Below are 72,089 nucleotides of genomic sequence, written 5' to 3' on the forward strand. Positions count from 1 at the left end.
TTGAAAGTTTGCCACGCCCGGACTGTTACACCAATGCATTAGCATGTTAAAGAGATTTCATTGATTTATTTTAGTTTAAATTTTATATATCACCTTTAAAAGTGGAATCTCAAAGCAAAGTAAATACCCAACACTGATTGTACCCATCTGTCATGCTAATTAAACACCTTGAATTGAATTGAATTGAGGGAGAGAGGGGGGGAGGGCAAGCAAGATAACCAGGACATAAGGCAAATAAGATACACTTCACAGACATTCACAACAACAACATATGAAACGTTTGCACATATAGTTAAGTTATTACTTGGTTTTCAAAGTGCAATGAAATACAATATTGTTGTTGTTGCTGTTCTTGTTGTTTTTGTCCTGTAAAGCGTTTTGAGAAACCACCTTTAAAGGCGATATATACTGTAAAAGTGCTGATTCTTATGGAATGTGTTCTGCCGGGGATTCAAATTTTTTTTTTTATCACGTATCTAAGGAAATCTCAGTATAACTTTGTTCATGCACAAACAGTGGCATGTTACATTATTAATACTGCTATTCCCTTTGATACCCGATTAAAAAAAAATGTTTTGAATCCCCGGCGGAACCGGGCATCCATATGAATCAAGTAACAGGTTTATTCCATGCTGAAAAAAGAAGAAAGAAAATACATTCCATAAGAATTGACTGAGCTCCGCTCTGTACCATGCAATGATCCCCCCAGAGTCTCTGTCCCGGATTATTTGGGTTTTTAGACAGAGGGTAAAAGACTCTCTCTCTCGCTTGACCTCCCCCTCCCTGTGTATTGTCTGTTTTTTTGTTAACAAGGCTCGCCAGCTAATGTGAATCGAAACCTGTCTTTCTAGCTTTTAAAGTCGTGCGATGTGTAAGCCACAATTCGAATAGAGAAAAAAGAGCTGACTGACAAGATTTAAGATGTGGCTGTCAATGTTGGATTAAAAAAAAACACATTGCCCGACGTTTGTTGCATTGCTTGAAAAATAACTTTATTTCGAGAGACTGGATAAGTAATTCAAGTGTTTTTTTTAACTTCCTGAAAAACAACGAATAATTTAACTATATGTGCAAACGTTTTATGATATGTCGCTGTTGTGAATGTCTGTGGACATGTGCTGGCTGGACAGGAGGCTCTACTGTACACAGAGAGGGGTGGGAGGAGGGGACAAGCCGATACATACTCTTAGAGTTTGATTAATAGGGAATATAATACAAAAATATAGTACTAAAAATAAGATACACTCTACAGACATTCACAATGGCGACTGTCAGAAGATAGGACACAGCGGCTCAGGCACCCGCTGAATGGAAAAGGGGCACTTTAATGTTCTGTATGGCTAATACTAAAGCCAATACTAATATTCAATACTTTGATATTCTTTTCTGTATGTTTAACAATAGTGGGTACTGGCCTAATTCGTCCCTGCTCCCGTTGTTAGGTGTTAATGTGTTGTTAAGTGTGAATTTGTACCTGATTCCCTGAGGTCTGGCTTTTTTTCTGGAAAACCATAACTCTGGTCTTGTCCAGATTGACTGTCGGCGCCCAGGTCTGACAGTGCTGCTCCAGTAGTGCCAGGTTCTGGCGCAGCCTCTGTTCCGTGGGCAACAGCGGGACCAGGTCGTCTGCAAAGAGCAGTAACTCGATTTCCATAATTTATGCAGATCAGTAAATCAAGGGACAAAACAACTATTGCGCCCGGGTCCTCAATGGGCTTTGACGTGTTTAATGCATTGGTTTAACAGTCCGGGTGTGGCAAGCCTCTAATGTCTCCCGACTTTGGCAAAAGGCACCAGCCTTTCATTGGAAGACAATGAACATTCTAGCCGTACATGTGAATATAGCATAAATACACCAAGGGATTGGGTGAGCTCCCATCACAAAAAAAACTGCGAACCTGCACTACAGCGACCACAGTACAGTATGGAGACCAAGACCTTTTACGGGAAGAGACGGGTGCTTCTGCCGCCCCAGCTTCCAAAGAGCAAAGGGTAAGCAAAAACAGCAGACTTCATCTGCGGGCGAAATGATCTTTGAAATCTACCACCAGGACAGTAAAAAAGAAAGCGGTAAGACGGAAAAAAAGAAAAGTTTATTTTGACGTCTGTTCCGCGACTGATGAATACTACTGTGTGACTTTATTTCTTACATGAATTATGTTATTTTGCCACAGGCCGTGGGTCTCTGCTCTCGGCCACTGGCCAGGGTGCCAACCTGTAGAAGCAGCACCTGTGTCTTTTCGGCAGCAGCAGGAGCAGTACAACGCATTACTGGGGAGGATTGGGAGGCTAGAGACACTCCTGAAAATGCAGAGGAAGGAGACAGTATGTTCCAGCAGTCAAATAGTTGAGCAGCTGTCTCCCGATAAGTGCCTCTCCCTGCCATGCAGGTTTTAATGCCTGACGGAAGCTCTGCCCCCCGCAGAGCACACACTGCCTCAGGACACTCCATCCCAGCATCTCCGCTCACCACCATGCAGGAATTTGTTGATGCTGTCCCCGCCGTCTATCTCCTCCCAGGAAGCACCGTTTCCAGAGCAGAATTCACAGACGCCAGTGGGACGAATAATTCTCCCAGATATCCAACCGTTACCCATCACTCAGGAGATGGAGGGGAGGTTGTACTTGCAGTGCATCGGCATAGACGGGAAAGCAAGAGCAGACAGCTAGGCCCCCCTCGTGTTTCGAAATCTTGTGACTTTTGAAATTTACTGGGTGTGGACCACGTCTGGAAATTTCGATGGGTCCAGAGGCAAAAGTGCCTTGCCTTGCAATCTCCGGGAAACCATTAGTAGCATGGTGAATCGGAGATTCTCAACCCTTACTTCGTGTGACTGGAAAATAATTCGTGACCGGATCAACGAAATGCTTCGTAGAAGGAGGCGCTCTTTTCCTCTAGTCTAACAGTCTGTCCACAAACAAAACATTCCTGTTAGACAAGAGGAATTGAAAAAAAACAAATACTTTTGTCAATGGAAACCGGTGTGTGTGTCTCTCTCTGCTGGATGTCCCTCTCACTCTCTGCTGAATGAATAAAAGCATTTTATTAAAAACGCATTTGCGTTTGTCTGGTATTTACTTTGGTCTCTTTTAACTGTTTTTCCATCTACTGTATTGCTTTGAGATGCCACTTTTAACGGTGATATGTAAAATAAAGTTTTTTATTATTGTTATAGAGAAACATGATCAGATTTTCCCTGGTTCAGAAAAAAAGATCTAAAGTGCTACACCTAACTTTCTTAATTCGATGTATTTAAAGCAGTGAACTACTGTAGGTTTAACATAACATTCAGAAATACAATCGAGAATAGTTTTGTGGTGTTTGTTTAGATTAAACATTCCTAAAATGTATAACGTAACAAAATTAATGACGATTAAAATCTGTAATCTTTCCACTTGTACTGAATGTCATCGGAAAGTTTCTGCTTTGTGTAAGGATGGTATCAAAAAGTAATCTTAAGTGGTGAGAAAGCTGTGCTCAATGTATTTAAGGGACTTAAAAGTAGGAGGAGATGCTTCATATTGCTTGACTAATTTTAAAAACTAAGTTATAAATGCAGACGCTCCCTTGGTGCCGCGCCTGGTGTAAATATCAAAATATACATTCGTCCCGGGCAGAGGCCGAAGAGCGCCCAGCTAGGGTGCGCGGGGAAGAGCAGGACAGGAGTGAAAGTGGTCAGGGCGGGGTTTAGGAAGGCGTACAGTCTGGGCAGGTATAGATTACACTTTTCTAAAACGTATTTGAAAAATAAAAATGATTACAATATAATCCTTCCACGTTTGATCCCAAAATCCCAAGAAAAAATAAATCTAAACACGTAGAAAGCTATGCTGAAAGTTTATTAAGATACTTAGAAGACAAAGATACTGTATCAATTTATGTTGCATTAGTCTGATCATGATTAAAAAACACATAAAATTATACACACGTTTGCGATTTAAATCAAAACACAATTTAAATCAATATAAATGTTTATATTGTAACGCATACTGTCCAGCCTCCATTTCTCTATAAAATTTACTCTATTACACACACACAATAGAAGCAGGAAGCAGAAGCAGGGACCGTTGTCATAAGGGAAGAAGGTGACTATTCATTGTTATCAAAAATGACTTAGAATCGATCATGTTGTGATATTTTGAAATATAAAAGTCGATTGATTGTCCATAATATTGCTATTCTATTTTTTCGAAGAAATGTTTGTTAAAAGAAAAGTCCAGCACCAGCTGGATTTGAACACACAATCCATGAGTTTGTAATCAGGCACATAGACCAGTGGGCTACAAGGGAATTCGCATGAAGAAAGAGGCGAAACAGCCCTCCACAGCCCTGTCGCAGTACACGAATATAATCATATCGTTATTAATTTCTTGAGATACGCGATTCCATACTATATTCCCTTTTAATCATGTTTAGGGAGAAATGGAATACTGGTGTGTATGTTTTCTTTAAAGTACCGAGACCAGCCATATACTGTATGTTTAAGTTCCAAAATGTATATCGTTTATGGCCTTCACACGCGTTGCAGTATGCTCCTATTCTTTTTATGCTCAGGCACTAAGATTTCCCTTCAGTGGTAAAATTCCATATAAATATTCAATACTTAAACGTGCACAGTTAAGACATTAAATATACATATACATACTGTATACAGTACAGTTTGCATACGGTAATATGTTTATGTTCCTAAATCAATCTCTTTTATGAGCATGTGAAAGGCATGGTGAATCGATTCTCAAAAATTACTGTACTTTGCATGATTGGAAACAAATGCGTGATTGCGAAATGCTGTGGTGTTACTTTTACAAAGAGGGTCAATGAAAAAAAGAATGTGGACCAGGGCAATACATTGAGTTTACACTTGCAGCTTGTCCAAGGTCATTCATTATTAATACTATTAGTAATATCTTCGTTAAAGACTTTGATGGCGACAGCTCAAACATGAGAGGTTGAGCTTTATTAGCTCCACCTTGCGGAAATTTTGGATACTATTATTTTGCTTGCCTTATTATAGGAGAATTTACAGTAACTAGCGGTATTTACCGGTAACTCGCGGTAGACTGCGTACAGCGTACCGGAAAATAATGCGGTATCGCACGTGCATTTTGAATGGCTGCATCTGTACCATTGATACCTCTTAGTGTCAATTATAGCCCTATTTACATTTTGATTAATAAAAACAGAATAATTATGCTAAAATTAATAAATTAATATTGTTGCAGTATTACGAAAATTGGGAAAATCAGGAATTGATCAAGTTATTTAGTCAATAAGTAAAATGATTATAACTCCCAAATGGTAAATGATTTCTTCAGAATATACTTCAGAAAAGAGTAATAATCCAGGCACACTAAGGTAAACAAATAATAATTAACAATGACAGTGACACACACTTCCCACAAGATAAACATACAATGCAAAAGTTACTGTATTTACACATTTAAAACAAGGTGTTTTAGGGTCCTACATCCACTCCACCCAGAAATCCACGGGCTGCACCCAAGTACTTGACTCTTAAAAAATGCCTACTGAGGCCAAAGAAGAGATAAGATGCCTTTTAAACTAAAAGCAATACAACCTACAGTTAAATCTCTCTCTAACCCACATGCCACAAATAAATGGGAGCTTATCTCTCTATTCTAAAATGCACCCACTAGCAGGAAAGGCATTATTAAACTGAGGGATTTTCTAGTAGTCTGTGGACTATTGGTTTTAGGATTGAGATTGTCAACTTGAATATATAATTTGTTTGCATGTTCATGTTTTTTAGGAGTACAAAGTTTTGTATTCTGTAGTTCCTGAAACAGAAGTACTGTACAAACAGTCCATGTAAGCAGAAAATGTAAGCAGCCTTTTCTCTGCGTTTCATCTTGGAATGTGCTCTTTGTACTATATATATTTCATAATACAGACTGTATTGGTATATTATGTGGCAAAGATAGGCATCTTTCAATAAGCCTGGGAATTTTATTAGATAGCTGCTGTATATTACAGTTCAAATAACTGCAGAACTAAGACTGCAGAGCAGTACTTTAGGTAAAACAGTGAGGATCTGTGCTTTCAATCTCTAGTGCATATTAAGAATCTCAGTGCCTACAGCATTTTAAAAGAACATGAAATAAAATCTGTAATAATCTGTTGGAGGAATCAGCTATCACATTATTTTATTTACTAGACTATACCTCTCCGATGAAAAAATAGACCTTATCATACCCTTTAATTAAAGGAACAGCATTTGTGTTATAGTATAGAATCAAAGGTGATGCGGTTTTTTTCTTCGCTTATCACAGTGTGTTCTTTGGCTTGAAGTAAGATGTAGTTACATTCTGACCATTTAGGAATAAAAATTAATATTAATTAAAGATGAAGTAAATATATTAAAAATGTGTAATGAAAATACTTAATATTAATTAAAGACTTCATATAATGTCACTCCAGAATTATAGTTTAATGTGTGGGTATTGATGTTATGATGCAGTTTATTGTAGAAAGACAAAGTCCAAACAACTTTATTATACTTTGTGCCATTTAATATTGTAGTAACATCACTGCAATTTAAAGTATTCAAACATCATCCTTACTTCATCCTTTTTGTTTTGTTTCATTTCCTTATGAAAATTTTGCAGTTACATGAACATTGAAACCATTTCCTTCTAATACAGATGCAGCCATTCAAAATGCGCGGGCGATCCCGCATTATTTTCTCGTACGCTGTATGCAGTCTACCGCAAGTTACCGGTAAATACCGCGAGTTACCGGTAAATACCACTAATTACCGTAAATTCTCCTATAATACGACAAGCAAAATAATAGTATCCGGAATTTCCGCAAGGTGGAGCTAATAAAACTCAACCTCTCATGTTTGAGCTGTCGCCATCAAAGTCTTTAACGAAGATATTACTAATAGTATTAATAATGAATGACCTTGGACAAGCTGTAAGTGTAAACTAAAAGTATTGCCCTGGTCAACATTCTTTTTTTCATTGACCGTCTTTGTAAAAGTTACACCACAGCATTTCGCAATCACGCATTTGTTTCCAATCATGCAAAGTACAGTAATTTTTGAGAATCAATTCACATGCCTTTCACATGCTCATAAAAGAGATTGATTTAGGAACATAAACATATAACCGTATGAAAACTGTACTGTATACAGCATGTATATGTATATTTAATGTCTTAACTGTGCCCGTTTAAGTATTGAATATTCATATGGAATTTTACCACTGAAGGGAAATCTTAGTAGCTGAGCATAAAAAGAATAGGAGCATACTGCAACGCGTGTGAAGGCCATAAACGATATTAATTTTGGAACATAAACATACAGTATATGGCTGGTCTCGGTACTTTAAAGAAAACATAAACGAAACATGGTTTCATTATGACCAGAGTCGGTCTTGAGATATTTTTAACTTGATTTACAGTATTTGAGAGGTATGTCTTAACACCAATACTACAGTACGTAAATACTGCTCACTTATAACAGTTACACAGGTTCTGTTTCCATATTGCGGATTTTGTTTACGTAATATTATTTTCTAAATTTCACGTTGTGAATATATGATTTGGGCAAACAGAGCCGCAAAGAAGTACATTATGGGTTGTTGGTTTTTTTTTGCAGTTTTATCTCGAACAAGCGATGCTTAAACCTTTGTCTGATTCTTGTGAAACTATCCACACGACAGTCACAGTACCTAGGAGCTGACTTCAGTGATGTCACTGATGGGATGTTTCTAAAAATCCATCTTCTGTAAAACGTCTTCTCTAGTTGTCCTGCATATGTATTCGCTAATGAAGCTGTGTGTTCTGAGCCTGGATCTCTACATTTCTGTATGAGCCAGCTTAGAGGGCTAAAGACAGCTTGTGTTTAAATTGAGTGTAAGGTAATTTATGCTTCTAAAGTCATGGTCAGCATTTATTATTGTACTGTGCTGTAAACTTGTTATGTCCCTTGTCACATTATTTTATAGCGTTTTTATAGCGTTATCAAATCTGGTGGCGCTGTGTGTTAGTTTCCTGACTCCCATGTCACATGGTCTGTGATTGAATCCCATGGAACTATGAATCCCATGGAACTTTATTTTTTAACAAACATTTCTTTGAAAAAATGAAACGTTTCCCTTGGTCAGAGATTAAATAAAACCTCACTCGCACCACACAAATTTATATTTCTAAATATCACAACATGATCGAATTTAAGTCTTTTTAATAACAATGAATAGTCACCTATACGTTACAAAATAAACATTTTTATTGATTTGAATTGCGTTTTGATTTAAATCGTAAACGCGTGTTTAAATATATGTGTTTAAAGGCGATATACTGTATAAAAGAGCTGATTCTTATGGAGTGTGTTTTGCCGGGGATTCAAAAAATTTATTTTTTTTAATCGCGTATCTAAGGAAAATTGCAGTATAACTTTGTTCATGCACAAACAGTGGCATGTTACATTATAATTTGGGTGTCTCAATTGGACAATGCAACGTAAATTGCAAAAATGCACTTGGAATCTTTCCAAGCCCTCCTACGATTATTTAAATTATTAAACTATTTTAATTTAGTTTAAATTATTTAAACTGCGACACTGATCATTCATCTCTAAATAAACTTTATTTTATATAGCGTTTTAAGCGAATAGGTAATTAGATTGCTCATAAACCTAATCGCTTTTTCTACATAAACACAGCGTGATTGCTCTCTGAAAATGCTTTTCCTTTATTTTTAAAGTAGGCTCAGATTTCAACTATAGATCGTATTATTATAAACTTTCTTTGAAAAATGTATTTTATGTAAACCATGTTTGCTATTAATTCATTTAGGACTAAAATACGTTCATTGTCTTCCAATCGAGTCAAGTTGACATTGGAAGCTTGCCACGCCCGGACTGTTACACCAACGCATTAGCATGTTAAAGCGATTTCATTGAGGACCCCAGCTACCAGTTAACACTGTACTTCCTACTTTGAAAATACCTGTGAAACCGGTTTAATTCGTCACAGCCAGCACTCCGGCAGAGAGGGGGTTGTACTCGTAAAGTAGAAGCAGGCGAGATTTCCAGCGAAAGACACCTCCCCCCCCTCAAAAACCCAGTAAGCAGTAATGCTTTATGTTGAAAATTGAGGTGGATTTTGTTTATGATAAAGAGGATAAACTGGGATGGGAGGAGGGTTTGGTTTTGCATAAGGGGTGGGATTATGATAATTGGAGGAATTTGCGAGAGTATAATGGTTTGATATATTTGATTTTGTATTGTGGTCGTTATCTATGTTTTTGGTTGGTATTATGTTTATACGGTTGTTTTTGTTGGTTGGTTGTTATTATGGTTATTAATAATACGATCTATAGTTGAAATCTGAGCCTAAATAAAAAGAAAAAGCAAGTGATTAAGTTTATGAGCAATCTAATTACTTATTCGTCTAAAATGCTATATAAAATAAAGTTTATTATTAATTTGCTGGACAGAGCGGTGAACATTATTATGCATAAGACAAAGATAACAATCCTGATCAGTTTAGAAATCTGTGTACGCTGTAAGGTTTTTACTTCTTAAACTTTTAAAATACACGTTTCGAATAGAAAGAAATCCTCTTCCTGGTACAGTCGCATGATGAGAGAGGCGAAACAGCCCTACAGAGCCCTGTCGCAGTACATTAATATAATTATATCGTTATTAAATTCTTTAAAGCTTAAAACGACCACTTTTTCAAAAGCTATTTCTCGTTAGGTAAATTTAATTTATTTAAATATTATATATTTATATCTCTGACCAAGGGAAACGTCTCATTTTTTGTTTGTTGATTGTTATCAAAAATGACTTAAAATCGATCACGTTGCGATATTTTGAAATATAAAAGTCAATTGATTGTCCATAATATCGCTATTCTATTTTTTCGAGGAAATGTTTGTTAAAAGAAAAGTCCAGCACCAGCTGGATTTGAACACACAACCCATGAGTTGGTAGTCGGGCATGTAGACCAGTAGGCTACAGATGAAGTCGCATGAAGAGGGAGGCGAAACAGCCCTACACAGCCCTGTCGCAGTACACGAATATAATCATATCGTTATTAAATTCTTTAGATACGCGATTCCATATTATATTCCCTTTTAATCAAATTCTAAAAGTATGCTTGTTGACTCCGTTATCTCTTTAGTTAAAGACTTCGATGCTTAAAATGTTAAGGGAGAAATGGAATACTGGTGTGTATTTTTTACTTTAAAGTACCAAGACCAGCCATATACAGTACTGTATGTTTATGTTCCAAAATTAACATAAATCAAAAATCTAAATCAAAATTGCCAGAAATCGAGGGATTTAGAAAGGAGACAGTTTGAGCTGGATTTTGTGTGTGTCTGTGATAGTGGTACAATATATACCAATAAATTCTATCTGAACTATTTAGCACTTACTGCAGCTTGTATGCCACATTCAGCATCTGCTTTCATCATAGCCTATAATTTTCTCTCTGTAAGGTCTGTCACACATCCATACAGCTTAATAATATGTAACACAAAAGATGGGATAACATTGTTTGCTGGAATGTCCTGTAGCTCTCTGTTTTCATACCTCTAGTATCACACTATCCAAGTATGAGATATCCGTTGCTCTTTGAGAGGTACAGTATAATATCTCTATATATTTCTGTTATACAGTATATTTAAGACTAAACTGACAGGTGACTGTTAGATAAGCCCATTGTGCTTACATGTGGCACATGGTTTCTTGCAGCACAGAGCAGTGGTTCATATGCTGTCAGCTGTAAAAATGATAAATCAGCATTCCCAGGATAACCTATGATAAACTAATGCCCCATACAGGAGGAGGTGTGTACTGTCAGGTCTCTTAATGCTACAGACATAAGGATGAGGTCAGACTCTAGTGAGCCCCTAGTCTTGTAAAAGTTTGTAACCTACTTTTTTTTTTCTAAAAACCCATCCAGTCGGGAATATAAATTTGTTATTATTTCCTTACATGTTGACTTCAATCTCTATACCCACACAGAGAATGAAAACAGTAAATGATACATTGAACCAAAGATCCTTTAATGTGCAGTACTGTGCAGGAGGGGCTGTGCCAATATCTGGAAACATGTCAAATTTTCAGAGAAAAATTCTTACATTTTTTACATATCTATAATTAAAGAATCACATTTACTGAAAAATGGTAAATATGGAACTCTCCCCGAAAATTTAAGAAAGCTAATATGTACAATAATATATTGTATAAGGTAATCTAATAATTACAAGTGGTAAACATGATAGAATACATCACCTTATAAACCAGAATGTAAGGTCAGTTTCAATCATGTAAACATACATTTTAATAATTGCATTATTACTTTTTATATTTTGTTAGACACAATGGCACTTTTGTCAGCAACATTCATACAGATAATGGTAATGTTTTATGGATCTTTACATATTAAATCTACGACCAAAGATATTAAATAGAACGTAAATTTTACTCTGCTATAGTGTTCTTTGTTTCCTATTTCAAAAATTAATATTTTTATTTTTAGAATGAATTGAAATCTTAAATTAATTAAAAACATAAAATCTGATTACACTTACCATATCTATTTAAAGGAGACAGCGAAAACTGACAGTGAAAGCTTCTAAATTTAAATGAGTACAAATTCTCAAAAAATACTCAGAAACTAAAAAGATTTTCCCCAATTTTTCCAAAATGAAAACACATAAAAAACATGAAAGATGGCAAATGCATTTCCTATTATAAGAGAAAAAAATCATATAACCCTTATAATCAGGTTAAAGAAGATTGTATATAATGCCCTTATCTATAGTGATGGTATTCCTATACAGATACTCTTTACTGCCATACAAAAACTTCATTGCATTTCTTCCTTTTTTAAGTTGGGCATTAAAGGAATTAGAATAATGCTTTCTGATGTATACAATGTAATCAATTCTAAGCATATGGTAGAGAAAAAAAGAACTGCTCTTGACAGGACAGAATAATGAGGTAGGGTACTCAGGTCTCTTCCTCATGCAGTTGGCAGTTCATCCCTGAAAGGACAACATGAAGTAACAAATCAAATATATCCTGAATAACTTTGGGAACTGAAAAAAACAGAGTAACACATAGAGAACTCCAAAGGAACATGACATGAACAACTAAACCCATATATGTTCATAAGGCTAAAATCTAACTCTGTCTAGTGGCATTACTAACACGAACATCATAGATCCGCAAATTATTGTGATTGTTGCTATTACTTGATTTAAAATATTTGATTAGTTTTTAATTCTAAAATTTGAATATTCTTGTTATAAGAGACAATGCATCTTTGTGATATGCTGTACTATAGTGGCACCCAGAGTGAGTTGTTAATGTATGAGCATAACAGGGGAGTAAACACTAGTAATACTAGCTGTTTCAGAAGTCTGACTGTAATTATTTTAGTCCTCTATGTCATTCAGATAGTATACCATGAAAAGAAACAATAATAATGCGTCCACACCTCAATCTAAAAGAGACAGAGTAGAACCACATATTCAGTGACATAAGTTCAATTTTCCTTAACTCACTCACTTCTGTAAGTCCTCCTAAATAAAATAATATGCTCAAGATTCTGTCCTTCAATGTTTCCTCATAACATGTTTGTGTCCAAAAGATTTGGAGTGTGGCACAGATAACCATACCGCAACTTGTTCATCTCCTTTCATAAAAAAATGGAATAAGTAGAACCTTTTGCATTGCATTTTTAGAAGGAAATGAGTCTGTCGTTGAGAGAAAGGTGAAAGTGTGATCCTAGTTTTAAGATAATTTAGTTATAGATGTCTTCCTGCATTAGGAGTTCCGAAACCCCTCTTTGAGTGTGCTGACAGAGATCAGTATGATCATGGCCGTTAGAGGTGAAATCGGAAACTATGGGCTTGGAGAGATCTTCGATCCTCACAACTTTGACCTGTGCCCTCAAAAGGTCCTCCAATCTCCTTCTTGTTTCATGTAGATAGCAGGGCATGTTCTGCAAGAGATGCATTAAATGAGGTTGCTGGAGGTACAAAATGCCATTTTAGTGATCCTGAATTGTCCAGAAGGGCCTTAAATGTGTGTGGTATTGGATACAGTATATATTTACAGGTGATTATTATAACATATTAATGACATGACAGATCACAATAATACAATAAACTGCCATAAACGCAATAAATGATAAACACAACAATACTGACTGATATAATACAGTAGACCACAATAAAAACTACAGCCATACCAGTCTTTTTTAACAACTTTCAGCAGAGAAATCAAAACAAACCGCAGCAAATTTGCCATTTTTGAAGAAAAAAATAACATCACCAAAGTAAAAACTTACCAAAATAAAAGAAACCCAACACGCTGCTTGTGAAGCAGCAAAAAATACCCAAAGCACAGTATTGCAACCAAATATCCAAACTGAAAACAGAAGGCCGAGAGAAAAAGGGGTCTTCATACTAAATTCAAATTGTGCATGAGGTTGCCTTCAATTCAAGCCCTGAATCAGACCTATATGACTACAGTTTCCAAGGTAATACAAGATTAAGGACGCATGCATTCCAGGAGGAAATGACCTTTGGGGGGCTGGGGATTCAATAGGTTTGTATTATTAATGCTGCTCTGCATAGTGTTACATTATCTCATATACAGATGCAGCCATTCAAAGTGAGCGGTACAGACACGTACCGCAGGTATGATGACACGGGGTACCGCGGTGCGTGATTGGTTGACCGACAGGGGCACTCGTGGTCCGTTGGTCTGTCGTAGAAAGACTTACTGTAAACGTCTTTACTGTGACCGTTGTAGATATTGAATTTTACCACTGAAGGGAAATCGTAGTAGCTGAGCATAAAAAGAATAGGAGCATATTGTAACGCGTGTGAAGGCCATAAACAATATTAATTTTGGAATGTAAACATACAGTATATAGCTGGTCTTGGTACTTTAAAGAAAAAAATACACACCAGTATTCCATTTCTCCCTAAACATTGTAAGCTTCGAAGTCTTTAACTAACGTGATACCGGAGTCAACAAGCATACTTTTAGAATTTGATTAAAAGGAAATATAATATGGAATCGCGTATCTCAAGAATTTAATAACGATATGATTATATCCGTGTACTGCGGCAGGGCTGTGTAGGGCTGTTTCCCCTGCCTGATCATGCGAGCTGTCTTGTAGCCTACTGGTCTACGTGCGTGACTACCAACTAGCAGGTTGTGTGTTCGAATCCAGCTGGTGCTGGACTTTTCATTTTTATTTATTTATTTTTTAATCGCGTAACATAAACATATTACCGTATGCAAACTGTACTGTATACAGTATGTATATGTATATTTAATGTCTTAACTGTGCCTGTTTAAGTATTGAATATTCATATCTAATTTTACCACTGAAGGGAAATCTTAACATAAACATACAGTATATGGCTGGTCTCGGTACTTTAAAGAAAAAAATACACACCGGTATTCCATTTCTCCCTAAACATTGTAAGCTTCGAAGTCTTTAACTAACGTGATACCGGAGTCAACAAGCATACTTTTAGAATTTGATTAAAAGGAAATATAATATGGAATCGCGTATCTCAAGAATTTAAAGACCAGACAATCGCAAACTCGTTTTCAATAAAATTATTTTATTCATTCAGCAGTTTGTGAGAGGGACATCCAGCAGGGAGAGACACACATACCGGTTTTCATTGACAAAATTGTTTTTTTTTTTCAATTCCTCTTGTCTAACAGGAATGTTTTGTTTGTGGACAGACTGTTAGACAAGAGGAAAAGACCGCCTCCTCCTACGAAGCATTTCGTTGATCCGATCACGAATTCTTTTCCAGTCTTACGCAGCAAGGGTTGAGAATCTCCGATTCACCATCGTACTAATGGTTTCCCGGAGATTGCAAGGCAAGGCACTTTTGCCTCTGGACCCATCGAAATTTACAGACGTGGTCCACCCCCAGTAAATTTCAAAAGTCACAAGATTTCGAAACACGAGGGCGGTGTAGCGGTCGGCTCTTGCTTTCCCGTCTATGCCGATGCACTGCAAGTACAACCCCCCCTCCATCTCCTGGGTGATGGGTAGCAGTTGGACATCTGGGAGAATTATTCGTCCCACTGGCATCTGTGAATTCTGCTGTGCTTCCTGGGGGGAGATAGCCGGCGGGGACAGCATCAACAGATTCCTGCGCGGTGGTGAACTGAGAGGCCGGGATGGAGTGTCCTGAGGCGGTCTGTGCTCTGCGGGGGGCAGAGCTTCCGCCAGGCATTGCAGCCTTAATTTGCTGGACAGAGCGGTGAACATTATTATGCATAAGACAAAGATAACGATCCTGATCCGTTTAGAAATCTCTGTACGCTGTAAGGTTTTTACTTCTTAAACTTTTAAAATACACGTTTTGAATAGAAAGAAATCCTCTTCCTGGTACAGTATGTATAGCAAACCAGCACGTCTTTTTTCTCCAATCAGACGGGTGTCAGATGGTGTCAGCCAATCACCATTCTGCGTTGGGTAGCAACGGGTGACTGTTCTCAGGCGGAAGATGTAAACAGCTTAATGTTCGTGTTAAATATTTTTTTTAAATTCAATTAAACAGGCACAGTTAAGACATTAAATATACATATACATACTGTATACAGTACAGTTTGCATACGGTAATATGTTTATGTTACGCGATTAAAAAATAAATAAATAAAAATGAAAAGTCCAGCACCAGCTGGATTCAAACACACAACCTGCCAGTTGGTAGTCACGCACCTAGACCAGTAGGCTACAAGACAGCTCGCATGATCAGGCAGGCGAAACAGCCCTACACAGCCCTGCCGCAGTACACGGATATAATCATACCGTTATTAAATTCTTTAGATACGCGATTCCATATTATATTCCCTTTTAATCAAATTCTAAAAGTATGCTTGTTGACTCCGGTGTCACGTTAGTTAAAGACTTCGAAGCTTACAATGTTTAGGGAGAAATGGAATACCGGTGTGTATTTTTCCTTGTGATATTTTAAGCCCTAGTTGAATGATAGGTGTCGCATTTTAAATCATTTTTGTAGCTAGAAATTATGAAACGCCCTGTTAAAAGCAAGGAAGTTTTTATGCCCGTTGAAGTAAAACAAAATGCCTGACAAAGTATGGCTTGGACAGATTCCAAGTGCTTGTACAAATGTGCTAAAGAAATTATACTTAGAGTATACAGCTTGTCCAAAGTCATCCATTATTAATACTATTAGTAATATCTTCAGTAAAGGCTTTGATGCATAAATATTTCTGATAAAGGTAGGTTGTGTACTTTTGTCCAACTGAGCAATCTTGCTTTCATAAAATATACCAACATTTTAATGACTGATGATTAACATGCTGTAATACACAGTTCAAAATTAAAGGCTCAAATGCTGTACATTAGAGGTTAAGCTCCCCCTGGCGGTTTTACAAGGCGACGCCGGATAGTTAGTCACGTGACACACGTGAAATGCGTGATACCGCGTGATACCGCGACACGCCCACCGGGGTATGCCGCGAAATACCTCACCCATTTTGAATGGCTGCATCTGTAATATTCAGATTATATTCAAACACGGTTTTTAGTTTCATTGCTATGCAGATTACACTCAGATTTGCATAAATATCCTTCCTCCAATATTTATCACTTATCAAGTGATTTATCACTTATTATAACATCAAGCTCTGGTTAAGATCAAATTCTTTCAAGGTAATGACAAAACAAATATTGTCCTGGTGGGCAACAAATGTCAGACTACTGGATACCACGCTATTTCTGTCATTGCTCCAGTGTTCTGGAGTGCTCTTCTGCTAACCTTTTGAAAGGCAAATTCTTTTCAGACCTAAAATAAAAACTCACCTTTTTATTAGGACCTGTATCTGATTGACTTACAGTTTGTCAGTTACAGTATGTTTAATTTTATTTACTTTTTATTGTATTTTTTCTTTTTCTATGTACTGTGTCCTTGGGTTTTGAATGGCAATTTATATATAAAAGGTTTTATTGTTATTAAATAAATGCTTGTTGGACCAAGGGATGAACTAACAAAATATTTCAGAAGATGACCTTGAGGATTGTGTGAAAACCCTAGGAAGATGAAACCAAGGACAAAAAGGAAATAGAGCATGCTAGTTGGGACTTACATAGGTATAGTGTGGTGTTCCAATATGCAAAACAACTGATAAATAAGTTCACAGAATATGATCCAAAGGTATTGCACCTTTATCAAGATGTGTATAAGGAACTTCAATGGAAAACAAAACAGCTGAAAATTACAATGTTCTTTAAAAACCACCCACTTTGTCTCTATGAAAACCTGCACGTTTGCTGCAGCCTATGCCTTTTTGTTATCAGCCTCATAGTCACTGCCAACCTCATCTCCTCTACAGTCTGTTTCCTTTGACTTTTCTTAGGATTACACTCCATTAGGTCCAGAGGAAGAGGACCTTCCAGAAGTGCTATCACAACCTTTAATCATGATTCACTAACTTAATTTGTGTCTTAAAAACAGAACATTTGTAAAAGCATCTAGCCATTTTGAAGGCACTCTTTATTTCATTGCTAATTGTATGAACCTTCTATCCTGTCACAGGGACAGGGACTCTCCTTTCCTGACATGAGAGGAGCCATGCTTTTTAACATTCCTACATGGTAGAGTAGTTTTACGTTTCTGTCTGTGTAACTCTTATCTGCTTAAGAAGAAGAAAGTTCACAGTCCCTATTACATTTAGTAGTCACAGGGAGAGCAGACTTACTATTATTAACAGAGATGTTTCCTAAGTGAAAAAAGCAAAAATGAAAATCTTGTTTGTTAGCAAATCATGAACACATAGACACTAGCATTCAATAGTAGGAATTACAGGTGTCCAGAAATAATGATCTGAGAATAATGCTTCTCAATACATTTATTTGTGACTCTGTTAAATGTTCAAGTAAAGTTTTAGGGAGCTGTGAGATATCACTCTGGGAAATCACTGTTCAGTCTATACATCTTCTTCCTAGATGTGTTGTATGAACAGCTGATTTTGAATCTCATGCTCTCACCAATTTTTGAGCATGTTTTTGTGAAATATCTGAAGAGACCTCTTCCAATCAGGCACATGTATCTCATAAGTTATAGGTACCTTTGTAGCAACAGCCTTGTAAGATCTGTTCCACTTTGCCAGCAGGCTGCCAGTAGGTAAAAGTTAAAGGAGTTTCTGTCCTGGAGAAAAAGTGCACTGCCTTAAAGCATTCAGGCACTTTCGCATACTGTATGTTGGACCACTGACACATTTTCAGAAAAACTCTTCGTTAGCTCTTCGAGTTTATCCTTAATTTTCAAAACATAGCTCATGATGTTAATAGGATGTTGCCACTGATCACTCTCCCAGGTCTCCTTTGAGACAAAAGTGTGCATAATGTGTCCATTATCTCTGTGCAGAAAAACAATGGCAAAAAATGCTTTTCTTGATAATAAAATTATTATTGGTGACTCTGGCTGCTTTTTCTCAAAAACCTTTATGCAAAGGACCTGCTTACAGAAATGCAACTATATCAGCAGGTTTGTTTTGGTGCATTACAAGCGCAGATGCTATAATGTCATATTTCTGTGTATTTTAGCTTGCCACTTTTCTCTGTATGTTTTCTTCTCCTTAAGTGAGGAGTGTTTGTCAGCTACAGAGAAAAGCAATTCACTCCCAGCAGAATGCTCCTGTCTGATCTGGAATCTGGTCAGGACACATGAAGAAGAACCATCAGTTTCTTTCAATAGCCCTAACAGCACCAGCACATCCAGCCAGGGAATTACAAGATATGGAGAATTGTTGATCGCACTCATAAACAGAATGTAATCCTGTCCATACTGTAAGTTCTTATCATATCAGCCTCAGGATACTCTGCCTCATCACCGTGTACACAACATAATTGCACTGCATCCATTTGTTAAAGAGATACTGCAAGTGTGTTCTTAGTTCCTGGGGGGGTTTCATCCACAATGGGTGAATTAAACCACTGTCATTAAGTTAGAATTAATTCAAAATTTATCTATAGTCAACCTATCTGTTTTTTACTTCAATGTTTGAATCTGTAATCAAAAGTCATAATGAAAACTAACGACCCGCTAAAGAAAATCAGGCAATAGTTAACCTCGAAAAAAGAAAAATCTAATTTAGAATCACACCACAAATAAGTGACATAACAAAATCAACAATATAGTGAAGAAGAAAGAAACTACAGATATAATTACCAATCAGCCAAGAAAAAAGATCTACAGTTAATAATGGTCAAATTTCAGAACTATCAAGAAAAAATCTTGAAATAAACTGTCAGCAAAATTTCCAACCTGCAGCTTGCAGTGGTGAAGATATTGAAATTCACAGTTCTATGAAGGCAGAAAGCAAGTCAGACTAGAATTTGATAACATTCAGAAATAGTAAGTTGAAACTGAACAGTTTTAGACCCGAGGTTTATGAATTAAGTATACCACAAAGGTGAGGAATTTATCAGAAGAAAAAAGTCAAAAATCTTAAACTGGTCAAGCCAATCCAGGTTCAAATTCAATTGAACATGAATTTTTCATGATGAAGAAAAAAGTGACAAAAACACACCCCAGCAATAAGACAGAACCTCAGGCAACTACAGCAGCACCTTGGCATTGCATTTTAATATCATCCAAGGTATACATAGAATTGCCAAAAATTAAACATGTATTGTATTGTTTATGATTTATATTAATTTCATTATTTTCAATACAGTTTAACAATAAAACAAATTTCAGTTTTGACTTTGTTGTTCTTATACTTTTATAGGGCACAGTATATTACTTTGGCTAAACTGAATGCTTTTATTTGACTTTTACATCATGTTCTGTTTTCTGTTGTATTTGTTTCTTATATTCCTCTGTTGATAGTATTCAACAGTGTTGGTGATAAAATCTTTAGGTTGCACATTTATACCTCACCCATTTTTTGGAAATTAGATTTTTCACCTGTATTAAGGTTAAATAGTGGCATGATAGCTTAGTGACTTGCATTTCTGTCTCACAGCACTGGGACCTTGGGCTTAATTCCATAGCTTAGGTTACTTTCTGCATGGAGTTTGTATGCTCTCCCCTTATTCACATGAGCATCCTCCTAGTTTCTTCCCTGATTTCCTCCCACAGTCCAAAAACATACTGGTAGGTTAAGTCTCGAATAATTGGCCCTGGTATAAGTGTGTGCATGTGTGTATCTGTCTATGTGTGCCCTGAGAGGGTTCACCAGGCCTTATGCCCATTGCTTTTCAAGATAAGCTGCAGTTCCACCATTACCCTGAATTGGATGAAATTGTTAGAAAATGGATGGATGGATTGATTTTGCTTAAAATTTACAAAGTATAATTATAAAAATACCTGGGTCCACATTATTTTTTTAAACCTGCTCTAATTTAATGGAAAATTCATCATTATAATAAAAATGTTCTATTCTACTTAGTAGCTTATGTTTCACCATGTTTTTTACTCTGTGTATCTGTGAAACCTCCTATAAGGAAATGTTCTCCATTAGACAATCTCTCTTCGTCAACATCCACTTAATCATTCAAAAAATAAATGTATTATATAATGTTTGTCAGTAGGGTTAGTCAGCATTTCCTGTCACTGGATAAGTGGGCAACATTAAAAGTCTTTACTTTTTTCATGGAGAATAATACAATTCAATATGAAAATTAAATTTAGGAATGTTTTTTTATTGATCTTTGGATTAACCATCTTGGCTGACAGACAACCACAAAGCCATTGGATGAGGAGGGTAGGACCCCAAACAGAGAGAGAATGTAACAGAGAATGTCGCAAATCAGGCACTGGAAGCAGGGTGGTCTGCTGAAGAGACAGTGGCTATGATTAAGTGGATGGAGAAAGGGGAAGACAAGAGAACAGAAAACACTGCCACATCTGAGTGAGTAGTTGGGAAAATGTTGTATTTTTTAAGAGTCAGAGGATAGAAAAAAGAAAAAGTTTCCCAGGCAAGGACTGTATAACAGTCAAGAAAGAGTGAAGGAAGACAAAGGATAGGCATGGAGGGCAAGGTAGTATGGAGTCTCTGGGATGAGCCATGGTATCAAAGTATTTTTTTGTATGTTTGAAAAATGTGTTTTTTTAATGTACCCAGCAACATAATTTAAGTCTAAGTCTAAGAGAAGACAAGTAAACAGAGACATGTATGAGTATGAATCTGAGTTGTAGCAATAGCAGACTGTAGTAAGAGATGTGGGATTGTTTCACTCCAGGATTTGGCTACCAGGTTGGTCTAGAAGCTTGTAGCTACTGTATGTGAGTGCATAGGAACAATGGAGTTTGGTTTTCATTGAGAAAGCAAAAAGGAGGAGAAGAAATGAGATCATTCTTGAGAGTGTGCTCTGCATAAGGTAGGATAGTAGGATAGGAGTGGAGGTGGAAGGAGCACAGTCAATCCTGTAGAAAAGAAGCAGGGAAGAATTTGAAGTATGAAATAGATGAGTATATGCAGCAAGTGAGGAATTGACACCTGCAAAATACAGAAGTAAAGTTCAGTGGTCAAGTCACTGCAACAGAGACAATGGTTGCAGTAATCGAGCTGCTGCTTGTGTTATTCATAGAACAGGAACAACAGGAGGGAACAAGCAATGAGTCAAGCCAGAGTAGTTTTCAAAACATGAGAGAAGCAAGTGCCGAGACTTAGGAGCAAACACTGAGCAAAGAAACAGAGCACTGAAATGTTGTCATAGCTGGAATAAATACCCTGCTGGAAACAAGGAGAGGGCTGTTTAATTACATGATAATAATATAGACCAGCTGCCACCATGTTGTCAAGGGAACAGGCTAATAAGAAGATTGATGGGTCTTCTGACCACTGGCTGCAGTGTTATGGGAGCATGAAACAATCTACCTGGGCATAAGCATTACGACATTCAGAAAAGCTTAAAAGTGGCTGACAAAAAACACATTACAGAAAGCTTGTTAAATGGAGCTGGGGAATATTAATTGGATTCAAGTAGGACCTCATCAAAGTAACAGGTCAATAGGAATAGTGCAGAATTTCTATAAAGAAATGATATAGTAGTGAAAAACATGGGTTGTATGGGTTGTGATGCACACAGTTGATGCAGTTGTGCAGGAGAGGCTTACCATGGTATTGTGTTTTAAAGGGAAGTCCCGTCATGACCAATTTAGGTGGCAGAAGTCTAAGGAAAAGAGAAACAGCATAAAATTGGATTAAAACAAACCAGAACAGTGTTACGGATTCGGTAAGAGAAACCGAAACCAGTGAGTGAACCCACTTGCAGGAGCTGACAAAGCCTAGCCGTGATCCAAAGAAAGCCGTAGTCGAAGGAACGAGCCGAGAGTCCAGGGGAAGCCAGATATCCAAAAGGGAACGAGTTACCAAAGCCAAAGCGTGATCCGAAATCGTAGACAATAGAGCAATCCGAATGTCCAGGGGTAGCCAGAGATCCAAAACAGAGCATTAGTAACGAAGCCAAGCCGTGATCCGAAAAGCCGTAGTCAAAAGGGGAAAAACCGTAAACCGAAAGCCAAGAAGAACACAAGGTAGAAGAAGGAGTAGCGCAACAAGGAAGCTCGAAAGGAAAACCAATACTGAGCAAGGAGGTAGGGAAAGACAGGTGTTTAAGTAGGATGAGACGGGGGTGTGGTGGTGAATAGGAAAACTGATGGAGTAGGGCTATGCCTACTTCTGCCTCTTCCGTTGCCGGGAGGCAGGGATCGTAACAAACAGAAAGCCTGCAAACATGGCATTTAATCATTTAGTGTAGTGGATTTTTCATTTCTTGTAGGCAAGCACATATTCGGAATCTCTTCAAATTCTTAAGAAATTGTTAATTTAGATGGTGTTTAGATAAAGTCATACTGTACTGCAATATTTAGTTGATGTTAAAAGCAGTTAAACAGGTGAAATGTTTCTAAAGTTGTTTTACAAAGACCAAGCTATATTTAATAATAAGAGAATATACAAATAAAGACTTCAAAGCCCTTCAATTTCCTGTATAACATTCAAATCCATTTTTAATTATTACATCCATGGAGCAGCAAGCAAAAACATGGTTTCTTCAAAAGCCTCTTTCAGACAGTGTTCTTCTTTAGCAAGCACATGGCTTCTGATCTCTTCAATTAGATTTTCTATTGTGTTTGATCACATATTTGCCTTATTCGTACATAGCAATCTAGTGAAAACAAATATATAAAATACACTGTGAATTACTGTATGTTAAGCACTGCCTGGTTTCAGAATGCACTTGACTTCAAAAAAGACTAAATGAGAGCATCTCATTTCTTTCATGTACCGTACTTATAAAATGAATGTAACGTACCCTGAATGAAAGCTGATGCAGAGCAGGGAATGGTAAAAATTGTTACCATTATTTCAATTTCATTAATGTACTGTACGCTTCTGTAATCTTTGATGCACCAAATAATGTATGCACTTTTGATGTAATCTCCTTGAAACCAAATAAACCACAGAGAAATCAAGAATGTGAAAATTCAGTCATCTTTGAAATTATTGTTAAGAATGGATAATAGTAAAACTTGAAATGACTACATATGATAAACCTTTTTATATACAAATGTTTTTTAATATTCATTGAGAATTGTTTTTTAACTCATGTACCACTTGAGGGAAAGCAGAGACTTGTGTACTGTACTGTATATACTCTTTTAACACGTCCTTCTGTCAAAGACATTCGTTTTTTTACCATTCTGTGGTTCTACAGTATGTTAAAGGACAGTTAGCTCTTATTTGAGGACAGGCTTGTCTGTCACTATAAGTTCGGAGGTACCTAGCCATATCAGGATATTCAGCCAGCAAAAAGCACTGATGTCTGGGATATAAATATTTTTATAAACAATTTAAATGAAAGATTGTTGTTTTGTGACAGAATCACAATTTTTTCAGAGAAATTCTTTCCATTCCCCCCGTTTATTTTACTAACCATTTTACACAATTCATGGATGTGGGGAAGCAAGTCCATCACAAGTCACACACATACGCAAACACTCACACCAGGGGCACTTTTTAAAGAAGCCAATTAACTTACAAGAATGAAATTGGACAGTGGGACCAAGGGCAGGCCTGTGAATAGGTGAACTAGATGGCTGCCTAGGGCCCAGACACCATGAGTGGGCCCCCTCAATAAGTAACACAACATACACTGCGCAGCACAGACACGTACCGCGGGTACGTGATTGGTTGACCGACAGGGGGAACTCGTGGTACGTTGGTCGGTCATAGAAAGATTTAAATGTCTTTACTGTGCCCGTTTTAGTATTGAATATTTATATGGAATTTTACCACTGAAGGGAAATCTTAGTAGCTGAGCATAAAAAGAATAGGAGCATAAAGCATAAATGATATTAATTTTGGAACATAAACATACAGTATTACAGTATATGGCTGGTCTTGGTATTTTAAAGAAAAAATACACACCAGTATTCCATTTCTCCCTAAACATTTTAAGCACCGAAGTCTTTAACATGTGAAATAATGTGTATAAAAAGTGGTAGTTTTTCTGTGAATACGCTCGATACCGGATTCAAAAAGCCTACTTTTAGGATTTGATTAATAGGGAATATCATATGGAATCGCGTATTTAAAGAAATTAATAACGATATAATTATATTCATGTACTGCAACACAAGAATAGTATACACTGTACAATGTCTATTGATACTGTATGTATAGGGCTGTTTCACCACTCCTCATGTGACTGTGCAAGTAGCCTGGTGGTCTAGGTGTCACGATTATAGTCCCTCCTCCTTAAGGGTGCTCCAGCCCTTTCACATCAGACTTAATCCTGATGATTTAATCCTTAATCTTGCACCTGACCCCTTTTCCCAGTCCACCTTAAAAGCCAGGCGCTGACGTTCATCCTGGCTCTGCATCTGGTTTCCGCACCGTGCGAGTCCGGGACCTGGAAGCGCCTGGTCCCGTTAAGGTTTTAATCTCTGTTCCCGTTCCTGTTCCCTGTCTGCCGGTTCCGACCCGGTTCATGGTTTTAATTCCCTGTTTGGATGGATCTCCTGGCTATGGACTTCCTCTTGTGTTTTTGGATACCCTCTTTGGATTACTCTTTTGGATTGTTTGCCTCGGCCACACCTTCCCCGTGCACCAGCGCACCTTGGACACGCCCCCCTGTTTTCAGCCCCGTATTCCTGCATGACATTTCCCTAGTATTTCCCCACTTCTTCGGATTGTGTCGTCCGCATAGGGTCCGGAAAGAACTGTTCATTACACTAGGTGCTGGACTTGTAAATGATAGGGTGGGTGTTCAAATCCACCTGGTGCCATTACTTTTCCTTTAACAAACTTTTCTTTGAAAAAATAGAATAGCAAAATTATGGACAATTAATTGACTTATATTTCTAAATATCGCAACATGTTCGAATCTAAGTCATTTTTTAATAACAATGAGTAGTCACCTTCTTTCCTTCTGACAATGGTTCCTGCTTCTGCTTCCTGCTTCTTTAGATCTCCCTTCAGATTTAAAAGGTTATTAATAATATCTTCGGTGTCGCTGATCTTTTGCTGCCTGGGTAAACTATCACAAAGCTTTAGAGAACTTATCATTTCTATTATCAACAAATTGTAAATATGACGTTTACATTGGGGTAATTAATTTTTCACTTGAGTGTATGGAGGATTGTCAGCTTTCACTGAGAGCAGCCCCCCCTCCTAGGCTGCGCAAACGATCTTTTAGATTACAGTATGCGTTACAATATAAACATTTACTCTCAACAATTGATTTAAAGATGATCTGTCAAAGTGCAATGAAACCTATTATTTGATTCTTATGGACGCCCGGTCCCACCAGGAAAAAAAAAATCATGGAATCGCGTACCTAAAGAAATAACAGTATAACTATGTTCATCAACAGTAGCATGTCACATTATTAATTTGGGTGTTGCATTTTGAGTGCGGTTTTTGATTTTTTTTAAATTACAACCCATAAATAAGCTGATACTGTTTAGACTTTTAATTATTTTAAACTATATTACAGCAGCACAATGTGCTTTTTCACGAAACCTCCTAGAGTAACTAAATGTCTTGCGTTGTACAGCTTTTCATCTAAATATATTTATCGCTTACACCTGACACCTGAGGTGCCCGATAAAAAACGGTTGAACAGCTCTGTTGGAGGTTTCGTGAAAAAGCTATAGGTGTGCCAATCGTAATCATTTTTATTTTTAAATACATTTGAGCAAAGTCATGTTCCATAAGAGTACAGTAATTAAAAACCATTAATACTTTTGTTGGAGTTTAAATAAAGTTGATGTTTTCTCTAGGAGCTGCTTGCCTGCATGGTGACGTCACCGCATTTCCCTCTAAATAGCGACTACTAAGCAGAGAAAACATTTGTCTGTCTTTCCGTGGGGGAAAGGGAATCTGATCTGATCTGCAAAATCCCTTTGGCTACAAAACTAAAAAGAATATACACTCCCGCCCTCTCTCTCTCGGGGGGCTGGTCGTGTGTCCCTCTCTGGTCGGGGCGCGGGAGAGCTGGCTGGCAGGTGGTGACAGCCAGCCTGTTAATAAAATTGTTGCAATTTTGTTCTGTCAGTTCTTCCTCCCAGAACTTGTAGATCGCATTGATCAGTTCTTGCTTTGTGCTTGGTTTAGCAGTTTTCCGAACATAGTCTTTCAGCGAATGCCAAACCATCTCTATCGGATTTAAATCTGGGGATTCGGCTGGAGTTTTCACCCAGTTCACTCCTTCTGCTACAAGCCTCGCCCTTGCTGCAGTGTGTTTCGGATCGTTGTCTTGAAAGAGACGGAGCCTTGATCCAAAGTGCTCCCTGATATAATGGGCGGCATGCTGTGTGACCACGACTTCCTCGAAGAATTCACGATCCATAATTCCTTTGAAAATAAGAAGTGGTCCCAGGCCTCTTCTAGATATACCCACCCACCCCACCCCCAGACGTGAACCTTCAGTGGATGTTTGGGCTTTGGCTTGTCCACATATCTCCCCTTTTTACAAAATAACATGGTTGAAAACTGTTCCAGAGCCACTGTTGTTTCATCAGTGAAAAGTACATCATGAAATGCCTCTCCCTGTTCAATCCATTGGAGCGCTTGTTTAAGTCTTTCCTCTTTGTTTTTTACCCTTATCATGGGGCATGTGTTGTTTTTTTTGTATCTCCATCCAAGCCTTCTGCGCATTCTTCTTATCGATGTCGGACTCATGCTCACACCAAGGTCAGCCCATAGCTGTCTTTGAACTTGTATCACCGATAGCTCATCAGGTTTTTAATGGACAGAATGATAGTGTAACAATTTCGGGTTCAGATAGGACGGACACAAAAACTCAGACTTGTGGAGTTAAAAGCTGCCTTTATTTTCTTCTCCGTCACCACCTGCCAGCAGCTCTCCCATGCCCCTACCGGAGATACACACTACGAGCCCGAGAGAGAGAAAGAGAGGGCAAACAAGCGAGCGAGAGAGAAACACCCAGGGGTGCAGAACCAGGGAACTATTTAAATGGAAAACGGGCGATCTCCCTAGACTGTACGCCTGTTTCACTGTGGGACAGCTGCACTGGTCAGCAGCCTTCCTATACGCCGCCCTGACCATTTCCGGTCCTGTCCTGCCCCTAAACATGTACCCCAGCCTGGCGCTCTTCGGCCGCTGCCCGGGATGAATGTGCTACAATAGATTAGCATACTGTAGAGCAGTGGTTCTCAAACTGTGGTACGCGTACCGGCAGTGGTACGTGGCGTGCCGCCAGGTGGTACGCCAAATGACCCTGGAACTGTGTTGTGTGCGCTGAAAAAATCGGGACGGGTTTTCATATTTTGTTTTTTTATACGTGTCGAATACGCAGCCTACGTACTACGATACAGTGCGCCCTAATACTTCAGTGGACTCAAGGGATACTCTGTAATTCTATACCACTCTATAGGAATGCGTGCTACGGACGCAAGTGACCAATTGTATTTAAAAAAAAAGTACTGTATCTCCAGCAAATAGATAGAAAGGACAATGTGCGTGATTTTGGAACAATGCTAATGTTGTAAACACAGAAATGCGTGCTACGAACACTGGTAATCTTGTGAGCACAGGAAAAGGTGAAAAATAACAGAAAAATATTTAAGAACTGTTCTAAGTTATTTTGAGAAAAATACACAGAGCGTCTCTGTGTTTCTCTCCCATGCGCATGAAATAAATACTTAAAATAAACACTGAAATAAAAATGGAAACGTGGAAAAATGCAAGCTTGCGGATTGCTAAAGCAGGTAAGCCCCACACTATTATGTGTGGAGAAAAAGCTGCTGAACAGCTTGACCTGCTGCCCCCCCTGATAGACACAGTCATTCATAGAATTACTGAAATGAAGGATTATATCAAAAGTACACTGATAGAGCGCGTTAAGATGACCAGATGTTTTTCACTGCAATTAGATGAGTCTGTAGTCGATTTGGCCAATTTGCTCGTTTACGTTAGATACGAGATTGAGGGTACGTCCCATGAGGACTTTCTGTTCTGTAAGCCGCTACCAACAGGAACTACAGAGCACGTATTTCAGTTTCTGACTGAATTTATCGAAGAGAATGGCACCGACTGGATAAAATGTGTCGGAGTTTGTACAGACGGTGCTAGAGCACTGACAAGCCGACACAGCGGTGTAGTTGCATGAATTAGAGAGGTTGCTCCAGAAATTAATGGTTTCATTGCAACATCCACCGCGAGACCTTTGCCGTCAAGAAAATGCCTTAAGATTTAAAATCTGTTAGACTGTTGTGAATTGTATCAAGGCTTGAAAAATTAATTCACATCTGCTTTGCTCGACTAAACAGGCTCACCCCTCTCACTGAAATGGTGCTTTTTTATTTTTATTTGTTGTTTTTTTTCTGTAAAACACTTTGAGAAGCCACATTTTAATATATCAAACAGAGTTTATTATTATAATATTTATTATATGTATGTGTGAGTGTGTGTGCACATGCGCTCATGTTGGTCATTGAGACTTTCTGGGGTTCCTATGAGAAGATGACTTGTAGGTGGTACTTGGATGCTTTGGTTGGATTAGGGGTGGTACTTGGTCCAAAAAGTTTGAGAACCACTGCTGTAGAGGAAAACAGTATAGGACTTTTTAAACCAAATTTCCCAATTTCCCAAATGTCCCTATATTTATTGTCCATAATATTGAAAATGTTAAAGAAATGTCATGGTGCCAGCTGGATTTGAACACCCAACCTATCATTTACAAGTCCAGCAGCTAGACTACCAGTGTATACTATTCTTGTGTTGCAGTACATGAATATAATTATATCGTTATTAATTTCTTTAGATACGCGATTCCATATTATATTCCCTATTAATCAAATTCTAAAAGTATGCTTGTTGACTCCGGTATCGAGCATATTCGCAGAAAAACTTAAAACTACCACTTTTAATACACATTATTTCACATGTTAGTTAAAGACTACAATGCTTAAAGTGTTTAGGGAGAAATGGAATACTGGTGTGTATTTTTTCTTTAAAGTACCAAGACCAGCCATATACAGTTTACATACTGTAATACTGTATGTTTATGTTCCAAAATTAATATCGTTTATGGCCTTCACACGCGTTATGCTCCTATTCTTTTTATGCTCAGCTGCTAAGATTTCCCTTCAGTGGTAAAATTCCATATAAATATTCAATACTTAAACGGGCACAGTAAAGACATTAAAAATACATACTGTATACAGTACAGTTTGCATAAAGTAATATGTTTATGTTCCTAAATCAATATATTTTATGAGCATGTGAAAGGCATGGTGAATCGGAGATTCTCAAAAATAACTGTACTTTGCATGTGTAGTGTGCTCTCTGAAGGCACCAGTTCTGTAGGGTTTGGGCATTAACTGGGACAATTATTAATTGTAGCAGTAAATCACAAAATTGATTCTTTTGATGGCTTTAGAATCCAACCATGCGACATAACTCAAACAACGCACACACACAGGTACTAATACACGAGGATACATTTATTAATACATAGAATATGCATATAAACCTAACAGATCTTATCGAGAGGGTTATCAGAATACAAAAGGTATATATTCAATCAGTTACAAAGAGTTACACATATCAAGAGGACATACGTTCAGTATATCATTCATTTAGACCGTTTCGTAAATGAACTTGGTTATAACTTCTACATTATATACTCAAAACAAGTACATAACTCAAAGAAGCAGTTGCAGGCTTGTTGCTGTCCAATCCGCGCTCTCTGGCTCGGTGCCAGGCTGTGCTGTTCGACTTGCAACGGTGCGCTGCTGATGCTCACTGACCGGCTAGTTAGTGTTAGCTTTTACTAGCAAAGTTTGCGCACAGGAGAAAAGATGACTGTGGGTCCCAGCAAGTCAGGAAGAGGACCGGTTCGTTCCTGACGAAGAGCTAGTTCTGAATAGTGATTCAGCTGTCCACAGTTCTGACCTGTTTACAAGGCCTGCTGCTGGTGCTAACCTTGGGTGGATCCTCTGGTTACTCTCTGGCAACCTCTGCTCTAGACTCTTAGAACAAAGGAAAGTTCTGGCACTCGGACACGCTGGCCATTCCGTGGTTGTCCGGGCTGAGTCTCAGGATGGTCAGGAGGCGCGCTGCAAGAATGTCCTGCCCTTGGGAGCCTTCTGCTTCTGGGCCGTCCTACCCTGGAATTCTCCTTTGAGTTCCCTTTAGAAAAGTCCACAGAATTCTCCCAGGCCCTCTGTGTTGCCTGTTTTTACCTGGAGGAACTTCAGCTCGTTCATTGGCTGAAAGTTCCATGGGCATCAGAATCCCACGTGGGTTACTCAGCCCTACCAGTCCCTGATTGGTTGATCAAGGTGAGATATTAGTCACTTACTCCTGACACTTAGGAATGCAGTCCAGATGTCCATCTGGCACTCCCTAGACAGATAGGCACCAATGGATGACCATTGATCATGATAGCCAGGCTTAGCTAAGTGCATCCCCCTTTGGGAGCTGTTCCTTAACAAAAGAAAACATCTTTAATTCAGCCTGCTTGAATAGTTTCTCTGTGGCTGCACCACAGAGATGACAGAGAGATGAGGCCTCATTTGGGAAAGCACAGCAACACTTAATTCTATCTTATTAACAAGCATTGCCGCTACACATGATTGGAAACAAATGCGTGATTGGATCAACGAAATGCTGTGGTGTTACTTTTACAAAGACGGTCAATGAAAAAAAAGAATGTGGACCAGGGCAGTACTTTGAGTTTACAGCTTTTCCAAGGTAATTCATTATTAATACTATTAGTAATATCTTCGGTAAAGACTTTGATGGCGACAGCTCAAACATAAGAGGTTGAACTTAATTAGCTCCACCTTGCGGAAATTCCAGATACTGTTATTTTACCTGCGGTACCACGTGGTATCATTCAGTACTAAGCGGGAATTTACGGTATTAATGTGGTAACTTGCGGTACACCGCATCAAGCGCACCGCAAAATAATGCAGTATCGCCCGCTTGTTTTGAATGGCTGCATCTGTAGTATTAATTTGTATGACCAGTAATAATTGAGTACCTTCAGTAAAATCTTTATGAAGCACAGAAAAGAACGGTGGAATGAGAAATCTCAAAACATAGGTACATCAAAAGAAGTAACTGTAATAATGCACATGTACTTAATTTGATTTTGAGTCTATCAGATCAATATAACTAGCAAAAAGTAGACAAGCTATATTTTCAAGCTAAACATGTAGACTTCTTGAGGTGTTCTTACTAGAAATTAAAAGATTTACATTTTATACAATTTAACACATTTTTTTAGCTGTAAGACAAATAAAAATTTGCTCCTATCTTCATTTTGTTTTGTTTTTTCCTAAAGCATCTGGCTGGTCATAATATACATTGCACCATTTAGTTAATTAATTCTAAAATTGAGGGAGATAAAAAGGTGCAAGAAATTCTATTTTACTGGGTAAACTCTCTTACTTTTCTCATTTCAAGAGCAACTAGAAGTATAATTTCAGTTTCATAGTTCTTGTAATGCTAACACTACACTGGCCTGAAATGCACCTTCATTTAAATGCCATATTAACAGAATTTTAAGATTTTTAGACTTACTGACAATTTGACTAAAGAAGACGTATTATGAAAGCAGATTAATTTCCAAGTGCTTTTTTCAGTGGTTCTGATTCATTTTTTGGGATATTTTGTGGATTGAGGAACATTTTCAAATCTGATGACTGCAGGCCTCCAGAGACAGATTGCGCAATTGCTTCTCTTTACACCCCAGCTAGTGTTAGGGTTAGCATTCCATCACTACGTAGACATTTTTTACACTTGGTGCTGGATTTTAGGTCCAAAGTGAACTTTAGAATGAGTAACAATTTGTTCCTATATCAACCTTTTTTCCGGATACTTCTGCTTGGTCATAGTGCACATTGCACCGTTCAGGAATTGTATCCCAAAATTGAAGGAGATAAGAAAGTGAAGGTGTAAGAAAACCTATTCTACTGGGTAAACGATTTTACTTTTGTCATTTCATGTGCAACTAGAGGTATAATTGCAGTCCACATTTCATGGTTCTTGTAACCCTAACCCTACACTGACCCGAAATGTACCATCACTTAAATACCATATTAACAGCATTTTATGGTTTACTGAAAACTTGACTAAGGAAGATGTTTTATCAAAGAAGATCAATTTCCAAGTGCTTTTTATTCCAAGAGTTCTGATTGTTTTGGAGTGATATTTCTTGGTTTGAAGAAGATTTTCAAATCTAATGACTGCAGGCCTTTAGAGACAGATTGCGCAATTGCTTCTCTTTACAACACACCTAGGGTTAGGGTTAGCATTCCCACACTACGTAGACACTTTTAACACTCTGTTCTGGATTTTGGGTCCAAAATGAACATTAGAATGCACAACAATTTGTTCCTATATGAACTTTTTTTTCCCGGATACTTCTGCCTGGTCATTTTGTACATTGAAACATTCAGTGATTGTATTCCAAAGTTGAGGGAGATAAAAACATGTAAGAAAACCTATTCTACTGGGTAACCTCTATTACGTTTGTCATTTCAAGTGCAAATAGAAGTATAATTGCAGTCCACATTTCATAGTTCTTCTAACCTTAACCCTACACTGGCCCAAAGGGCACCATCATTTAAATACCATATTAAAAGCACTTTTTGGCTTTCTGAAAATTTGACTTACAGTAGGAAGATATTTCATCAAAGAAGATCACTTTCTAAGTGCCTTATTAAGTGGTTTTGATTGTTTTAGAATGATATATCTTGGTTTGAGGAAGATTTTCAAATCTAATGACTGCAGGCCTTTAGAGACAGATTGCGCAATTGCTTCTCTTTAAACCACAGCTAGGGTTAGGGTTAGCATTCCCACACTACGTAGACATGTTTTACACTCTGTGCTGGATTTTGGGTCAAAAGTGAACTTTAAAATGAGTAACAATTTGTTCCTATATCAACTTTTTTTTCGGATACTTCTGCCTGGTCATGTTGTACATTGCACCATTCAGTTATTGTATCCCAAAAGTGAGGGAGATAAAAAGGTGTAAGAAAACCTATTCTACTGGGTAAACTGTTTTACTTTTGTCATTTCAAGAGCAAGTAGAGGTATAATTGCAGTCAACATTTCAAGTTTCTTGTAACCCTAACCCTACCCTTGCCCGAAATGCACCATCATTTACTGTATTAACAGCATTTTTTGGCTTTCTGAAAATTTGACTAAGTTAGACATATTAGCAAAGAAGATCCCTTTCCAAGTGATTTTTCACTTTGACTGATATCATTTTGATTTATTTTAGTGTTTGTTTTAAAGTGATATTAGTTGTTCGAGGAACATTTTCAAATGTCATGACTGGAGGGCTTCAGAGAGAGATTGCACAATTGCTTCTCTTTACACCCCAGCTAGGTTTAGGATTAACTTTCTCACACTATGTAGATATTTTTGACACTCTGTGTTGTGATTTTTATTTTTATTAATGTTCCTATTTTTGACTTTCAAAGTCAACATACGTTATCTGGTTTGTAACTTTTTTGCCCTGTGTGGGAGGAAACTGGATTTTTTTCCCATTTTAAATATACATTTGATTCTATAATACACATTACTGTATATCAGACAAAGAAGACATTTGAAGTAAGTTTGTAATATTTCAGAAGACAGATTCCTACAAATTGTTAAAACATTCTGATTTTACAAATAAATAATACAATTGTGAAGAGAGGTAAATTATTTCACAGTAAAGAAACATATTAATAAGTATAACATTGTACCTGAAATTCGTTAAAGGTTTGAATAATTGGTTGGATTTATCTTTTGTACCTACCCAATATTTGATCACCAGATGTTTTAACCTCTGCTTTACAGCTCCTTCTCAGATATGCTAACTTGTCATTTGACCTATATTTGAAAAAGCTTCACATGCCACACTGATGTTGTTGCAACCCTGCAGGAGCTCACCATTATCACAGATTTGCCATTATCTTGAAAGTGAAGAAAGTCATGGCCAAATAAGTCCCACCTGTACCATTGATATTTAACAAATTGAATGATGCCACTTGGGAAAACAATGTGTGTACTAATGAAATGGCCTAGAATCAGACAAGTTATGTTTGGCCACATGACTCTAAGCCTGTGCTTTGAGCATACTGTTGTAGGGAAAACCGGTTCAGGGACGCCAAATATGTAATCATAGTGGCTCTCTGAAGGCACCAGTTCTGTAGGGTTTGGGCATTTACTGAGACAATTATTAATTGTAGCAGTAAATCACAAAGTTGATTCTTTTGATGGCTTTAGAATCCAACCATGCGACATAACTCAAACAACGCACACACACAGGTACTAATACACGAGGATACATTTATTAATACATAGAATATGCATATAAACCTAACAGATCTTATCGAGAGGGTTATCAGAATACAAAAGGTATATATTCAATCAGTTACAAAGAGTTACACATATCAAGAGGACATACGTTCAGTATATCATTCATTTAGACCGTTTCGCAAAGTGAACTTGGTTACAACTTCTACATTAGATACTCAAACAAGTACATAACTCTTAGGAATTAAATTGATATCAACTGGTTTGGATAACAATTGAATTCTCGAGCTGTAATGCATTGAAGTTGAATACTCATCCAATCTTTGGGGATTCAGATCTCCTGTGGGCACAAAGAAACAGTTGCAGGCTGTTGCTGTCCAATCTGCGCTCTCTGGCTCGGTGCGCTGCTGATGCTCATTGTTGGCTTTAACTAGCAAAGTTTGTGCACAGGAGAAAAGATGACTGTGGGTCCCAGCTAGTCAGGAAGAGGACCAGTTCGTTCCTGATGAAGAGCTAGTTCTGAATAGTGATTCAGCTGTCCACAGTTCCGACCTGTTCACGAGGCCTGCTGCTGGTTACTCTCTGGCAACCTCCACTCTAGACTCTTAGAACAAAGGAAAGTTCTGGCACTCGGACACACTGGCCATTCCGTGGTTGTCCTGGCTGAGTCTCAGGATGGTCAGGAGGCGCGCTGCGAGAATGTCCTGCCCTTGGGAGCCTTCTGCTCCTGGGCTGTCCTGCCCTGGAATTCTCCTTTGAATTCCCTTTAGAATTGTTGAATCTGAATCTGAATCTCTCAGGCTCTCTGTGTTGCCTGTTTTTACCTGGAGGAACTTCAGCTCATTGATTGGCTGAAAGTTCCATGGGCATCAGAGTCCCACGTGGGTTACTCGGCCCTACCGGTCCCTGATTGGTTGATCAAGGTGAGATATGAGTCACTTACTCCTGACACTTAGTAATGCAGCCCAGATGTCCAACTGGCACTCCCTAAACAGATAGGCGCCAATGGATGACCATTGATCATGATAGCCAGGCTTAGCTAAGTGCATCCCCCTGTGGGAGCTGTCCTTATCAAAAGAAAACATCTTGCATGAATAGTTTCTCTGTGGCTGCACCACAGAGATGAACAGAGAAATCGGGCCTCATTTGGGAAGCTCAGAAACACTTAATTCTGCCTTATTATTAAGCCTCGCCGCTACATATCCCCCTTTTTTGAAGGCCACGAGGTCCCGAGGCATTGTTGCCTTCAAAACAAAACAGAGTTAAGTGATGTCCCTTGCCATTAGAACATTAATCTTAAATGTCTACATTACTCCTCTAGAATTCATACCGGAACCAGCATTGGATACAAACAGGATGAATAACATCTGGAGTATGTATAAACACGTTAGGAGACATTATCTCAGTCTAGGAATTACACATGAGGAAGTTCACTGTCAATATCTGATACCTCTGTAGTAGATATTTGGGGAGAAGTCACTTCCTTTCTTTTGACATGCTACCTTTGACTCATTCATGCTACCCAGAGTACATCTTGATGTGAGACTACATCATTCAGAGTACACTGTCAGTCATGATCCAGCTACCTGGCAGTAGTGTTACAATAACAACACTTCCTGTTCCCAGCCCCCGATAAACCACAACACCTGTATTGGGTATCTGCTAGGGTGGTTTGGAGGTTTGTTCCATTAAAGCAAACTAACTACCTGTACCTCTTCAGGGCTTACTGTTTCTTGGATTTCTATCCAATTCAATAGTGTGGCACCTGAAGGCATCCAAGACCTCAAGTTTGGTCTTATATTGTCTGGTTCCAGACCGTACAGTATTAAGTTCAAGAGCACTATGGCCTCCTCGGGAACTTGCAGGAAAACTGTTTGATTAGGTAGCTGCATTGCGGTAGCTGTATCATGCCTGTCACAAGTCATAGTGTCAGTTAAATGTGGTGTGCTAACCAGCCATTTACTTCCCACCTGCTCTTCATGGGGTTCATTAACCTCCCTCTGCTTGTTAGTAGCTTTACACCCTTCATTGGTGAATCATTTAGACACAGCCAATGGATAGCTTTGGTAGCCATACCCATCTCAAGATTTGGAACCAAATTCAATCTTGGATTGCCTTCTGGGTGAGCTATGAGCGATGGGGTTAATGTCACACACTCCTCTACTGAGAAGAGTGGAATCAAGTGGGTTGGGAATTGTGCCATGTCTAGACTGGCTACAGTGGCACTAAGCTCCCTTAACAGGTCTTGTGTCAACATTCTGGCCTGTTGCACACAAGCATAAACCCACTGTATAACACCAACAATCATGTCCACTGGTTGGAGAATAAGGTTTAACCCTGTTGCATAGGAAGTTGCCTGTAGGGTTTCCCCTAAGCTTTCCAACTTTTGCTGCTGTTGATACAGTCTGTCACTACCCTCTGGCATCTCTGACACCTGCCTTCTTGGGGCAGTCAGGGTGAGAGTGCCAGTAGCACACAAACCTACCAGAAAAAGCAAACGTGCAACAGTGGCGGCAGCAATCAGTCCTCCCAAAAGTCTTTTCGGGTGGCTGATCCCAGTCATCTCCTTCTGAGTGACTGTTGCCTTTCTAAGCTGGCGCAGCGTGTACATGGTGTCTTTCTCAGTATGCCCTGTGGCATCTTGGGCACCAACATCCTGGAAATCTGGGGAAATCTGACGCAGCTGCTGATGCTGCTCCTCCTTTTCCAGGGCATCTGCTTTTTTGATTTGTTCATGCCTGTGCTCTAGGAGCCCTGCAGGGGCCGGTGCAGCGGTGGAGCATGCCTGACCCTCGGCTGAGTGGTCATCTGGAGCACCTGAGTGATCTGGGATTGTTACCCCATTCTCATTATTCCGGTCCACCCTGCACACCTCCTGATTGAGGAATCCCTCTATCGGCATGTTTACAATCGTTCGCTGGGGGTAGGTGTAGGACACCTGCTCGCTCCCCCCTTCCCTCGCTAGGGGTTCAGGGAGCTGCCCCAGCAGTGGGATAGCTAATTCACTGTCTTTGAACTCGCTATCACCCATCAGGCCCATGTCTGTCCAGGCAGGAATTCTGACATCCCTCTTTGCGATGTCCTGCACTGGCAGGCGGGTGACTTGACCATCCAGCTCCAGTCTGGCTGAACCACTGTTGGTCAGACTCAGACTGACAGACTGAGCTGGTGGCTGTAAGAAAACCGGCTCGGCTTTCATTCCCTGTCCCTTCTGGGGGACTGGGTGTGTAGGCAACCCTGCTGTTGAGGCAGGAACAATCAGGTCATTCTCACTCACTACCTGGTAGTTGTGAGAAATAATGTTACCTGACTGCAGGTTCCCTGGGTCACAGCAGAGGGAATCAGCATCTGGGATCAGGTGTGTCCACAGTGCAGTAGTCTCAGCGTCGAGCTGGACCTCCTGTCTAACCTGTGAATGTTGCACCAGGGGCACCTGGCGGTGGCCCTGTGACAGCTGCTCAAGCAGATCCTCACTAATAGAGGACCTCTCAGGGCTAAGGGTGAGGGCTACATCACCAACTTGCTCTCCTGCCATCTGGATCCCTTCCACCACTGCGGGGTGGTGGTCCTGACCCCTCTTGGGTGCCAGGGTGCACAGGGAAAGCTCCTTCTCATCGCCAGGTGGGGAGATCTGCTCCTCTTTAGGGATGTAAAAGGGGTGTGCTTTACCTGGTGGATCAGGCGGCTGCTTGGAGCACCGCTCCTGTGGCATGGAGGGTGTTGTGACCTCAGCCGGGACACGACTTCCCTGTATATCCGGGGAACAAGAAAATATTTTTATTTCTTGTCCAGAGGGAACAGAAGGAATCTCCGCATAGGCTTCTGTGTTCGGTGGGCACTGTGTGAGCACAGTCTGCCTCTTGGCCCCCCTTTCCTTCTGTACAGAAGGCTTAGGAGCCTTGACCTGTTTCCACACCTTGCCTTTCTGGTGATCCACCAAAGGTTCCTCTCTGAGTCGCATGCCCTTTTCTTTTTCTACCCGTTTGAGCTTGCCGTGTGACATCAAACACCTTTCAACCTCAGTGTCAATCAGTGTCTCACTGGGTAAGACATCTCCCATGGCAGCCTTGAGGTAAAAGCTTCTTGCTTTTCCTCTGCGTTTTACTGCCTGCTCTGTGACTTCAGGGGTGGAGTCAGCACTTACTTGGGAGTGGCTGACCTTATCCAGGCAGGAACCCTTCCGCTCAATCAGATAGACTGAGGGAGGGAGAGGGGGCGGGTCTCCGCCTCCTCCAGTGGAGAGTATCAGCTCATTCACGCTTCCGGCAGCCTTGGGGAGCGGTTGTCCCTGTCCTAATAAAGCTTGTTCAAGCCTGGCCAGGCGGGCGGCTACTGAATCCTTTTGTTCAGCTTTTTCTAGCCCTTTCCCTCCCCCGGTGTTCTCATGGCACTTAGGACGCTGGGTGCGGTCCTGTGTGAGTGCTTTGGAACGGGGCTTAGCCAGCTCAGGAGCCTATGCTCCTTCGAGCAGGGGGGAATTAACCCTGCTGGCTCTGACGGCGAACACAGTCGCTTTAACAGCTTTTTGCTCAGAGCGACTTTGGACATCATACTCCCAGGCTTTCTGCACGAATCTCTTAATATCAGTCATTTTCATGCTCTGTGCATCTGTATGCATTAAGATCATCTTTCTGACTGACGGGTGGAGATTCGCAATGAATAAACCCTTGAAATGTGTGTTCTCTTCGCAACCCTCATCATTTCGCCCTGCAAAATAAGTTCATCTAAGTCTCTCGTAATATTCGCGAGGGGACTCTGCTCTCTCGTGCTTAATGTTATGAGCGGCGGCTATCGCAGCGGTCGGGTCAATAAACGCACTGTATTCTTCGATAAGTGCTTGACAAAGCTGCTCAAAATCATTGCAGACTTCTTTCATCTGCCTAGCCATCCACTCATGTACAGCTCTGCTGGTAGTTTTTCTAACCAGAAACACTTTCTCCTGTTCTGTGGCGTTTGGCAGGTACTGCAGGGTATACCTGAGGTCTTGAATATAACTCTCGATATTATTCTCTGACACTGCGGGGTCAAATCTCTCTATGTCCTTCGCTAGCTCTCTCAGAGAATGGAGGTTTATTCTCCTAGCTTCTCCGCTGACGGAGATATGGAAGAGATCGTGGTCAGACCTGTCGCTGCTAGAGAGAGTGCTCAATAGCGACTCGAATTCAGACCTTTTAGCAACCATCGTTAAACTTAAAGAGTATTACCTTTAAGTACGAAATCACAGTTTTACCACAGAAAACCACAAGATCAAGTATGCAATCAACCCGGTAGATCGCAAAAGATCAAAAAACAATCAAGCACTGCTTAAAGAGCAAGGGGAACTTTTTCTTTCGGCTTTCAGCACACTCTATTGTCGTGTATGAAACCCGCGGCGTTTTATATTGAATTATTCCGCTTGGTTGACTCATTTCAGTCTTGCCACGCCCACCCAGGGACGCCAAATAATGTAGGGAAAACTGGTTCAGGGACGCCAAATATGTAATCATAGTGGCTCTCTGAAGGCACCAGTTCTGTAGGGTTTGGGCATTTACTGAGACAATTATTAATTGTAGCAGTAAATCACAAAGTTGATTCTTTTGATGGCTTTAGAATCCAACCATGCGACATAACTCAAACAACGCACACACACAGGTACTAATACACGAGGATACATTTATTAATACATAGAATATGCATATAAACCTAACAGATCTTATCGAGAGGGTTATCAGAATACAAAAGGTATATATTCAATCAGTTACAAAGAGTTGCACATATCAAGAGGACATACGTTCAGTATATCATTCATTTAGACCGTTTCGCAAAGTGAACTTGGTTACAACTTCTACATTAGATACTCAAACAAGTACATAACTCTTAGGAATTAAATTGATATCAACTGGTTTGGATAACAATTAAATTCTCGAGCTGTAATGCATTGAAGTTGAATACTCATCCAATCTTTGGGGATTCAGATCTCCTGCGGGCACAAAGAAACAGTTGCAGGCTGTTGCTGTCCAATCTGCGCTCTCTGGCTCGGTGCCAGGGTGTGCTGTGCGGCTTGCGACGGTGCGCTGCTGATGCTCATTGTTGGCTTTAACTAGCAAAGTTTGTGCACAGGAGAAAAGATGACTGTGGGTCCCAGCAAGTCAGGAAGAGGACCAGTTCGTTCCTGATGAAGAGCTAGTTCTGAATAGTAATTCAGCTGTCCACAGTTCCGACCTGTTCACGAGGCCTGCTGCTGGTTACTCTCTGGCAACCTCCACTTTAGACTCTTAGAACAAAGGAAAGTTCTGGCACTCGGACACACTGGCCGTTCCGTGGTTGTCCGGGCTGAGTCTCAGGATGGTCAGGAGGCGCGCTGCGAGAATGTCCTGCCCTTGGGAGCCTTCTGCTCCTGGGCCGTCCTGCCCTGGAATTCTCCTTTGAATTCCCTTTAGAATTGTTGAATCTGAATCTGAATCTGAATCTCTCAGGCTCTCTGTGTTGCCTGTTTTTACCTGGAGGAACTTCAGCTCATTGATTGGCTGAAAGTTCCATGGGCATCAGAGTCCCATGTGGGTTACTCGGCCCTACCGGTCCCTGATTGGTTGATCAAGGTGAGATATGAGTCACTTACTCCTGACACTTAGTAATGCAGTCCAGATGTCCAACTGGCACTCCCTAGACAGATAGGCGCCAATGGATGACCATTGATCATGATAGCCAGGCTAAGCTAAGTGCATCCCCCTGTGGGAGCTGTCCTTATCAAAAGAAAACATCTTGCATGAATAGTTTCTCTGTGGCTGCACCACAGAGATGAACAGAGAAATGGGGCCTCATTTGGGAAGCTCAGAAACACTTAATTCTGCCTTATTATTAAGCCTCGCCGCTACACTGTATATATTTTGTGGTTCAGTCACTCAAGGACACCACAAAATTGTAATATTAGGTGAAGTGCACACACTTTCAAATCACTTCTTGTCTTGTTGTAAAGAAAGGTGAAAATTACATCTCACATGCAATCAAGAGTTAAATTCACTGTATAAATAAATATATTTGAGTTGTCTCTTTGTTTAATGACAAGAAAGATGCATGAGAGAGTTGTAGCTCCGCCATACAGCCTCAAAAACCATTTTAGAACTTGATAAGGGCATTGTTGTTCAGGAATTTGAAAGTGTGGAATAGGGAAAAGGAGATAATTTACATGGGAATCCCAATTAAACACATAAAAGTGTAGCTGTTAAAAAGTTAAGTTAGTGGTAAGAAGCATTGTGAAAATTTCCAAGATATTTTAGGAGCATAAAGTTTAAGAACACATCTGGTTCAGATATCCGATGTGGTGTGAGGATGGACGTATTGTCCTAAGAAGTATACTGTACATTCTAGGAGCCGGCCCTGTGAAAAAGTTCTGACTCAAATCCACAAAGGGCAGTTATATGGAACATTTAGAAAGATAAACCACAGGTATAACAGACATTAAATTTAGATGTTGTCTGTCCTTCAGAACTCATTTTTCCCTCTCACAATGATTGACTGCACTTTGACTTATCCATCTATCTATTGTCTAGGGCACATACAGAAACATACACTAATGTGAACCTGAAATAATTTACTGATGTTAACAGCAAACCACGTTGTTTTGCCATATGGTCATGGTCATACTCTTTCTAACAGTTTAGAGGACCTTACCCATCCAAAAAGAGTCACATTTACAAATCATACATGTGCTAATTGTTTTTTTACTTCCAGCAGTTTATTTTCAGTCTGAAACAGTATAGAAAGTAGCTGTCTATGCTTGTATTTGTTTTTTGACTAACCTGAACATTATTCAGCTAAGAATACCTTTGTCGTTTAATTTCACCTATGCTAAAATTAAATTAGTTATGTTTAATATGTTTAATTCACCAATATGTTTGCAGAAATATGCTTTTGCATTCTGTATGGTAAATTGCCTATTACACTAGAATGTCTTAATAGCACTTTCTATGGAGGATTGAAATGTCATTCAACTCAGAAGAAGTAGTGTGTGTAGATAGGTTGAATTTAACAAATTGTGTTGTAATTATCTATGGATACTTGTTTCAGACAAATGGTATTGAAGAGTACATATGCAGTTCACTGTAGTCAGGAAATTGTAATGTGAAAAACAATTTAAATCAGGTTTTCTACAGCCTTTTTCAATTTCATAGAGTTCAGATAATAGTATTCCATTATTAGAAAAACAATATTTTGAATCCTACAATTGCTGCTATTAAATCCCTTTCTGGTTATTCATATTAGATTTTTGAGTATCACACACCTTGAGTCTTTCATATTTTAAATTAATGCATATAACTGAATTTATGCATGTAATATTAGTAAAATGTGTTTCAATTATGTAAAAATGGGGTACATTGCATTTGTTGTCTATTGGTTAGCATAGTAAGTGTGCAACAGCAGTATTGTAAGCTGTTCAGCATTCCCTGCTATAATTATGGGTTTAAGTTGAGAACAAGTGCTTTCTACTGTTGACAAATACTGATGGATAATATCAAAATCACAAAGTCATAAATAATTGCACTCCAATAACTGTTTTTTATGAAGAAATAATAAAACTTTGCATGCTTATATGAAAAGGCCATCCAACTCAAGATGCATCATAGGTTTTCACACAGTGGGACGTGGGATTATTTATAAACAGTACCTTCAGCCCTCTAACAGCATCTTCTATCATGTGGATAAGGTCAATATTTTTTTTTGCAGTGAAGATATTTGTACCAGAATACTTTTTCCACATCTACGGTATATAACCATGAAGTTGAAACTTTTTTTGAGTGTAAGAAAAAAAACACAAACAATTATTTGTGTAACTAACTTTCTTTATAACCAATGCTGATGTAACCAGGTGATGAGATAGTGGCACAAAGTGGCATCCTCATGCAGGCTGGTAGTTAGATGCCTACTACCAGCTGCAGTACTCCTGATCTGTGAATACCTCTTGAAACACTGCCATGTTTTTTATGTATTTAAGAAAATAAAGTTTTAAAACAGGAAAAAAAACATCCCTGTCTGAATTCCTTCTGAGCGTGCTAGTGACATCAGGACCACCAACTGTGAAGCTGTCAGTACTGGAAGAACCTGCAGGATGTTACTATGGCCAAGCAGCATAAGGAATTGGCGATGGTAAGTTACCCAGTGGGTGTTTTTGGAAATGTAGCTTCTAAGCTAATGCAGAATGTATGAGTAAGCATAACCAGTTTCTATATCTGGCACCCTACGACTAATGTGAACCTGTGCGCCCTGCCAGGAGACGTAAACATGCAGGTACTGCCTGCTATAGGAAGAATTAAGACAGTGTTTCTCTAAGTATACTGAGACATTTTGCGTAACAGTGGACAACACAGAGAATATTGTACTCCTAATTTATGATTTGTCTTGTAAACAGAGTTTAAAAAAAATCCTAAAAATCAAGGTCATCCAATAACCATTTTTTGAAAAAGTGAAATTTAAAATGTTTATAGTATTCCTTGGCTTTTTAGATTTTGAAACAGAAATTAACTGTGATTTTAGACAGTTAATTGGATATTAGTTTAGAACAGTCATGCGAAGCAAGCTGCTTTTTGTGTTTTGGGTCAAATATCAGAATTCATAGCTAACATACAAGTATGTTAAACATGACAGTCGGGGAATTCAGCATCTTTTAAGGATTTCCTTTTTAACATACTTTCTGCCCACTATAAAGTGTTTATTCCAGCAAAAAAACATGGTGCATACATCCTTTAAGCTCTGTTACAACTCACAACAATAGCTTTATTAATTCCTCTACTTGGGGACATAGGTTTCTGTATAACCATGTATTTCACTAATAAATATTAAATATGTTAAATATTTGGATACTGGTGATTATAATTACTAATAGTTTTTCAAATAATTGCACTCTTGTACTAAGAGATTTGTGTTTTAACTTATCTGTTGGGCTTTTCCAAGATAAAATAATCACCATGGTCAATTTATCACAGTCTAATATAAACAGCACTTAATATACAGTAATTCTTACACCCAGAATATCAATGGGAAAATGAACAATTTAATTATATTAATCATTTTCTTATCTCTTATCAAATGTGTGAATACTTGTTCATAACATGAAAATGCATCTTTCATTTTAGTAAAGAAAGTGTTTTAGTTTTCTTCTTCAACAAATATTTGCTGTAAATAACATTTGACTTTGGTTCACAAAAACAAAATAAAATCTGATCTTGTATTGGAAGTAGTGACAGATTGCTTTATTTGCTTTTGTTACCTTTTCAAGTCCGCTCTGTTCAGTAATATCAATCATTTTTTATACCCAGTGGAATATTATTCCTGTTATAATCTCAGTTATGAAAGCAACAAAGCATTAATTTCAGTTGTTTTTCGCACTGTACGATCCAATTCAGTTTTTTTAAAACACATTCATATTATTTTCTCTGATTGATAGGATGAAAATTACTTGCTTTTTATATAATACTGTTACAAATGGGGGGTTATGAAAATGGGAAATATCAGTAACTGACTAAGTGTATTAGTCAATAATAAAATGAATATTCATAACCCCCAACTTGTAAATTATTTCTCCAGAATATTCCTGAGCAGTTGGTATAGTTAGAGGCACATTCATTCTTTGTTCTCTGGCTTTTTATGGCAAAGAGTAATAATCCAGTCACACTTGGTTAAGCAAATATTTATTAATGATGAAGTAGTTAGCTGTGTCAGCATGCATAGGCTGCACAGGAACAAGTAAGAGTTTATTCCATGCTGAAAAGAGAAGAAAAGAAACACAATGTTTCAGCTATGGAGCTTTCTTCGGGTGTGAGATAGCTTTTCAGCATGGAATTAACTTTTACTTGTTCATCTTCTGAGGTGTTCTTGACTTTGGAATCCTGAGTTCTCTAAAAACACAACAAATGCAGATTTCAATTCATAAACATTCATCCACTTTGAGTATGAACAATTAGTAGGAATGTGGTGCCTAAGAATGAGTCCATATAAGGTCATAGCCTGGCCATTCTGACAGGTGAAATAGGGCCAAAACTATTTTTAATGACATTATTGTTCCAGTTCTTGTCAACCTCTCCAAATCTCTTTAGCACTTCTTCAACATTGGCAATATATTCCTGAATCAGAAGACTGATGTGATAATATATATTTTTAAATAAATATTTATATTTTTATATATATTCTCTGGGAAACCACACACGACAAAATATAAATAAATATAATGGTGTACTAGTGTACTGATAGAGATCATTGTCAATATTAAGTGTAATTAAGTATCTCATTGAATCGTCTGATTTAATTAGTCCTAGACATGATCTTTGTCTGATGTAATAAAATACCTTTTTTTCTTATTTTCTTATTATCTTTGATTTCAATCATACAAGTATTTATTTCCCTTCAGTATATTTCATAATTAATTTAGACAAAGCGCTTGCGCAACATGTGTTAACTGCATTCTTGTGAGCACATGATACTTACCTCTTTACTGCCAAACCACCTTAAAGACAATAAATTCAGCACAGTCACAGATGCAGCCATTCAAAATGGGTGGGGTATTTCGCGGCATACCCCGGTGGGCGTGTCGCGGTACACGCGGTAATCGCGTCATTTGACGTCATGCCGGAAACTATCCGGCATCACCTTGTAAAACCGCCAGGGGGAGCCTAACCTCTCATGTACAGCATTTGAGCTTTTAATTTTGAACTGTGTGTTACAGCATGTTAATCATCAATCATTAAAATGTTGGTATATTTTATGAAAGCAAGATTGCTCAGTTGGACAAAAGTACACAACCTACCTTCATTAGAAATATTTATGCATCAAAGCCTTTACCGAAGATATTATTAATAGTATTAATAATGAATGACTTTGGACAAGCTGTATACTCAAAGTATAATTTCTTTAGCACATTTGTACAAGCACTTGGAATCTGTCCAAGCCATACTTTGTCAGGCATTTTGTTTTACTTCAACGGGCATAAAAACTCCCTTGCTTTTAACAGGGCGTTTCATAATTTCTAACTACGAAAATGATTTAAAATGCGACACTTATCATTCAACTAGAGCTCAAAATATCACAAGAATCCTCAAGAGCACAGCAAAGACTGTATTAAAAGATACTTGTATGAGATACATGAGAATCTAGGCTTTTTTATCAACGCTTTCTTTTCCGTATACCAGATTTTATGGAACCACTTCAGAAGGGTGTCAACCAGTCAGATTCCAGGAATAGGTACTTTAAAGGAAAAATACACACCGGTATTCCATTTCTCCCTAACGATTTTAAGCATCGAAGTGTTTAATTAGCATGTGAAATAGCGTGTGAAAAAGTGGTAGTTTTAAGCTTTGCTGCTAATATAATATGGAATTGCTTATCTCAAGAAATTAATTACGATATGATTATGTTCGTGTACTGCAACAGGGCTGTGTAGGCTGTTTCGCCTTTCTCTTCATGCGACTTCCCTTGTAGCTTACTGGTCTACTTGCCCGATTACCAACTCAAGGGTTGAGTGTTCAAATCCAGCTGGTGCTGGACTTTTCTTTTAACAAACATTTCTTCGAAAAAATAGAATAGCGATATTATGGACAATCAATTGACTTTTATATTTCAAAATATCACAACATGATCGATTCTAAGTCATTTTTGATAACAATGAATAGTCACCTTCTTCCCTTCTGGCAACGGTCCCTGCTTCTGCTTCCTGCTTCTATTGTGTGTGTGTGTAATAGAGTAAATTGTTATAGAGAAATGGAGGCTGGACAGTATGCGTTACAATATAAACATTTAAATTGATTTAAATCGTGTTTTGATTTAAATCGCAAACGCGTGTTTAATTATATGTGTTTTTTTATCATAATCAGGCTAATGCAACATAAATTGATACAGTATCTTTGTCTTCTAAGTATCTTAATAAACTTTCAGTATAGCTTTCTACCCGTTTAGATTTATATTTCTTGGGATTTTGGGATCAACCGTGGAAGGATTATATTGTAATCGTTTTTATTTTTCAAATACGTTTTAGAAAAGTGTAATCTATACCTGCCCAGACTGTACGCCTTCCTAAACCTCGCCTTTCACTCCTGTCCTGCTCTTCCCCATGCACCCCAGCCGGGCGCTCTTTGGCTTCTGCCCGGGACGAATGTATATTTTGATATTTACACCCGGCGCGGCACCAAGGGTGCGTCTGCATTTATAACTTAGTTTTTAAAATTAGTCAAGCAATAGAAAGCATCTCCTTTTACCTTTAAGTCCCTGAAATACATTGAGCACAGCTTTCTCACCACTTAAGATTACTTTTTGATACCATCCTTACACAAAGCAGAAACATTCCGATGACATACAGTATAAGTGGAAAGATTACAGATTTTAATCGTCTTTAATTTTGTTACGTTATAAGTTTTAGGAACGTTTCATCTAAACAAACACCACAAAACTATTCTCGATTGTATTTCTGAATGTTATGTTACACCAACAATAGTTCACTGCTTTAAATACATCAAATTAAGAAAGTAAGGTGTAGCACTTTAGATCTTTTTCTTTGAACCAGGGAAAATCTGATCATGTTTCTCTATAACAATAATAAAAAACTTTATTTTACATATCACCGTTAAAAGTGGCATCTCAAAGCAATACAGTAGACTGAAAAACAGTTAAAAGGGACCAAAGTAAATACCAGACAAACGCAAACGCGTTTTTAATAAAATGCTTTTATTCATTCAGCAGAGAGTGAGAGGGACATCCAGCAGAGAGAGACACACACACCGGTTTCCATTGACAAAAGTAATTGTTTTTTTTCAGTTCCTCTTGTCTAACAGGAATGTTTTGTTTGTGGACAGACTGTTAGACTAGAGGAAAAGAGCGCCTCCTTCTACGAAGCATTTCGTTGATCCGATCACGAATTCTTTTCCAGTCGCACGAAGTAAGGGTTGAGAATCTCCGATTCACCATGCTACTAATGGTTTCCCGGAGATTGCAAGGCAAGGCACTTTTGCCTCTGGACCCATCGAAATTTACAGACGTGGTCCACCCCCAATAAATTTCAAAAGTCACAAGATTTCGAAACACGAGGGGGACCTAGCGGTCTGCTCTTGCTTTCCCGTCTATGCCGATGCACTGCAAGTACAACCCCCCCTCCATCTCTTGAGTGATGGGTAACAGTTGGATATCTGGGAGAATTATTCGTCCCACTGGAGTCTGTGAATTCCGCTCTGTAAACGGTGCTTCCTGGGAGGAGATAGACGGCGGGGACAGCATCAACAAATTCCTCCACGGTGGTGAGCGGAGAGGCTGGGATGGAGTATCCTGAGGCAGTGTGTGCTCTGCGGGGGGCAGAGCTTCCGCCGGGCGTTGCAACCTGCACGGCAGGGAGAGGCACTTTTCGGGAGACAGCTGCTCAACTGTTTGACTGCTAGAACATACTGTCTCCTTCCTTTGCATTTTCAGGAGTGTCTCTAGCCTCCCAATCCTCCCCATTAAAGCGTCGTACTGCTCCCACTGCTGCCGAAAAGTCTCCACACAGGTGCTGCTTCTACAGGTTGGCACCCTGGCCAGTGGCCGAGAGCAGAGACCCACGGCCTGTGGCAAAATAACATAATTCATGTAAGAAATAAAGTCACACAGTAGTATTCATCAGTCGCGGAACAGACGTCAAAATAAACTTTTCTTACCGCTTTCTTTTGTACTGTCCTGGTGGTAGATTTCGAAGATCATTTCGCCCGTGCGGTGTTTTCTTGAAGAACAGGCTACGAAGAAATAATTATAATTGAATTTAAAATTCAAAACGGCAATAATACCTTGTAATATGCGCTGTAATCGTGTATTTCAGATGAAGTCTGCTGTACTTGCTTACCCTTCGCTCTTTGGAAGCTGGGGCGGCAGGAGCACCCCGTCTCTTCCCGTAAAAAGTCTTGGTCTCCGTACTGTACTGTGGTCGCTGTAGTGTAGGTTCGCAGTTTTTTTGTGATGGGAGCTCACCCAATCCCTTGGTGTATTTATGCAAAATTCACATGTACGGCTAGAATGTTCATTGTCTTCCAATGAAAGGTGGGTGCCTTTTGCCGAAGTCGGGAGACATTAGAGGCTTGCCACACCCGGACTGTTAAACCAATGCATTAGCACGTCAAAGCCCATTGAGGACCAGGGCGCAATAGTTGCTTTGTCCCTTGATTTACTGATCTGCATTAATTATGGAAATTGAGTTCCTGCTCTTTGCAGACGACCTGGTCCTGCTGTGGCCCACAGAACAGAGGCTGCGCCAGAATTTGGCACTGCTGGAGCAGCACTGTCAGACCTGGGCACCGACAGTCAATCTGGACAAGACCAGAGTTATGGTTTTCCAGAAAAAAAGCCAGACCTCAGGGAAACAGCTACAAATTCACACTTAACAACACATTAACACCTAACAACGGGAGTAAGGACGAATTAGGCTAGTACCCACTATTGTTAAACATACAGAACAGAATATTAAAGTATTGAATATTAGTATTGGCTTAAGTATTAGCCATACAGAACATTAAAGTACCCCTTTTCCATTCAGCGGGTGCCTGAGCCGCTGTGAATGTCTGTAGAGTGTATCTTATTTTTAGTACTATATTTTTGTATTATATTCTCTATTAATCAAACTCTAAGAGTATGTATTGGCTTGTCCCTCCTCCCACCCCTCTCTATGTACAGCAGAGCCTCCTGTCCAGCCAGCACATGTCCACAGACATTCACAACAGCGACATATCATAAAACATTTGCACATATAGTTAAATTATTCCTTGTTTTTCAGGAAGTTAAAAAAACACTTGAATTACTTATCCAGTCTCTCGAAATAAAGTTATTTTTCAAGCAATGCAACAAACGTCGGGCAATGTGTTTTTTTTTAATCCAACATTTTCTGTATGTTTAACAATAGTGGGTACTGGCCTAATTCGTCCCTGCTCCCGTTGTTAGGTGTTAATGTGTTGTTAAGTGTGAATTTGTACCTGTTTCCCTGAGGTCTGGCTTTTTTTCTGGAAAACCAGGGAAAATCTGATCATGTTTCTCTATAACAATAATAAAAAACTTAGAAAGAAAGGATTGAACAGGGGGAGGCATTTCAGGATGTACTTTTCACCGACGAAACAACAGTGGCTCTGGAACAGTTTTCAACAATGGCATTTTGCAAAAAGGGGAGATATGTGGACAAGCCAAAGCCCAAACATCCACTGAAGGTTCACGTCTGGGGGGGTAACAATAGTGGGTACTGGCCTAATTCGTCCCTGCTCCCGTTGTTAGGTGTTAATGTGTTGTTAAGTGTGAATTTGTACCTGTTTCCCTGAGGTCTGGCTTTTTTTCTGGAAAACCAGGGAAAATCTGATCATGTTTCTCTATAACAATAATAAAAAACTTAGAAAGAAAGGATTGAACAGGGGGAGGCATTTCAGGATGTACTTTTCACCGACGAAACAACAGTGGCTCTGGAACAGTTTTCAACAATGGCATTTTGCAAAAAGGGGAGATATGTGGACAAGCCAAAGCCCAAACATCCACTGAAGGTTCACGTCTGGGGGGGTATATCTAGAAGAGGCCCGGGACCACTTCTTATTTTCGAAGGAATTATGGACCGTGTATTCTTCGAGGAAGTCGTGGTCACACAGCATGCTGCCCCATATATCAGGCAGCAGTTTGGATCAAGGCACCGTCTCTTTCAAGACAACGAGTCGAAACACACAGCAGCAAGGGTGCGGCTTATAGCAGAAGGAGTGAACTGGGTGAAATCTCCAGCTGGATCCCCAGATCTAAATCCGATAGAGATGGTTTGGCATTCGTTGAAAGACTAAGTCTGGAAAACTGCTAAGCCCGTCACAAAGCAGGAACTGATCGATGCGATCTATAAATTCTGGGAGGAAGAACTGACCGAACAAAATCGTAACAATTTTATTAACAGGCTGTTTCATCTTCTTCCTAGGATTGTTGACCGGGGCGGGGGACATTGGGGAATGTAAGTCTGAGAAAGACAGTCTCACGTTTGTGGACAGTCTGTCCACAAACAAAACATGTAAAAAAAATGTAAAAAAAAAAATACTTTTTGTCAATGAAAACTGGTGTGTGTCTCACTCTGCTGGATGTCCCTCTAACTCTCTGCTGAATGAATAAAAGCATTTTATTAAAAACGCGTTTGTGTTTGTCTGGTATTTACTTTGGTAACTTTTAACTGTTTTTCGATCTACTTTATTGCTTTGAGATGCCACTTTTAAAGGTGATATGTAAAATAAAGTTTTTTATTATTGTTATAGAGAAACATGATCAGATTTTCCCTGGTTCAGAAAAAAAGATCTAAAGTGCTGCACCTAAATTTCTTAATTCGATGTATTTAAAACAGTGAACTATTGTAGGTGTAACATAACATTCAGAAATACAACCGAAAATAGTTTTGTGGTGTCTGTTTAGATGAAACGTTCCTAAAATGTATAACGTAACAAACTTAAAGACGATTAAAATCTGTAATCTATCCACTTCTACTATATGTCATCAGAAAGTTTCTGCTTTGTGTAAGGATGGTATCAAAAAGTAATCTTAAGTGGTGAGAAAGCTGTGCTCAATGTATTTAAGGGACTTAAAAGTAAAAGGAGATGCTTCATATTGCTTGACTAATTTTAAAAACTAAGTTATAAATGCAGACACTCCCTCGGTGCCGCACCGGTGTAAATATCAAAATATACATTCGTCCCGGGCAGAGGCCGAAGAGCGCCCGGCTGGGGTGCGCGGGGAAGAGCAGGACAGGAATGAAAGGCGGGGTATAGGAAGGCATACAGTCTGGGCAGGTATAGATTACACTTTTCTAAAACGTATTTGAAAAATAAAAACGATTACAATCTAATCCTTCCACGTTTGATCCCAAAATCCCAAGAAATATAAATCTAAATGGGTAGAAAGCTATGCTGAAAGTTTATTAAGATACTTAGAAGACAAAGATACTGTATCAATTTATGTTACATTAGCCTGACTATGATTAAAAAAACACATATAATTAAACACGCCTTTGCGATTTAAATCAAAACACGATTTAAATCAATATAAATGTTTATATTGTAACGCATACTGTCCAGCCTCCATTTCACTATAAAAATTTACTCTATTACACACACACACACACAATAGAAGCAGGAAGCAGAAGAAGGGAAGAAGGTGACTATTCATTGTTATCAAAAATGACTTAGAATCGATCATGTTTTGATATTTTGAAATATAAAATTCAATTGATTGTCCATAATATCGCTATTCTATTTTTTCAAAGAAATGTTTGTTGAAAGAAAAGTCCAGCACCAGCTGGATTTGAACACACAACCCATGAGTTGGTAGTCGAGCACGTAGACCAGTAGGCTACAAGGGAAGTCGCATGAAGAGTGAGGCGAAACAGCCCTACACAGCCCTGTCGCAGTACAATAATATAATTATATCGTTATTAAATTCTTTAGATACGCGATTCCATATTATATTCCCTTTTAATCAAATTCTAAAAGTATGCTTGTTGACTCCGGTATCTCTTTAGTTAAAGACTTCGATGCTTAAAATGTTTAGGGAGAAATGGAATACTGGTGTGTATTTTTTCTTTAAGTACCAAGACCAGCCATATACTGAATGTTTATGTTCCAAAATTAATATCGTTTATGGCCTTCACACGCATTACAGAATGTTCCTATTCTTTTTATGCTCAGCTACTAAGATTTCCCTTCAGTGGTAAAATTCAATATCTACAACGGGCACAGTAAAGACGTTTACTGTAAGTCTTTCTACGACAGACCAATGGACCACGAGTGCCCCTGTCGGTCAACCAATCACGTACCGCGGTACCCCGCGTCATCTTGCGTCAGGATGCGCGACACCGTAGCCAATTACCTCCGGTACGTGTCTGTACCCCGCACTTTGAATGGCTGCATCTGTACATTGGCATAAGTGAAGCTTGGTGAGCTTCAAAATGCTTCATAATGTGGTGTGAAAGAGATTGTCCAAACCTCTTGAGGAAAGTGTACATACTGTACAGCTTAATTCACAGAGCAAAAGCCACAATCATAAAACACATGGTACTGCCTTATTTTTAGAAACAAACATCCAATATGCAGACCCATTAGTTTAGTAACAAAGTAATAAATCTCTGCAGGCAAAACACTTGCATGTAATGTTATAACTATTTGTAACTAAAGTCAAGGAGTGGTCACAGAAGTAATTAAAAATGCACAAGAAACCAATGCAAAATAATTTCATCGGTACAGAAAACAAAAGAAAAATAAACAACAAAAAGTAGCCCATAATTGCAGCTATGCAGGTGACTCCACAAGAAAGATAATGAAATTGAATTCTTAGAAAACTCAAGCTGTGGAACACAACATGGACAAGGACAGGTTGGATTTACATGATATCATGGATTTAAAGCAAAAACGCACTGCTTCATCAAGAGTCATAAGTAACAAGCTTAGCTTTTCCTTAAGCTATTCTTCCTACTTTCCCTGATCAACGAACAGGTAGAAACCTGTTTGGACCAAAGTCAGGGAGTCCAACATGAAATTCAAAACAAAATGGCAGAACACTCAAGAGACAACAGAAATGCCTTTATTTATACAGTATGTACTGTACTCCAGGATGATGGACAACAATATGGAACCAACAAGGTGATAATCATCCAGGTGGATGATAACCATCCAGGTAGATGCTGCACATTGGTGGTGGTGGAGGGGAGTCCCCATTACCTGTAAAGCACTTTGAGTGGAGTGTCCAGAAAAGAGCTATATAAGTGTAAGCAATTATTATTATTATTATTATTATTATTATTATTATTATCATTATAAGGTGAGTAAAGAATAAATAATTTATGCATAATGTGAGTGATCTAATTTGAGGTAATTCAGAACAAAACTGCTCCATCTATTATTATTATTATTATTGGACACTTCCTTGAACTAAAGTAATAGTCATATCTCATTAGGAAACATCATTTGGAGTATATGCATTCATTTTCCAACCACTTTTAGAACATTACATGTGTCATTTTAAAAGCCAAGGCATTAATAATTGTAAACTTGATTAGCACATAGTTATGCAAATGAGTTTGTGAATATCCCTGCTGCTGTAACTATTACCTGCTATTTTCAGATGTAATTATCCTCAGTCAGTGATGCAAGTGCTGATAAAAACATATCTTTCAAGTAATAGATGCAAGTCTGCAACAATCAATTACACTTATAACATCATTTGGCTTTGACATTGTAGTTGTTATTGACCCCCCAGGGGCTGATTAACATTTGTCACTTCACTGAAGCTGATAATGGTACCCATTGGCCAATAATAACTGCAGTGCCCTCTAAACAAAGTTATCTGTTCCCCAGCAATGACAGACCCATTCAGTGTAGGGTAATTTGCTTATTCAGCTGTTTGGGATGATCAACTGCTGCTTGCAGGCCTTTGAAAGCGATATTATCACAAAGAGTAAAAAAGGCACAGCTTGCAGATGAATTTGTGATTTAATGTGGAGGCCCTGCGTGGATGTTTGTATCATGAGATACTAGTTAATTTATTAGTATTTCTGATGTATGAGAGCATAATCCATAAAATACCCAGATAAGTTATAAAGGTGTTTCTTGAAGTTTGAAATTTCCATTCTAAAATAAAACTGTATTGAAATTAAATATTTGTGTAACATTATTGCTTCATTAATGTTTAAAAGTTTGAATTAGCAGAATGTAACCAGAGGAACACATGCTACTTTTCAATGCACAAAAAAGGAGACAATTTCATGTACAGTGGCTATCAAAAACATTCATCCCCTTTGGACTTTGTGTGTTTAATTGGAACTGTTTGCCACTGATCGACACAAAACCATTATAATGTCAAAGCAACTGACAGCCACTTTATAACTGATCATTTTCTTAGAATGTTTCAATGTACGTATGCATCATATATAAGTCATTGAATATGACTTGCTGGATTCTAGATGTGAAGCACTGAGCTTCAAATAGGTTTAAGAAGAAGACTTAGTTTTTTTGTGTTGACACACTACTAACATCTTTTAGACAATGCAAGCAATTAAAAGATAAGATGTTGCTGACATATCATAGAAATTAAATCAAAGAATATTATGTGAAAATTGTACAACACATTCATAATTTTGTATTTACTGTAGTTTGGTCGCTGTGTTATATAAAATATATACTACTGATCAGAAAGGTGCATTCCGGGGTTTAAGGGAATGTCCTGCACTGAAAAGATAAAGAAACTGCTTTGAACTTGACAATGAGAGGACCTGATTCAAATCCTCAAACCCTTTGACAAAGTGAACACAATGGACATTGTCAGAATGAACAGTGAAACATAAACCAGATAACATAAATGGAAATTACTTCGTGCATTTTAAAACAGGAGGCATTTCTTTATGCAAACAGTTGTAGAAGTTGGGCAAATTGGCATTGTTCAAGAAATGTCAGGTTGAGATCCCTAGATCAATGGACTACCAACTATCAAATGGGTTAGTTGGGCCAAATGACTTCCTCTTTTTGATAACTTTTCCTATGTTTTAGATTAAGATGTCTTCAGAGATAAAGAGAATATGCTAAGTGGATTGCAGTCCATTGCATGCCAACATTGGTTGGGAGAGCAATTATGGTTACTACCCTAAACTAACTGGCCAAAATCCTCTAACTCCTTCCATAGCACAACAGCAGCTTCTGAAGTTTAAAAATATAAGAGGGACTGAGGTGCTGGCTACTATTTACTACCAGCTGTGATTAAAATGTACTAGGGCAACTGATATAACAATCCCTATGTGAAATGATATTCCAGTGACAAACAGCACCAGTGGAGATGTCTTTTTATACAGTAGCTAGCCAGTTATGGATTAACTTTGGTATTGATGAACCTTCGGAAAGAATTTGAGCCTTCCTAGATTTTCAATTACATAACAAAGAACTTATGTTTGCTGACTCCCTTTATTATGATATTGACAGTACTATGGGTGATGTCCAGCTTAAGTAATTTAACATCAAGGCTGAGAAGTGAAACCACCATTTGGTACAATTCTACAGCAGCTCTCCAGTTTCTCCTCTTTTCATCTCTTCAGATTCTTTCAGTTGGCAGCACTTACATTCTCACTGTTGAACCACAAATGCAGAATTTGATCAGGACTTACTAATAAACATCTCTAATCATGACACTTGAGCATCATCAGCAACAACCTAATTGCACAAGGCAGATGCACATAAATAAAGCATGTCTTATTTGAGTATGACCATAATAAAATGAGCTATAACAATTTCAACTTTTCTTTTTTATTGATTTATTTTACTAGGTCTATCAATTGAGAACAAACTCTCATTTACAATGACACCACTGTGACCCATTTATACAGCTTGGCATTTAATAGAGCAATCACAGTGAAGTACCTTGCTCAAGGATTCAACAGCAGCATCCTACTCAGGATTTGAATCCACAAACCTCTGTTCCTGAATTCTATTACTCCATGGTGAACAAACTATTATTGAGTCTGTTTTTGCTCAATTTTTCGATTAAAGAACTTATTTCAGGCTTTAAATATTTTTCTTTTTATTGACAATAGAACCATAATATAAACCATTTTAATTTACTGAATTATCTGATATTTTCAAAAAGAATAAGTGCTAATGTCATTAATGTGAACAAAGATTGTTCAACTGTCTATCATAGCAGATGACTGTCTGCTAATCATTTACTAGTTATTCAAATAGACAAAGCCTCAGCAGCTTAAGAAAATTAAAGTAATTTTGTAATCAATGTTATTTTATCCCGTTGCAACCGATGGTCATACTATAGATATATCATACAGATTTCCACTCTGCAGACTTTGTGTATCCCTGCAATTCAGAATATAAAAAATAAATGTGGCATGAATGTGTTCGAGTGTTCTAAGATAAAATGCCTGCCTAGAAACTTTCCTTGGTTTAGATTTTTATTTTGTTTTTAGCATTTAATCCCCACATTGCAAAAACAGAAACAATATATGTGTCAATGAAATTTAATCATCTCAATAATCAGTATTTACATCACTGTTCTTGCCAATTCATATCTTTGATTGAGAATCTGTTCTAATTATTACAGAAAAATATTTAACAGAAAAAAAGATACACAAACAAGACAAGGGACATTTATTAGAATTTAATGTGAAGTGATATTGGATATGCAAGTACAGATGCAGCCATTCAAAGTGTGCGGTACAGACACGTACCGGAGGTAATTGGTTACGGCGTCACGCATCGTGACGGAAGATGACGCGGGGTACCGCGGTACGTGATTGGTTGACCGACAGGGGCACTCGTGGTCCATTGGTCTGTCGTAGAAAGATTTACAGTAAACGTCTTTACTGTGCCCGTTGTAGATATTGAATTTTACCACTGAAGGGAAATCTTAGTAGCTGAGCATAAAAAGAATAGGAGCATACTGTAATGCGTGTGAAGGCCATAAACGATATTAATTTTGGAACATAAATATACAGTACTGTATATGGCTGGTCTTGGTACTTTAAAGAAAAAATACACACCAGTATTCCATTTCTCCCTAAACATTTTAAGCATCGAAGTCTTTAACTAAGGAGATACCGGAGTCAACAAGCATACTTTTAGAATTTGACCAAAAGGGAATATAATATGGAATCACGTATCTAACTAAATTAATAATGATATAATTATATTCATGTACCGCAACACAAGAATAGTACACGCTGTACATTGTCTGTCGATAATGTTTCTGTAGTGCTTTTTCAGCCCTCAGCATGTGACCTTGCCGGCGGCGCTGTGTGTTAGGTTCCTGACTTCCATGTCACACGGTCTGTGATTGAATCCCATGGAACTATGACTTTATTTTTTAACAAACATTTCTTTGAAAAAATGAAACGTTTCCCTTGGTCTGAGATTAAATAAAACCTCACTTGCACCAAACAAATTAATATTTCTAAATATCACAACATGATCGAATTTAAGTCTTTTTAATAACAATGAATAGTCATCTATGCGTTACAAAATAAACATTTATATTGATTTGAATCGCGTTTTGATTTAAATCGTAAACTCGTGTTTAAATATATGTGTTTAAAGGCGATTTATAAAAGTGTTGATTCTTATGGAATGTGTTCCGCTGGGGATTCAAAAAAAATTTTTTTTTTTAATCGCGTATCTAAGGAAAATAGCAGTATAACTTTGTTCATGCGCATCATTATACAGTATCTCATTTTGTATTTCTATAAAAAAATCGTTTGCCCAGCCACTATTGTTGTTATTGTTTTTATCCTGTAAAGCGCTTTGAGGAGCACAGCTTTTTCACCACTTAGATTACTTTTTGACACCATCCTTACACAAAGCAGAAACTGATTGTATTTTCCGATGACATACTGTACAAGAGCAAAGATTACAGATTTTAATCGTCTTTTTTTCTGAACCAGGGAAAATCTGATCATGTTTCTCTATAACAATAAGAAAAAACTTTATTTTACATATCACCTTTAAAAGTGGCATCTCAAAACAATACAGTAGATGTAAACCACAGATTACAAAGTAAATACCCAGACAAACGCAAACGCGTTTTTAATAAAATGCTTTCATTCATTCAATAGAGAGAGAGCATAAAACCTGAGTTTAACAGCTGTTCCTTTTTCTGATCACTTGCTCTCTGAGATACATGAGAATCCAGGCTTTTTTATCAACGCTTTCTTTTCCGTATACCAGATATTATGGAACCACTTCAGAGGGGTGTCAGCCAGTCAGATTCCAGGAATCGGTACTTTAAAGGAAAAATACACACCGGTATTCCATTTCTCCCTAAACATTTTAAGCATTGAAGTATTTAACTAGCATGTGAAATAGCGTGTGAAAAAGTGGTAGTTTTAAGCTTTTCTGCTAATATAATATGGAATCGTGTATCTAAAGAATTTAATAACGATATGATTATATTCATGTACTGCGACAGGGCTGTGTAGGGCTGTTTCGCCTCTCTCTTCATGCGACTGTACCAGGAAGAGGATTTCTTTCTATTCAAAACGTGTATTTTAAAAGTTTAAGAAGTAAAAACCTTACAGCATACACAGATTTCTAAACTGATCAGGATCGTTATCTTTGTCTTATGCATAATAATGTTCACTGCTCTGTCCAGCAAATTAATAATAAACTTTATTTTATATAGAGTTTTAAACAAATAAGTAATTAGATTGCTCATAAACCTAATAGCTTGCTTTTTCTTTTTAGGCTCAGATTTCAACTATAGATTGTATTATTAATAACCATAATAACAACCAACCAACAAAAACAACCATATAAACATAATACCAACCAAAAACATAGATAACGACCACAATACAAATTCAAATATATCAAACCATTATACTCTCGCAAATTCCTCCAATTATCATAATCCCGCCCCTTATGCAAAACCAAACCCTCCTCCCATCCCAGTTTATCCTCTTTATCATAAACAAAATCAATACCTCAACACTCCATACTCAACAACGATAATTCACAAACAGCCAGAACATGTAACTCCACATTCCCAAACAGACCTCATTTCCATAGCCACACCCCTTATGCAAAACCAACATCCCTCCCCTGTTCTCTCTCTCCCCAGGCGTTTGTAATCGTTTTTATTTTCAAATAAATTTTAGCAAAATCATGTATTTTAAAAATCTTAAGATTTTTATATTGATGTCTTTATTTAGTGGTTTCATTAGTGACAAAGGCTAGTGACCTTTGTTTCATTAGTGACAAAGGCTAAAAGGGCTTTTATGTAAACCATGTTTGCTATTAATTCATTCAGGGCTAAAGTATGTTCATTGTCTTCAAATGAAAGAAGGGTTCCTTTGGCCGTGGTCGGGTTGAAATTAGAAGCTTGCCACGCCCGGACTGTTACACCAACGTATTAGCATGTTAAAGCGATTTCATTGAGGAGCCTCGCCTTTCTTAACTAGTACTGTACTTACTGGGTTTTTGAGGGGGGGGGAGGTGTCTTTCGCTGGAAATATCGCCTCCTTCTACTTTGAAAATACCTGTGAAACCGGTTTAATTCGTCACAGCCAGCACTCCTGCAGAGAGGGGGGTTGTACTTGCAGGACCTCTACACTGCCCACGTGTTATGCTCTTCCTTAATGTCTAAGCCGGAACACATCATTATATCTCATTTTGTATTTCATAAAAAAAAAATCGTTTGCCCAGCCTAACAGTATTGTTGTTATTGTTTTTAACCTGTAAAGCGCTTTGAGGAGCCACCTTTAAAGGCGCCATATACGATAAAGTTCATTATTATTACTATTGTTAATTTGCTGGACAGAGAGGTGAACATTACACAGAAGACAAAGAAAGCAATTTACGTTGCATTGTGCTGCTGTAATACAGTTTTAAATAATTAAAAGTCTAAACAGTATCAGCTTTATTTATGGGTTTTAAATAAAGGCGATTTAAACGCGATTTAAATCAATATAAATGTTTATAGGTGTTACGCCTAGGTGACTATTCATTGTTATTAAAATGACTTAAATTCGAACATGTTGTGATATTTAGAAATATAAATTTGTTTGGTGCAAGTGAAGTTTTATCCCCCCAACAACCTTCCAGAGGAGTTATAAATATTTTAAATAAATACACACAGTATTGCTCATAAGGTCTATTTGAGGTCCAGTTATTTAGATGCATACATCTTATTTTATCTCAGCTTTTCAGCTGAGATACACAGATCATACATAAACAATGCAGTAAAAAAATCTCATCAAGTATTTAATCATTAGGTATAACAGTTTCCCTTTAGGCCTCTGAAAACACCACCTTCTACCTTGTGAATACCAGTACCTCCTAATTGTCTAAAGGTTTTATTTAAAAAATTGTAAAAAAAACTGATGTGCTGAAACAGTACAATTAAACACGCTCTGCAGAAAAAGGGATGGTTGTTAGGTCAGGTTCAGTTTTACACGTACAGTACACATTTGATTTCATTAAAATTATGAGGTACCCTGTATCTGCAGGACTCAAGAGGCTCTCAGTCATGTCACTTTGCAGTTGATGTCTCCTAGAGGTTCCTAGATTCTTATTGTAAATAAAAGGAACAGCATACAGTGGGAACAAATTTCAACATCCGACTGCACCGAGCACACAAATATTGGTTCTAGGCTCCTGAATCACCTTTGGTCCCTGGATCATTGCTTTTAACCATTTACACAAGGTTTTTACTGTAAAGCACTTTCACAGCTCAACATAAATGGACCTTCTGGGGCACAGGCTTTAAAGGAGCTTTTTAAAAAAAACAGACTTTGCCTTTCCTGTTATAAGCTATTATTTTAGCATATGACAAGCATACCCTTATTATGGCAATATCCTCCTAAACATTGGAGAAATAACTCTAGAAGTTCAATTAAAACAGAAATGCTTCAAATCACTTGGGATACAACAAAAAAGTGGTGTATTATAAAGTGTGTTAAAAATGTAGCTAGTTTGTTTTCATACCTTAGATTATAATAAAACCTCACCATTTAACACCAACAGGTGTTTTCTTGAAGTCTGCTAGCTTCAAAGTTTATGGTTTGGCTTTTGTGTATAATGATAGTGAACTGCATTGGAAATGTAGGAAAGTAAGCATTAATAAGCAGGAAAATTAAACCAAGAAACACCTAAAGTACTGAACTATATTGCAGATAAACTACCGATCTACCTTTTAAGCCTGTACAACCTGCAGAACTCCAGCTTTAATTGATTGGACTCAACAGGCTAAGTTTTAAGGTTATCCTTACAAATGTGGAAAAGCATGGGCGTAATGTTGCAGCCTTCACTGTTGTTTTAGAAGTTGTTTTTTCCAGCTGTACATGAACATTTCTGTCTTGAGTCTTTCTGAACAATATGGTGTAAACAGTGTCTGGTTTCTACTGTGATCATTATTTCATAACTGAAGTAGCCTTTTGATATTTGCACAGTATTTTTTGTTGCTATGGCAGTTTTCATATACGTAGTTTTCTTCTGTTAAAACTTAAAATCTCTGACATTAACTTGGCTACAAATGCAAGAATTCAACCAGATATTCTTACTTGTAAAATGTCTACTGTTGCATTGCAGTTAGTTAATGTAGTTAGTCCATAGTCAGCAATCTAAACTTTATTGTTAAGCTTTAATGATTGATGTTGTACCAGTAACCTTTAGAAATACTATAGGACTTCACAAATGCTTTGTGTGTTTGGAAATCTTTTGAGTAAAAGCCTTATAAAAATAGGTTTAGTTTTCACAGGACATCACAAAGAAATAGGATGGTATAATTCTTATAATTGCTTAGTGATTGTATTTGGAAGATTATGGACTAAACAGACTTCAGGGATGCCAGTGGATCATCATTGTGCTATTTGGAATTATTCCAAAAATCAAGTGACCTCTTTGCTGTAGTATCTTTAGTATTATTTATCTAGTATTAATAAAGAATAGATTTATTAAAGTCGTGCGATGTGTAAGCGGGATATGAAAAATAATGTAAAATAAAGTTTTTTATTATTGTTATAGAGAAACATGATCAAATTTTCCCTGGTTCAGAAAAAAAACGATTAAAATCTGTAATCTTTCCACTTGTATGTCATCGGACATTAACGAGTACAACCCCCCTCTCTGCCGGAGTGCTGGCTGTGACGAATTAAACCGGTTTCACAGGTATTTTAAAAGTAGGAAGTACAGTGTTAACTAGTAGCTAGGGTCCTCAATGAAATTGCTTTAACATGCTAATGCGTTGGTGTAACAGTCTGGGCGTAGCAAGCTTCGAATGCCAACTCGACTCGATTGGAAGACAATGAACGTATTTTAGCCCTAAATGAATTAATAGCAAACATGGTTTACATAAAAGACATTTTTCCAAGAAAGTTTATAATAATACGATCTATAGTTGAAATCTGAGCCTAAATATAAAGGAAAAGCATTTTCAGAGAGCAATCACGCTGTGTTTATGTAGAAAAAGCGATTAGGTTTATGAGCAATCTAATTACCTATTCGCTTAAAACGCTATATAAAATAAAGTTTATTTAAAGATGAATGATAAGTGTCGCAGTTTAAATAATTTTCGTAGTAGGGCTTGGACAGATTCCAAGTGCATTTTTGCAATTTTGCAAAGTTGCATTGTCCAATGTGCTGCTGTAATACAGTTTAAAATAGTCTAAACTGTATCAGCTTTATTTATGGGTTGCAATTTAGAAAAAGTAAAAAAACGCACTTAAAATGCAATTTAGAACTTTCTGGCAAGAGGAGACACCCAAATTATAATGTAACATGCCACTGTTTGTGCATGAACAAAGTTATACTGCAATTTTCCTTAGATACGCGATTAAAAAAAATAAATTTTTTGAATCCCCGGCGGAACACATTCCATAAGAATCAGCGCTTTTATACAGTATATCGCCTTTAAACACATATATTTAAACACGCGTTTACGATTTAAATCAAAACGCGATTCAAATCAATATAAATGTTTATTTTGTAACGCATAGATGACTATTCATTGTTATTAAAAAGACTTAAATTCGATCATGTTGTGATATTTAGAAATATAAATTTGTTTGGTGCGAGTGAGGTTTTATTTAATCTCAGACCAAGGGAAACGTTTCATTTTTTCAAAGAAATGTTTGTTAAAAAATAAAGTCATAGTTCCATGGGATTCAATCACAGACCGTGTGACATAGGAGTCAGGAAACTAACACACAGCGCCACCAGCGCGGTCACATGCTGAGGGCTGAAAAAGCACTACAGAAACATTATCGACAGACAATGTACAGATTTGATAAAGATATAAAATAATGTAACTAGGCACAGAACAAGTTTACAGCACAGTACAATAATAAATGCTGACCATGACTTTAGAAGCATAAATTACCTTACACTCAATTTAAACACAAGCTGTCTTTAGCCCTCTAAGCTGGTTCATACAGAAATGTAGAGAACCAGGCTCAGAACACACTGCTTCATTAGCGAATACATATGCAGGACAACTAGAGAAGATGTTTTACAGAGGATGGATTTTTAGAAACATCCCATCAGTGACATCACTGAAGTCAACTCCTAGGTACTGTAACTGTCGTGTGGATAGTTTCACAAGAATCAGACAATGGTTTAAGCATTGCTTGTTCTAGATAAAACTGCAAAAAAAAACCAACAACCCATAATGTACTTCTTTGCGGCTCTGTTTGCCCAAATCATATATTCACAACGTGAAATTAGAAAATAATATTACGTAACCAAAATCCGCAATATGGAAACAGAACCTGTGTAATTGTTGACAGATGATGTACTCGTAACATTTTTACAAGACGAACTACAACATTTAAAAAATGACTTGTATGTACTTGATATCTCTAATCAATCCACTGCACTGCATTAAAACAAAACGACAACTAGAACGGCCTGGGCATACTGTTTCGCGCTTCTTATCAGTTGCTCAAAAGTAATTTGACCGTATGAAATGCATAATATAAACCTAGAAACATATACCTGAGCAGTATTTACGTAGTATCAAGACATACCTGTCTACCTGTCATACCGGTGTCAAGACATACCTCTCAAATACTGTAAATCAAGTTAAAAATATCTCTAGACCGATTCTGGTCATAATGAAACCATGTTTCGTGTATGTTTTCTTTAAAGTACCGAGACCAGCCATATACTGTATGTTTATGTTCCAAAATTAATATTGTTTATGGCCTTCACACGCGTTTCAGTATGCTCCTATTCTTTTTATGCTCAGCTACTAAGATTTCCCTTCAGTGGTAAAATTCCATATGAATATTCAATACTTAAACGGGCACAGTTAAGATATTAAATATACATATACATACTGTATACAGTACAGTTTGCATACGGTAATATGTTTATGTTCCTAAATCAATCTCTTTCATGAGCATGTGAAAGGCATGGTGAATCGATTCTCAAAAATTACTGTACTTTGCATGTGTAGTGTGCTCTCTGAAGGCACCAGTTCTGTAGGGTTTGGGCATTTACTGGGACAATTATTAATTGTAGCAGTAAATCACAAAATTGATTGCGAAATGCTGTGGTGTTACTTTTACAAAGACGGTCAATGAAAAAAGGAATGTGGACCAGGGCAATACTTTGAGTTTACACTTACAGCTTGTCCAAGGTCATTCGTTATTAATACTATTAGTAATATCTTCGTTAAAGACTTTGATGGCGACAGCTCAAACATGAGAGGTTGAGCTTTATTAGCTCCACCTTGCAGAAATTCCGGATACTATTATTTTGCTAGCGGTATTTACCGGTAACTCGCGGTAGACTGCGTACAGCGTACCGGAAGATAATGCGGTATCGCCCGCGCATTTTGAATGGCTGCTTCTGTAGCAGAAACAAACTAGCTATACGACGTGCTTCAAAAAGAACTGTTTCAAGAAGCTTGCTATTAAAAAGACAGTTTATACTGGCCCATTATTTTAATCTCCTAAGCAAAATGGACAAACAGTAAATGCTTGTTATTATTGTGACAATTCAGCCCAAACCTGATTCTGTGGAGAAGACGGTGACAAAACCGGCTTAAGGCACAGTAGGTTTGCAGGTTCACTAAGACAGGGGTTTATTGCCCTTCTAGCTAACAGAGGCATATACTACTCACCAAGAAGAGAAAAAGAGAGATACTGCAGGTGGAGAGAAAAGGGGGTGTGCAGTTTCCCCTAGTTCGCCATGTGGTAAAAGAGCGTGAGCACTAAGGGGGCCCCTCTTAAACAGGGTACAATGGGGAAGTAGAAGCAGCTGTTCAAGGTCATGGGGCAACAACACAGTCCATAACTATGGAGGAGAGTGAGCGAAATGCTCCATACTCCCTCTTCTGATTCCTTGTCCCCAAGGAACACTTGGAAATCCTGGAAATGGAGAGGCCATCACCTCCTGCGGGTGGAGCACAGCACTGACTCTGCAATGGACCTTGCCATGGGAGGTGCTGGCTCTGAAACTTAGTACTGTATGTGTAGTTAAAAGTGTAGAAATTAAATGTGAAAAAATCAAGCTAAATACAATAGTAACAACTCTCCTAGCACACCATACAAGGAGACTGTAATGCTATACTCAGCATTTTTTATTGTAATTAAAATAATTATGCAGTATGTGTGAACAAGTTGTATCTGAAATCAGTGTAATCCAATTTTGTGAAGAATGTTTGTCTTAAGACTTACAGTACAGTATGTAAACAATGTAAATGGAAATGAAGCTGAGTATATGTAAGGACAGTTATTTACCGGAATAAAATAATAAGGGAATAAGATGTGTTGGCTTACAGTAACATCAATTATATTTATATCACAGTCTATTGCACTAATTAATCACAGGAGAAAAAGGTAGAATGGATATGATAGATTATTAGATCATTGCAACAGCACAAGCTTGTAAATAATCGCAGAGCATTTTTTCCACAAGACATGTAATGTACAGGACAGTCACTCAAAGGGGATTTGTTCACAGTTACAATGAAAAATGGGACATTTGCTTTCAAATTATGTTTGTAATCTCTCCTGCAATTCTTTTTTTTGGTTCTGCAACATACTGTGCTGGAGAAACAGAGGCACTTAACTGCATAGGATGGGTGTTTTATCCAACAGGTTGAAAGGACAACAAATTATTATACACTTCATATTGCATTGATATGAGGAATTTTAATTCGTTGTTATTTGTTGAAACTATAACTTGGAACATTCAATTGTGTGAGTGCTTTTTTGGTTGTTAGAAATAAAATTAAATCGCTGCACACAGATTTGAAATATAAACTATATGAATATAACACCAAACCATGCATAGAAAATGAACAATAATAATAATAATAATAATAATAATATTTGTGAATCTATCTGTTGCGAGATAAAAATGGCTGCTTGTTCACTCAGGAATAACAAAATTTACAAATCTATAATACACTTGTTACAGATAATTATAAATCTATTTCAGACTACTTCTTCTTGCCTACTATTGTCTCAAATATTCTTCTGCGGTTTTTATTATCTTCAGTTCCGTTCATTGTCATATGCCCAAGTGCAATTAAATGCTCATTTGCATGTATGATCCAATACAACGATATTAGAGGAATCACTAAAAACAGGCACAGAACAGCAGCAGCAACAACAAGAAGTTAAATAACATACAACTTAAAACAAAACCATCAGTGTGAGCCAGTGGTAGGGGTAAAGTTAATTTATCTGACATCTTGTGGGAAGAAACTGTCTCTGAATTTGGAAGTTCATGCTTTTCTGCTCCTATAACACTTACCAGAGGGAAGAGGGGAGAACAATGAGAAACCAGGATGACTGGTGTCCTTAACAATACTTTCGGCCTTCTGGAGACAGAAAGTTGTAAAAATATCCACGATAGAGGGAGGCTGTACTCCCATGATGATCTTGGCTGACCTGATCAACCTTTGCAACTCCTTCCGGTCAGAGAACGAGCTGCTGCTAAACCATACTGTAATACCACACATGAGCACACTCAATAGCGCCCCTGTAAAATGTGGTAAGGGCAGTTGATGATAGTCAAAAGATTTTCAACTGTCTGAGGAAGTAAAGGCGCTGTTGTGCCTTCTTTGTAGCTCTAGTTATATGTTGGGACTATGTTAAATCAGTTATCATTAGTGATGAAGGTAACCAGGAACTTGAAGCTGCTAACCATCTCTACAGCCACCCCATTGATGTGGATAAGGGTGTGGTCCCCATCCCTGCTTTTTAAAATCAATGACCAGCTCTTTGGTTTTGCTGACGTTGAGGGAGAGATTATTGTCAAGACACCATTCCACCAGGTTCCTTACCTCATCATTGTAGGCTGTCTCATTATTAGCAGTGGTTCAGACAATGATGGTAACGTCATCAGCATATTTGTAGATGGAGTTTGAGTTGTATCTGGCAACACAGTCGTGGGTAAACACAGAAAACAGCAAAGGTATAAGCACACAGCCCTGTGGGGCATATATATTGATGGTCAGTGTGGAAGAAAGCTTTTCCATCGATCCTCGCAGTCTGTGGTCTGCCAATCAGGAAAGCCATAATCCAGCTGTGTAGAGAGGTGTTTGGTGCCCGAGTCATTAGGCTTCCTGACTAGTATGGAAGGAACTATTGTGTGAAATGTGGAGCTGTAATCAATGAATTGCATTCTGACATACTGTATGTGTCTTTAGCATCCAAATGAGCCAGGGCAGTGTGAAGTGCCAGGGAAATAGTGTCATCAGTGGACCTGTTATGCCAGTATACAAACTGCAGGGGGTCTAAGCACTCAGGTACCATTGTGTAAATGTGCCTCATGAGCAGCCTTTCAAAACATTTAATCACAGTAGATGTAAGCACTACCAATCTGTAATCAATAAAACAGGTCCCAGTATTTTCTTTGGCACTGGTATAATGGTAGTTTTCTTTAAACACATGGTAATGGAAGATTTTAAAAGTGAAAGATTAAAAATATCCATATAAACCATGGACAATCGGTCTGCACAGGACTTAAGGACCCATCCAGGAACGCTGTCCGGGCCGGTTGCCTTCCATATCTTCACCCATCTGAAGGTTGCCCTGACTTCAGCCTCTGTGAGCGGATGGGAGCACCGGTTCCAGCAGCTTTGTGATTCCCTTCTCAAACCGAGGGTAATAGGCATTGATGTCATCGGGGAGAGAGATATCCGCATCAGTGGATGTAACACTGCTTATTTTAGCTTTATGGTTTATTATTGTCTGGATACCCCGCCATATTTGGTGCACATAGGAAGAGGCAAATTGCCCTTTAGCGTTCCTGATTGCTTTCCACAGGTGATACCTTGCCTTCTTATAAAGCTATAGATTGTCAGATTTAAAGGCCTTTGATCGTACCAACAGCTTGTTTTGGATATCTCTGTTAAACCATTGTTTCTGATTGGGAAAAAAGCAAACTGTCTTTGAGGGTACACAGTAATCCACTAATTTCTTAATAAATTCAGTGACAACTATATTGTACTCATGCGGGTTTGCTGATGAACATTTAAACACTGCCCAGTCCACAGATTCAGAGCAGTCCTGCAGTACATCTGTATCCTCTCTTCAGTCTTACCGACACCTTCCCCTGCTTCAACTTCTGCTTGTAAGCTGGCAGGAGAAGCACAGAGAGATGATCTGACTGTCCGAAATGTGGGCTAGGGATAGAACAGTAGGTGTCTTTGATAGAGGTGTAGCAGTGATCAAGAGTATTCGCAGGCCTTGTTGGGCAGGAGACATACTGGTAATATTTCGTAAGAACTTTCTGCAGGTTGGCCTGATTAAAGTCTCCCTCAGTATCAGGGTACAGCAGTTTCATAATTATTAATGGTGGCATATAATTTTTACAGTTAGATATTCCAGGTCCAGAAAGCAAAATCACTTCAGAATTTTCACGTCTGAAAACCAAAATTTGTTTATCATTAGACATACACCACCGCTTTTTTCTTACCAGCCAAACCAGACGATTCCATGCAATAGGTGGAGAATCTGTCAAGTTGAATGACTGAGTCAGGTGTATTGAGGGTCAGGCAGGTCTCGGTGAGACAGAGAATGCAGCAATCCTTGATGTTCCACCGATGGCTTAACCTTCCCCTTAGCTCGTCCATCTTGTTCTCCATGGATTGCACATTGGCCAGGAGAAAATTCAGCACTTCACTCTCACTTGAAGTCCTCCCCATCTACCATGCCTCTGGGTCTGTCACGGTGGCCATCTGTGCTCTGAGTCAGGAAGGGGGTCCATATGCAGAGTTACCTAAAATATTTGATTCAGAATCAAATACAATATATATCTGTGTTTAATTCAACAGGTCTCGATACAATATCCACTAGCACGTCGGCCATAATTAATTGCTGAAAAGACTGACCGGAACAAAAAGCCTACAGCATGAAAGAGACAAAGACGTACAGACAAGAAGCAACATGCATCACGTCGCCACTCTCCGGTGCCACGTTCAAGCAAAATCGTATGTCTCTCTGCTACTCCTGTTCCTTGACTGAACCTGACTTGATTTACTAGATCTTCAATATGCCACTTTGGAAACCATTCATTCTCCACCTTTGGCTCTTGGTGGTAGAATGAGCTACCCACAGAAATCAGAACTATTGGATCCCTGATCTCCTTTTGGTGCTCCCTTGAGACATAACTGTTCAGAAGGCACCTGTAACTCAACTCATAACTACATCTTTCAGTAACTACATTGTACTAATTTCTAATTCTCAAATGGGTTTGCTAATTGCACTTTCTACAAACATGGACTAAATACCAGCAGGGTGTTAAATGTAAGTCCACACTTCAGTATATGCATGTTGTTTATTTCTATTTGATTTTATTTACATTTTCATTACTCGAACAATTTGTGATAGCCTTATGATGATTTTTACTCTTTGTACCTGCAGAATTGTTCCTTATATTTAAAACAAAGTAAGTTTTCTAGGATTTAAGTATGGGATTCTTAATATCTGCTACACAAGCAAACTAATAGTAACTATAGTAATAGTTAAGCTATACAGCACTTACCTACATGAACATTTGAGAGAGGTATATAAATTATCTTTGAGCTGTAACCTGTAGCCCAAGGATGCCAGTAACAGATGGGATGGAATCAATTTATTTTTTTTGTATTTTGAAAATAAATATTGTGATGGAAACCTGTAATTCCATTGGGTTCTAAAAAGGTTTCTGGTTAGAAGTGTCCCTTAGGTGGATAAAAGAAAATAATTTAACACCCCAATATATATATACTTTGATAAGGACGAATGGTGAAGTTGAAAAACTCTAATTCAGTCAAAGTGCCTAAGGTTGCTCTCTTTCATATATCACAGATTTCATAGGTACCAAAAGATGATGTGAGGGGTGCCTTCTGGTGGGATCTGTATGATGAAGTTCCTGTCCCCTGAAACAAATCCTTTATTTCCCCAGATGCACCCTCTTTCATGTCACAACCTGGCCATTGTAACCTGTTACAATGTACTGCAAAACATTTTTGAGCAAATACACCATTTTTTTATTTTTATTGCAAATAACGGTACTGTGATGCAGACCTATTATAAAAAAACAAAGCCTATGACTTTTTCAGAGTCAATTATTCTGGGTGTAAAATCCTGGTAGTAACTGATTTTTTCATGTTTTTATTTTTATCTTTTAAATATAGATTACCTTGACAATCCAGGAGAAACCTTTAATGTGAAAATATTGTAGGTGTTTACCCAAGTACACGATTTCAGATTAGTTAATATTAGTCAGTATGTCAGTATCAATTTAAAATATAAAATATAAATTGTCTTTTGGAGAACATAAACTAAGACTGACAAGGATTTACCAGTGTCAAGTGAAAGGTAACACTAAGAAGGCTTAAATTTAC

This window comes from Lepisosteus oculatus, chromosome 2, assembly GCF_040954835.1.
Source record: "Lepisosteus oculatus isolate fLepOcu1 chromosome 2, fLepOcu1.hap2, whole genome shotgun sequence".
Taxonomy (NCBI): domain Eukaryota; kingdom Metazoa; phylum Chordata; class Actinopteri; order Semionotiformes; family Lepisosteidae; genus Lepisosteus; species Lepisosteus oculatus.